General features: G+C 39.4%; 2 protein-coding genes across 28 annotated transcripts; one reads left to right on the top strand and one right to left on the bottom strand.

Annotated features, from left to right (window-relative positions):
• Positions 1-4,956: 4,956 nt before the first annotated feature.
• On the bottom strand, positions 4,957-40,898 carry PLAG1 (PLAG1 zinc finger). 27 transcript variants are annotated; one of them, XM_028736909.2, is made up of 9 exons: positions 40,687-40,898; positions 33,026-33,159; positions 31,819-31,894; positions 28,380-28,456; positions 27,473-27,726; positions 21,419-21,528; positions 16,935-17,097; positions 12,304-12,662; positions 4,957-11,773 (listed from the first exon to the last, which is right to left on the bottom strand). In XM_028736909.2, exons 8-9 carry the CDS (start codon positions 12,543-12,545, stop codon positions 10,510-10,512), a joined length of 1,506 nt encoding a protein of 501 aa, XP_028592742.1. In that variant the 5' UTR covers positions 12,546-12,662; positions 16,935-17,097; positions 21,419-21,528; positions 27,473-27,726; positions 28,380-28,456; positions 31,819-31,894; positions 33,026-33,159; positions 40,687-40,898; the 3' UTR covers positions 4,957-10,509. The 27 variants fall into 27 exon arrangements, with proteins under 27 accessions (XP_028592742.1, XP_077789115.1, XP_028592750.1 ...); XM_077932989.1 differs by lacking the exon at positions 27,473-27,726 and having other exon boundaries at positions 30,635-31,894; XM_028736917.2 differs by lacking the exon at positions 27,473-27,726 and having other exon boundaries at positions 16,956-17,097; positions 30,635-31,894.
• A 184-nt stretch (positions 40,899-41,082) lies between these two features.
• Positions 41,083-48,862, top strand: CHCHD7 (coiled-coil-helix-coiled-coil-helix domain containing 7). The gene is made up of 4 exons (XM_028736926.2): positions 41,083-41,244; positions 45,933-46,024; positions 47,337-47,435; positions 48,490-48,862. The coding sequence occupies exons 2-4, from the start codon at positions 45,971-45,973 to the stop codon at positions 48,592-48,594; spliced, it is 258 nt and encodes an 85-aa protein (XP_028592759.1). The 5' UTR covers positions 41,083-41,244; positions 45,933-45,970; the 3' UTR covers positions 48,595-48,862.
• The last annotated feature ends 12,086 nt before the right edge of the window (positions 48,863-60,948 follow it).

Raw genomic sequence — 60,948 nt, 5'->3', positions numbered from 1 at the left:
TTCAAAATGCTTACTTGGGACTTTCAGATGAGCATGAGCACAAGTTAAACTTGTGTGTGATGTGACACAGGCATAAGTAAATGCCTGGTCTTTATAGATGAATATAAGTTTCAGTTTCTGATGTTACTTTTGAAATGACAAGAGATTGTGTGTACTGTACTTTTTAAATTGCTTTCAACTTTGCTAAGTAACAATTTGTTTTATTTTTTCTTAATCACACGAGGCTTCTCTAAGGCCAAAGCAGAATTAGAGCTAGAGAAATGTGTGGCAAAAATGAGTCAAAAGATTGCAGCATTTTAAAGACAATATGCAATTTCAGTAGATCTCCCAGAGTGTTGCACAGGATTCAGTTGTTCTGTTACCAGAGCTGATCTGTGTAGTAGCTAAGCGTGTGAGCTGTGTGCTGTGAAGTCTTTAGGTCATTCTCACTTCTGCAATATGTGGTCTTGGGTGAGTCACATTTCCTCAGTGTCACCCTTCTTCCCTTACACCTGTCATTATAGGATAACAGGGCTGACCTATCTTACAGGGTTCTTGTAAGGATGCTGCAGTCTTGTGTGCACTTAGTTGTGAGTTCCTTTGAAATAAGCGGAGTAAACAAAAATCCAACCCGGCTGTGGGATAATGCACCTGAATCTCTTCACCCACCATATATACGTATGGTAAGCAAAATGCATGCATATTAGAAATGTACACATAAATTAGTATTTTGCTGCTTCAAAACCTGCCTTGTTGAATTGTATAAAGGAGGCTGCCTTACCTGGGAATGACATCACACACCTGATCAGGTCCTTTTTCTGTGCGTTGGCCCATCTTTCTCTCTTTCTCTGCCAATCTTTCTCTATGGGCATATGAAATTAAGGCTAATGAGCTTAATACTGAAAGTACTGGGGTTTGGGTGCTCACACTATGCTGCTGAAACCCACCTCTCCCCTTTCCAGCTAATGTCAAGAAGGCAGTGAAGGTTGCAAAGTTTATGTCTAGGTACAACGATTGACTAGATATGGCAATACAGAGGTGTTATTAGGTGTTAGGAAAGCTAATTTGGGATGAGATGTACACTGGATAGAACTGCACTCTCTTTGAGACATCCTTTTGGCAGTTCAAGGGTACCCCTGGATAAAGTAAAATTGGCTATTATCGTGTATGGTCGAGTTTATCAAGAAGTTCTCAAGCCACCCTCACCTCTTTTTATTTTTTGAGAGTTACTAGTTGCCCAGATCACGGCAATGCCATAGACTAGGATTAGCCAATTTGTTGCCCTCCAGACGTTCTTGAACTAAAATTCCAAAAACATTTGCCAGTAGTTGACAAAGTTATGATTTCCTCATTGACAAGCTGGTAAAATATGGACTGGACACAACTACTGTTGGGTGGATCTGCAGCTGGTTGAAAAACTGACCGCCCCTTAAATTTCTTGAATATTCTGTAGCAGTCTGGAGTTCCACAGGGCTTTCTTAGACTCTGTGCTATTCAGTATTTTTTATAAAGAGATATAAAACACTTCAAAAATGTTGAGGAGATGCTTTTAAAATTTGTAGACGACACAAAGCTGGGAGGGGTGGCCAACACCATAAAAGCCAGAATCAAGATTTAATAATACGTTCACAGGTAAGAACATTGTGCCAAAACCAGCAAGATTAAATTCAGCAGAAAGAAAAGCCCTGCATTTAAAGCATCAAGAATTTATGACACAAATATAAGTTGGGGAGCAATCTGCTTTAAAAATATGTGTGTCTTCTCCTTAAGTTTTCAATATTACTTTAAAAACTCTGAATGCTTTTTTTGAGCGCTGTATTTGAGGATTGCCTCTTACCATGTGAACATGCTTGTCTAGTACGTTCATAATCTGAGGCCTTGCAACACATCCTGTTACCTTCAGAAGTTTGGCTGGGTGGGTTGCAGCAGAAGGTCTTTACCGTTAAGTCATGGAGGTTGCAGAACTCCCTTTCTGAAGAGGTTTGGTTGGTCTCTTGTGGTTTTTTAGGCAGGCTGAAAAAAATTCTTCCAATGTATATTGATAGCTTTAAAAAAATATGCTATTTTTGATGTATTTGTAAATATATATTATAGCCAGGGGCACTTTTTATGGATGAAAGGAGAAATATAAATATACACACAGTGCTGGTGTTAACCTTTAAAGCTTTAAATGGCTTGTGGTCAGGTTCCTAAAAGCCAATCTCCTCACATATGTATCTGCCCTGAGATTATTTTCTGAGGCTGAGGCCCTCCTGTGTGTACCCCCCCCCCCATATAAGGCAAAATGAGGGGCTGGTAAGCAGCAGATACTTTTGAAGGGATACCTCAGTTGTGGAATGTTCTCCCCAGAAAGACTCACCAGACCCTTTCAGTGCCAGGTTTTATTTTCCAGGCTTTCCAGTTAAAACAAGCATGTCCTCTTTGTTTCTGGTGCTTTTATACTTATATATGCTTTTTCTGTGCACCAGAGAACTTATTTAATGGGTAGTATTAAAATGTTGTTCATAATATATAAATGTATATAATGAGACTGGATATTTGCTTCCTGAGTCTTCTGAGATCTTGCTGTCATAGTTAAAAGTTAGCTAGGAGAAATTATATAGTTACATTTAATTTCACTTATTAGTGGCAGAAAATGTGTTAGAAAGTAGCTATGAGTTCAGATGTCAAAGATGGCTAATAAAGAACTGGGACTTCAGTTATGGGAACGGATAAAAAATTTAGGAAGTAACACTTTATACAAAAAGTGGCATTATCTAATTTGGACTTATTATAAATAAGCTTAAGTTACTGAAAAAAATGTGGCCTATACAGGTAATATGTAGCATGCTGAAAGCATTGTTAAGTTAAAAAATGGTATTGAGCAAGTCACTGTAAGACTTCTTATTGCATGCTTAGTAATGTTAACAAAAAAGACTGATACAATGTATCTACACAAGGGGGCAACCTTGTATTTTGTCTGGCTTGAATTTTTGATGAAACTGATTGATGAAATCAACAATTTAAAAGAACTATATGATTCCCCAGTATTTTAGTACTCTTTTCATCAGACATGAAAAAATCATGTATAAATTTGTATTCTAGGAACAATAGAATACAACCCCACCCCATCTCAATATGGTTACATCCAAGCATTGGATAGTTTTGAGGTTTTATTCAGAAATATTTTAAATGGACTGCTCTGTAGAACAGGTGATGTGAGAACCACCAAAACAAAAACAAAAGAGAACAAAGTTTATAAGTACTATATTAAACACTTGCTATGGTGAAATACAATATAGTTTACTCTATTAAAATGAAGACATGTTTTAAGTCATTTGCAAACAGCAAAAGGGCTTTGAAACTGCTGCAGATTCCCAAACATCTGACCACTAGCAGCTTGCTGAGCACTTCGAAATCCCTTGCAAGGGCTTTTGATTGGTGGGCAGTGGTGCCCACCTGCCAATCATCTGGTGTCATGTGATTAACAGGTGGACAGCCGCACCCACCTTTCCAGTCTGACCTGCGAAACTGATCTTTTAAGGATTGTTATATCCATTTGTCAACATAAATTGTCATATACCATGTCAGATCATTGGTCCATCTGGCTCAGTATTTTATATACTCACTGGCAGCAGCTCTCTTTCACTCCAAAAGATGCCAGGACTGAATATGGAACCTTCTGCATACGAAGTATGTGTTGTACTACTAAGCTCCGATCTTTCCTGTATCTTCTGCATGTAGCTTCTACAGACATTAACAGATTAGGGCAAATGGTATTCAGGCTGTGTCCTGGGGAACTGTTTCTTAAAATGAGATGATCAGTTGCTGAAGTAGTCTACCACTACTTCTCTTCCTGTATAATGCATGGCTATATGAGTGTAGAAAGTACCGTAAGTTACACAGCAAGCCTCAGCAGACCTGACTTAGTACCACATTATGCACGGAGTGGGTGTTCTACCATAATCTTTGCAAAGAGAAAGTCAATATGATTTCAGTTCAAAAAGTCCATGCTTTCTATAGGGAATTAAAATGCTACAAGGCAACATGAACAGTATCTGTGATGGTTAGTTGGAGAAATGCAGTGCCGCAAATGGTGGCTACTGGTGTTTCTGCTAGGAGGCAGTGGCATATTTATTCCAGTGATAAGGAAAGCAAGGCTGAGAAATGGTACCAAGGATTACAAGGAACTTTGTAATGAACTTTGCGGGGTTTCCTCATTCAGCACACCAGATGGATGTTGCTATTAGCAAAAAATAAGGTAGTCAGGCCTAAATGTTAACTGTTGTCCCATGCTTACTAACGGCAAGAGTAGGTATCTGTAAGGGCTATATAGAAAACCTGTGTTTAGGAAGCATTTCTGGCAATGCACACAGGAAAGAAAGGAAGGCAACTGTGACTTTGTCACCCAAGGAAACCTGTGAGCTACACCACTGTTATGGCTTTGAAGATTACTATGCACAGCATAGTTCCATTGCTATAAAATGATTCATAATCTATATTTAAAAGGGTAATGTTTTGTAGCATAATTCTAATGCTGTAAAGTATGGGTGACTAATTTGCAACCCTCCAGATTTTTTGGACTCAATTCTCATCAGCCTCAGTCATCAAGGCCAATGGTCAGGGATTATGGAAGTTGTAGTATAACAACATCTGAGAGGGCCACAGTTTAGTTACTCATACTATAAAGAATTACTTAAAGCAACAGTAAATTTTAACCAATGATATGATGAATTAAAAAATGGTGAAAATGGTTCAGATAAACCTGTCAGCTCCAGACACAAAATCTTGATACTGCCTAAATTTGGAATGATGTCACTACTTTGCCAGAGACATTTTTGAGACTTGTAATATAACAAAATTTTGAACTGAGGGTACCCATAATCTTCCATTAGCTGTCAATTTACTATCTGCAAATAAGAAAGGTTGTTGGAATATGTTGTTCACAGCCTTTTGCATAATCACACACACACACCATCATACTTAATTCCAGGCATATTTTGTACATAACTAAAACCATTCTGTTTTATTGATATTTTGTGGAGTTCACATATTTTTATACAGCAAACATAACACTGTAGGCCACAAGAAGCTGCAGCACTATTGTTTAATAGCAGCAAGTTATATTTTTATCAGGGTATGTGGACAATAAATAGTCTGTTTCTTTGGATATGAATGTCTAAAATGAATTTCTGCTGCAGCTTCATAATGTGATAGCTATTTTACAGAGCTTATACACAAAAATATATATGCAATCTTTTGTCTATATTTTATACAAATACAACAGTAGTTTGTGAATACATTTTAAAGTACATATACATGATAAGCAACTCAATTTCCCATATCACAGGATAGTAATTTTAAATGAAATACACAAATTCAGTCTGGAATGCATTTTTCTATTTTGACTCAAAATCTGTATCATTAAACATTTTAGCACACAAGTCCAAACATTTCTCACTATCTAAAAATATAAGTTTCAGCAATCCAAGTCAGGTTCAGGTGTCATTCTTTTTATATTTCCCCCCAGTTTGTTAATATTCAAAGGGCTCTTAAAAACAAGTATGTTCTTCACTTCACACCATATCAAAAGCCCCCCCATTTCATCTATTATCATCTTCTAGTTTTGAGAATAGGTTCATTTGGGTACAAATTTACATGTCCAAGTTTCTCCTTTTGCAAGTGCATATGAATACATGGTGGTGTACAAAATTCATTAATGACAAATTAAGTCACAGTATAAAAATATATCATACATCTATAAATCTAGTATAGGCCTTTCTCTATGGATAAAAATACATCAGTCTGAATGAGACAGGGAGGTCTGTAGCACCATGAGAGGAGTTGTATCCCAAGTTATATTAGCAGCATGATCCACTATAATATATTTGCATGAGTGTTTCTGAGAAAATAAACATTCATTCTGGTTCAACTGTACCACTGAAGCTTATACTGAAAAGTGTTTGCATGCAGTTAGCAATAGTTCTGTGTCAATTTTAGGGTTAAATACTTACAAAAAAAACCATGGCCTTCCAGCACATGACCACCCCTTTAAGAGTTAGGGGACTATAAACACTCTTTTTTTTATTACTGTGACCACTTTAAATTGTCTTCCTCTATAGTATCAAATAAGTGGCTGTTTTCATTGTAATATGACAGAATGCAGATAGGCAGCTGAACCTACATGGCATACTTCATAGCAAACAATGTATAGACTTTATTACTAAGAGGCACGTTATTTTAAGCTGCTAAACCAGTGTATGAGACAAATAATTAAGAGCTTAAGTCTTCTCTTTATACTAAAAGGCACAGGATCAACCCTATGTTGAATTCCAGCAGCAGCATAGCTATGGTAGGACATATCTTTCCAATACTGCATCTTAAATCTTCTGAAGGTTACAATCCTACACGCACTTACTTGGAAGTAAATTCCATTGAATTCAGTGGGTCTTCCGAGTAAAATACACATAGGATTGAGCTATAAAGCTGTGCTCCTGTGCCTAATTTCACACATGTAATTCCCACTGAAATGTATGGGACTTACTTAGTATTAGTGGGCACATGACTGCAACCTCTAAGATTTCAGAGTATGCACTTAATTATTGTTGAATATTCAATTTTTGGACTGGTATGAAATGGCAGTAGAAGACTGCAGTAGAAACATGTAAACCTAGGAATCCACTGTAAAACCCTTTAAAAAGACACACTGGTTTTGTGCAATATAGCAAATTGATACAAAAACACTTTTAAGATGTACCTGTTAAAAGTTACAATGTTTACCATTCTGTACCCAAAGTATTATACCAAAAGGCCCACGTATGTCATCTAATGGCACTTGAAAAATTATAATAAAAGTTTTTTTTTAATAATAGAAAGCATAACCTGTAAGAAATTCTCTTTTATAAGATTTAGGTTTTCTTTTTGAAAGTGCTATATCTTGTATTATGTGTAACACAGAAGTTGATCGAGCTTTAGTTAAAAAACAACAAAAACAGCCTACAATACATAGAGCTCACTAGGCAAAAATCCTGAAAATATGTACTCTTAACATTCATTATTAGCTTAATAAAGCAATCAGGTCTGGCTCATGTTTTTAGTCAGTATATGGTTTTTGAAAACCTCTACTGCCAAATGAATAAATCACTCTATTCCACAATTCACTACTAATAAACACAAGCAAATTATATATATAATATTTTTTAAAATCCATAGCAGAAGTTTAGAAGTTGCACAAAGTGTGGTGCATGATCAGCCAGCACACACCACACTCCACTCTTAAGAATTAACCTGGTAACTACAAAATAGGCTTTAACATTGACAGTTTTAAGTTGCCAATAATGACTTTGCCTAAATGATAGTCATAAAGCACTAATGTGTAAATATTGCCTACGCTGTCATTCTGCTTCCATATACTCCCACACCTTACTTCAGTGACAGAAACACAAGGTGTAGCCATCTGAAGTACTAACTGAATGAGGTTCAATATCTTGTCAGAGGTCCCTACTACTATAATTTGAAGTGCACCTGTGTCTCTAATTAAAACCATCTTACAACCTGAGGGAACTGCCGTAACAACATGGAGCCTTCATATGTATTAAGGAGTACTGGAAAAACTAGTTTTTTATTTTTTTAAAAAAAAACCAAGTCAACCAGCAACTAACACTGAAAACAGATAATATTGTCGTGACATGCTTTGTACATACCATCCCTGTCAAACACCATAAGCAATGTAGTGGTAAGCCTCTATTAGAAAATGAAAGGTTAAAACTAGTTCAACTCACTTCTGAAATGGGTGAACAGCTTTTTCAAATAGTCACCTGCTGGTGTTTCCCCAGTAACACACAAAACTACTGAGTGTGTGAAAAAAATGGGACAGAGAAGGCCAGTCCCTCAGGTACCGATTCTGAAAGGTGTTGAATTCCTTCAACATCTACCAGAACAGCATGGAAGGAGGTATACTTTTCTCATAGGACATGACTCCTTTCAAGAGATAGTATTTCCGTCTTTTCTACTGCTACTGCTACTACTACTACTAATCATAATCACAATTAAACAATTTTCTATTTGCTTTGTCATTTGGACATAAAGTAAGTTTGTAATATTTCCAATTTTCTTCTGATGTGTTCCTCTCCCCTCCCTTAAAATGATGGTGCTAAAAGGCTGGAAAGCAATATTGAACAAGTCATTCCACTAAAGCTGTATTTAAGCAACCTGTTTCATAGAAACTAAAGGAAGCAATCATGCAGCAGAGCTAAAGTCTACTTTGAGAAAGTCTTCTCCCAGCATATTGGAGCAGCTTGCAGAATTTTGAAACTGTATTTTCCTTATTAATACACCCCTTTTTAATGCCTTTGGAACATAAACATTTATAAAAAGTTACCATTCAGTAATAAAATTTAAATACATCAGTATAAAATAGTAAAATCACACCTGCATATTGTTCCTACGATAAAAAAGTAGGAACTAATGATACAAATATTGGGAGCCAAAGCTCCTTAATGGGAGCAACTTTTGTTTCTGTGAAGTATATTAAGGTCAACCACTTAAAACCTTGTATTCATTTACACAAAGGATTGGAGATAATTATGCCAAGGAATAGAATGTTACCAAGTTACAGCAAAACTATATTTTGCACTTATATATCACAGTTTTTCCCTCTTTTGGTTATTGGGGTAGGGAATATAAGAGGGCATTTTGAAAAGCAACAGCACTTTGACATACAGCATGAGTAGCCATTTTGTTGTTAGTTTTCCCAAACACCCTTTTATATTAGGTAAAAGTGGCATAAGCAATATGCTTTTACTTCACTCCTAAGAGTCCTGTTATTAATTATTGGCAGTGAGAAAAATCACTAGCCAAATACCCAGGCGTGGTAAGTGTGATTACCATCTGCGTTGTTACTTAGGGTGACATTACACACTATGAAATATAACTCAAGAGATCCACTCCAATGATAATATGGAAAAATGTATTTGCCAGTTTACATTCATTTTTTGACTGCAAACTAAACATCAAATTGACATCATATAAAAAACTTTCTGTCTCGACTTCACCCCATCTTTCTGATGAGACTGTTAAAAAAGATTATGGAAAAGGTAACGTTAAAATAGGGACACGGGTGGCGCTGTGGGTAAAAGCCTCAGCGCCTAGGGCTTGCCGATCGAAAGGTCGGTGGTTCGAATCCCCGTGGCGGGGTGCGCTCCCGCTGCTCGGTCCCAGCGCCTGCCAACCTAACAGTTTGAAAGCACCCCCGGGTGCAAGTAGATAAATAGGGACCGCTTACTGGCGGGAAGGTAAACGGCGTTTCCGTGTGCTGCGCTGGCTTGCCAGATGCAGCTTTGTCACGCTGGCCACGTGACCCGGAAGTGTCTTTGGACAGCGCTGGCCCCCGGCCTCTTAAGTGAGATGGGCACACAACCCTAGAGTCTGTCAAGACTGGCCCGTACGGGCAGGGGTACCTTTACCTTTACGTTAAAATGGATTTTATTTGATGCTTTCTGCTTACTTACTGAAGGAATTAGTCAGCAGAACTGGAAGAAGGCACTTGTTAGCAATTCCTCGTTCCAGTGCAGCTTCCCTGCCCCACAATGGTTGCTGTAAATCTGGTCCGGAGGGTCTGGCACAGATGGTGGGGGGTGCAGGGGAGTTCAGGGGAGAAGGGAAACTGCCACAGATGCATCCCTCCTCCATTCTGCTGATGGATTTCTTTCATCAGTGAGTGAGCAGAAAGCATTGGATGCTTAGGATACTCATTGGATACCCAGTGAGCAGTATTCAACCATGTTTGACTCAGAATAGTCCTATTGAAATTAATAGACCTAACTTAATCATGTTCTATAATTTCAAAGAGTCTACTCAGAGTAAAAACTTAGTTGAATACCACCCAGTATTTTTATTTGAAGGTCACCTCTTACATTTTGTTTCTTTTAAAACTTCCCAATCAGGCATACCTTTCTTACCAAATTATAATACTTTATAATTGCACTTAAGTGAGAGGTTTCTTCCTCTCTATTCTTGTGAAGTTGTTTAAGCGTAAGTGGTAGGTCCTTCAGACCTTTGAAGAAGACTACACATAAAAACTTTCTCAACAAGAGTAACACATTTCCTTATTTATAAATCATGATTTTTAGTTCATGAACAAGGCAAAAATATTCTGAATTTTTCACAGACATCTGTATTAACAGTAATGTTTTGTTCCTAGTCTTGAAAGTATCAAAATAGCCACAATTCCATTGACAAAGTGAATTATCAGATCTTAATGAAATTTTTAAACAAGGGATACATAACTTTTAGTGGGAATGGTTTCCTTTTCCTTTTTTAAGTGTGGGTCTATTGGCAGTGAGAATACAGAGACTTAAAAAAACACACAGAGTAAACAACTGTGAATGAACACATTCAAAATATTTTAAAAGTTAATTTGAATTTCATACTGGCTTAATGAGATTGGTACTGTACAAAAGTAGATTTACAAATGACATAGTAGGCACTACATTAATAAAAGTAATCTAAGGCATTTCTACAAATAAACCTGTCACAAGGCAATTTTTCACCCTATTGGAAAGCTTGATGAAAACGTGGTAAGGTTGTGGTTGTGTTTAAACTGCTTGTGAAAGCTGCTGATAATGAATGCAAAGACCCAAGACCTATACCATTACCAGGGTCATGTGGATCTTGTGCCTGTTGAGGAAGGTGCGTCATAGATGAATGTGCTTCCTCTTGCGTGTAACTCATTCCAAGATTTCCTACAGAAACAGAAGGATTAAAAGGAGGTCCATTTACAGGTATAAAATTGAATAACTGAGAGAAGTCCAGTGATGGGGTGCTTAGAGGTTCACTAATAGAAACTGAACTTTTTGAAAGGGAAACATCCCCAGATCCATCATCTAGTGGCCCTACTTGAGGATCCAACCCTAATTTAGATGAAGATGCTTGAGAATCTTGGGATGAAGAAGGCATACCACTTTGCAGTTCCATTAAGTAACTTTCAATTTCCCCTTTCAATGGCTGCTCTTTATCAGTCATAGAAACTGTATATGAGGTAGAACTGAGTGGATATTTTAGAGAGAGCTGGTGAGAAGGATGGACAGATTCCATATCTATTGGACAAGGCATTCCTAAAGGTAATGATGTGGCAACCATTTGGTGTGCAGATGTTGAGCTCTGCATGGACTGAATCTGAGTATTGTAGAGATTTAATTGCAAAGTGTTTGTAAATGGCTTTGATGTCAGTTCACTGGAAGATAAAGACATCACTGGAAGTAACTCGTCCTTTATAGGCACAGAAACATTGCAAGGAAATGGGTCTAGTAGATCCATTGGCTCCGTTTTGACCTTCAGAAGTTCTTGGTTGTGACTTTTCTTCATATGCCGTGTTAGGTGATCCTTCCGGCCAAATCTCTGTGCGCAATACTGACAGAGGAAGTCCTTTCTTCCAGTGTGCACTACCATGTGTCTTCGGACATCCTTTCGGGTGTAAAACCGACGATCACAATGTTCACACTGGTGCTTTTTCTCCTTCACTCCACCTGATGATTTGCCTGCATGAGTTTTTAGGTGCTCCAGCAACACCCCTGTGCTTTCAAATGTCTGCAAACATACTTTACAGGTGAGGTCACCACTTGTTGCAGCATGCAAAGCCAGGTGACGCTTAAACCCAAGCTTCGTGTTGTAGTTCTTTCCACATTCTTCACACTTAAAGGCCTCTTTATTGGGATTATGTGTATGTAGGTGATTCTTTAGGTGATCTTTTCGATGAAACATTTTCTCACAATAATTACACTTGTGGGTTTTCTCAGGAGAATGAGTAGCCATATGCCTTGAAACACAGATATATTCTGTAAGTAATTATTTTGATCAAAAAGTACACGTGTTCATTTAATGGCAGCTAAATACTAAACTATTTTTTTCAAAAAAATATTTTGCAGAAGACATGTCACTATAGACATTAAATGTCATACTTAAATATACCAAATCACACATTACAAGCAATTTCATTTCAATTGACATTTTAGTTTGATGTTTAAGTTATTTTAATAAAATATTTCATTATATATGAATATTTCAATTATGCCCATAGCAAAAATGCTCAATTCATACACTTCTTTGCAACATGTTTATACAACTGAAAAAAGCTTTAAACTCCTCTTTGAAAACACACACAAAGACTGAAAGATATTAGCTTGTAAAACTATGCACTATAGTTTATACTTCTACAATCTGATGTCTAAATTAACTAACATTTCCTCCCTGCAAATCAGCTGAAGTGTACATAGATATATACGTTTACAAAGCTTAAAATGGCCAACAAATGATAATATAATCTGAAAAATAAATAGAGTTTAATACCTTAGTAATTTGTACTTAGAAACAAAGGCCTTGGTGCAGTCTTGTTGTGTGCACTTGTAGGGCCTCTCTCCTGTGTGAGAGTATGAGTGAACCTTTAATTTCTCAACACTGTTAAAGGCCTTGTCACACAGTTGGCAAGGAAAGTTTTTTCTTGGTTTGGATTCACCACGCTTACGTTTCCCTGAAGGGACTTTCTGGGTATCTCTTACTTCTGACAAATCACCAGGAATGACAGTGGCCATCGCAGCCTAAACCAGGCCTTCTTGTTGGACACTTGGGAATTGCCCAACTCCACTAAATGATTTAGCTTTAGATGGCTTCTCAAGTTTCATGTGGTCGTTAAAGAAAGCAAAAGGGGACTGGAAAAAAAAATAAGAAACAACTATTTGTAACTACACTTAATTTTGAAGTTTACTTGCTATGTGATGTTTTTGAATAAAGCTTATATAAAATTAGGTTCAGCTGGTCTAATGTAATATATGTAGGCTCATTTAAGCTATTTATCACAGCTCATAATTCACTGCTCAGGATGGACAGAACCACATATGTGCTGAAACTACATCTTGCCATTCTTTTGAGGTTCTTGAGGCAATGTAGTAGTACTGCAAGAATTTATCTAAGCCTTAAATAAAAGTAACTGTTCCTATATTTCTGTAGAAATCAGTTTCTCATCTTGTGTCAAACCAAAGTGATATTGCTAAGTGAGTGCCATCTACTGAAGAAAAAAAAGCACAATTCAAAAGGAATCTAGTCTGAAGCAGCACTGTAAACTGGACTAAAAATAATGGTGCATGATACAGCACTCTCATGACTATACTACTACAGAACTTTGGGGGAAATGCAAGTATGAATAGCCTTACATAATTTTTTTTATTGCCTGCGGAATACAAAATGCCAAGGAAAAGTCCCTGTGAACAGATAACTATAATGTCTAATCTAACTCAGTGTCTTCTGACCTTATAGTTATTTATGCACAGAGACTTCAAAATACGATGATGATGATAATAATAAATGTATTCAATCATGCAAATCCTCAAATTGCATTCCAGAGTGCTATAGTCCTGAATGGTCTGTACCATGCAATTGTTCATCATGTGTAGAAGACCCTAATATTAGCTACATAAGAATCTGACTGACAGCCAAGCTGTGGTGATTTAGTGCTCAGGAATTATATGGGCACAAGTATGTCAACATCTACAAGAGTTATCTAATCCTTGCTTTTAGTAACCATGAGCACTCTGCAATCCTCTATTCCTAACAGTACTGTTTTTCAAATATTAAAACTAAGCTGACATCATAGATAGCAAGGCCAAAGAAGCTATTAAGGAAACAGATTGGAGGCTAGATATGCAACTGACAGATACTAAAGGTTTATGAGGAAAGACAAGCATAAGCATAGAAGGTACCGTAATAAGATTTACTCAGAGGTGTAGTTTGCATGTCATGGTAAAGCAAACTATGGCTTACTGAAACCAAGTGAATGTGACGGCTCCTGGAGAGAAGCTCACACCTGCTTTGCTCCTCCCCAGGCCTTTTAGCAGTATGGAATGGCTCCCAACCCAAGATCATGATGTCTCCTCAACCACGATCTGTAACCAAAGGACAAATCCCAGGTTCAGAAGACACACTAAGCCAAACCTTTACTCAGCTGTTGCACCACTCTGTGCTAAAAGGTTGGGGGAGGAGCCAGGCTCTCTTCTGGAGCCAACATGTTCATGCAGTTGCAATAAGCCACAGCTTGGCTTACAGTGATATGCAAACTAGGCCAGTTCCACCTAACTGAACGATTGTCCGTAAAATCTTTGGTGCTTTCAAACAAACCATGTATTCTAATGAACACCTAGTTATATTGTTTTAGAAACATCTATCAGTGGATAAAAAATAAACCTACTTCTTGGGGGACAGGGAATGGCAAAATGTATAGATTAGCCTAGCATGTTTTTTATTGTTTTATTGATTTCTGCACTTCACATTGTAAAAATAAAATCATTTTGCTATTCATAATTTGTGCCAATTTCTTTCTAAATGAACTAGATAAATGATATAAGAAAAAAAATACCTCCCTTTGGGAAAAGTGGTAATAATTATCTCCAGGGTGTTTTATCCACATGCTAAAACCTGGTTGTAGCGGATTCAGCTGGTTATTTGGGGATCAATGATCTTCAGATGTTAAATTCTAGATTTTTAGGTTTGGCTACCACTACACTTTAACATAAGGAAGTTCGCAGATGGCAAGTTTCCTGTCCCTTCCACTCCCTTGCAGCCACCTGCCCTTCATGAAAAGCCTTTCTGGAAGTCATGGAAGTGGTGGTGTTCATCTGAATGCCCCTATTGTACAGCAGCCTCATCATGGCTGTATAGTCAGGACCAGAATGCAAATTTGGGTGCCCCTGTCCTCCCAAGTGAGCATCCCTTAGCCTCTGATGTTTAGGGCTTGATAAGATTGATTTTATGCCTGCACCAGCAATTTCATTAAGCACACTTAGCATCAACCACAGTTTATAACCACAGTTAAGACCATTTTATATAAAGTGGCTATTGAATATGTTGGTGCAGTTGCAATACCAATAATAGTTAGCACAAAACTGATAGTGGGAGAAAGACCCACCTGAGAAGGCTCAAACTTCAGGGTTCAAGTTCTTGGGGAACTGCTGATCTCTCATATATTCATGGTTAGGCCACTGGGAAAGCCCAAAATAGTTCTAAGAGCTTTTTAACAGCAGAGAGGAAAGGGCAACTATGAAACTCACACCTGACACACTATCTGGGGGTGGGGGACTACATTTTTTGATTAAAATGGTACATTTTAATGCATCTTCCACAACAAATTGAATAATATACCCCTATTTGTTGTGCCAGATACTGATACTCTGAGGAAGTCCTAAGTGAAAAGGAACTGAAGCTGTTCTAGTGACCAATTGTTGTGTCCCTTAATTAGCAACAAAAGCAAAAAAGTGCAAGTCAAACTACAACTGAAAAATAAAGCACATTTAATTATTTGCCTGCCATCTTTCTAACCTTTCCTTATTGGTACCAATAATGCTTAATTAAGAAAATATGATGAAGTAGGAACTGGGAAGCAGAACACGCATTCCCAAAATTCAGTTGTGTGTCCCCATAAAAGTCTTAAGCGAATAAACTGCAAAACCTAAGTGACCACAAAAAAATAAAAATAAAATACAAGAAGTGTTTATGGAAATATTTAATGAATTTAGAAATAAAGCATAACATCTCATGGTGATTACTGCTTCATCATAATTCCGTAGCCTTATGGCATCTTCAAGCCCTATAAAAGAAGCTACACCTTATAGTGAACTGCAATTTTATCTACCCACATAGGTTTAGTGGTAATATTTTCAAGGATTTGTCTCTTAATACAGTAATGACATTGAACAAATTGTAAGGCCTTAGAAGTACCTTGGAAAAGAACTAGAACTACTGCCTTTTGCTGTCAGGAAATTGTGAGTAGGCTCAACCATATATGTTTGTGCATGTGTGTGTAATTGCTATACTTAAAAAAAATATATGGGTGAGACTATCTCAAGACCCTACATGTAGCACAATCACCTGCATTGTGGACCACAGGCAGTGGTGTGTCCAGCTGTACAGCAGGAGGGGTATGACTGAAAGAGAAAAACCAGTACGAGAAATGCTGAACCCTTGCCCCAGCAACAGGATTTTGTTCTTATTTTTGGCGACCAAAACCAGTCCCCCTAGCCACGTTTCATATTGCTCTATGAGTTCAGCTACATGTAATGGATTGTGGGGCACAAAAGCTAGGGGCAATGAGTTCAGCAATCCTCTTTCACCACCTCTCTTTCACTTTAAATATACTGTGCTTTAGAGTTGCACTGCAGACCCATGTTCGAATGCTCAAGTCTACTGCTACTACATCTAGCTAAGGCCTCAAGAACATTTAATTTAAGGCGTTGAAACTATGTGCTGAATAAGAAAGATCTTTATTGCTCTGGAATCTAACCACTGAATTCATTACGATGATGCAAATGCTAATGAATTAAGTGCAGCTATGTCCTCATATAAAAACAGTTTCAGCAGGCAGGATCCAAAGAGGCGTGTGCATGCATGTAAAGCACTTCCAAGAGTACCGAGGTGGGGAAGTTGATCTTCCCTTACAACTGCACCACCTTGTGCTCACTGAATTCTCTCCAGAGTGTGCCCTAACCGTTAGAAGCAGCTGGGAGGAGAGAGAGGGAAAGGAGAGGGATGCACGCAAGGAGCTTCAGTAGAAAGGGAGGATCAGTAAAGCCCTAGTGCACATGTAGAACATTGCATATGGTCCTCTGGAGCCCAGCCATTTAAATTTGGTTATGCTAGTCCTGGAATAAATTTCTGATTAAACCACTCACTGGCTTATTATTTCTAGCTATCTAGATAAGCTAATTCAATTGTGGATGTACAGGCTGAGCAATGCAGACAGGATTTTAACATTAATGTTCAAATATTACACTTCTCAAAGACCAGCTGAAATTTTTTTGAGTCACAATGCCTATTTTCAGCTTCAGTATATTATTATTCATATTTGTTCTTTCACAACTATAGGATGGATGATACAGTTATTAGAAACCATTTAAAATCTACGTTAAAAAACAATACTTTTATATATTTTGTACCATTTTAAAAGGTGTTCATACTCAAAACAGATTTATGGTAGCCTCTGTTCAGTGCACACCTGGTGATGGATAACGAAGAAAAACCTTCAGATTTTGGTCTTAACCAGTTCCACTGACATGTCTAGGAGCAAACCAGAATCCAGTGCTTCCCATTTTTGCTGATCTGAAAAACAAAGCAGAAGGGGCTAGACATTAGTGAAGAGGTTGACTTCAGAAAACTAGATGTCAATGGGAAAGAAAAATAGCCTGTGCTCATACTTTTTATGTTATATAACAATAATTAACAGTAATCATGATCCAGATTTTCTGCATGCAAAGAACAACATATCTTGTCTCTAGACAGGACTAGAAAACAGCAAGTCAGAAGAGGAGATAAGCTAGAAAGCTAATATAGTCTTCTCCCACCCTTGGTGCTAAAACAACAGTGTTGTCCAACAATACACTCCTCTTTCCGGCTGCATGCAATCTTCTAGTCTTCAGCAGACTAACAGCACCAGGAGCAGTTCTGCACATAGGATCCAAGTAATTGAATGTGCCCAGAGGAAGAATGTTCTGTGAGACACTGCCATTACATGAGAACCAGGAGGGATGATAAGTCAGATGTAATCAATCTTCACTACTCTTCTTGTTTGCGTCCTCATTCCCTGTTCTGCTCCTTCCCTTTGATTCACTCACTTGTTTCCAGTCCTTTGCACATGGAATCAACATGCTTTACAATGGTCAATGCATACCAGCTTACCATTACTTTTTAATTTAATGCACGTAACTGATAATGGTGAATTACAAAAGGTAGTAATTCCATAAGCAACGGCAATACCATAAGCCAAATAACTCCAAAGATGAGAGTACAAGTGTTTGAGTTCCACTTTGAGGTGTGGGTGCATGCATGCATATGATTTGCATGAAGAAGTATCAGTTAGAAGAATAGTTAAGCACTCTTCCCCCATCCTGTCTCTTCACCAATCATACATGTCCCTGAAGTGGGGCTTCCAGTTATGAAAAGGGATGATGGGCGGCCATTACACGCACTTATACATAACTTGCTCCATCGTCTGCAAATATGAATTGCAATATGGATCAAATTCAAATTCTTTTTTAAAAAAATAAGGATCCACCTTATTTCTTTAATTTTAAGTACTGTTAAACTGTTTTAATACTGTGTTTTAATTGTTGTAACCTGCCCTGGGACTTTGGGTGAAGGGCTGCTAATAAACTGTAGCAATAATAATACAAACAAAACAATTTCTCAATCCATTTACATTAGAGAGAACAAATTGACAAGACAAACAATGTTACTTTTGATGTGTTGGACAAATATTAGCTTTAAAATGAAAAGATTACTGTATTAGTTTCAAAGGCCTATTCACATATAACACTAAGCCATGGGTTATATAGGCAAAGTGTGATTTGTTCAGCCATCCGAAGCATGCCCAGCAGACTAACTATGGTTAGACTAACAAAGCCATGGTTTGTTGTTGGCATATGAATCATGATTTGTTTTTAACTATGGTTTGTCATTATGTCTAAATCCTGCAGCCTCACCTAACCATGGTTTGTTTGACAACCCCACCTCAGACTCTCACCAAAAATGTTCATCCCACCATAGATACAATCATAAAATATAAAACTATAACATGCAATCTAAGAAGAGAAGAGTTTGGATTTGATATCCCGCCTTTCACTCCCTTTAAGGAGTCTCAAAGCGGCTAACATTCTCCTTTCCCTTCCTCCCCCACAACAAACACTCTGTGAGGTGAGTGGGGCTGAGAGACTTCAAAGAAGTGTGACTGGCCCAAGGTCACCCAGCAGCTGCATGTGGAGGAGCGGAGATGTGAACCTGGTTCCCCAGATAACAAGACTACCGCTCTTAACCACTACACCATACTGGCTCTCAACAGTTTTAATAGGAACAACAGTTCCTAAACAGTTTTAATAGGAAGCAACAAAAAACAGAGCAGACAATGTCTGGGAAATGTTAGAAGTACTAAAAGAAATAACTTATTTATTTCCACTGGGGATGGGCTAGGAAATTTTAGAATACAATCAAGAAAACAAATCAAAAATATAGTTACTGTTGAATTCACTACTGTTGTTTACTTTATACAAAAGAGATACTGTTCAACATTTATGCATTGATATTGTGTATGATTGACTCAAGAATAAGTTATGCACAATATTAGAGAGTATTCTCTCTTCCCACAACTTAAAATAGAATGAAAACAGCACTTATCAAAGCGAACACTTCCATTCAGACAGATGTTCCTATTCTAGTTGGTTTCATATAAAAATTGTTTAATTAGGGTGAACACATGAAGACCAAAATGTAATACTTATTCCAGTACAATTTTTATTAATTATTTACAAAAAAGTTTCACACATCAAATACAATTTATATGTTCAAGTTAGCAATGTATTATTAATACATTGCACATATTTAGTGTACTTAATAATAATGATGGTAATAATAACAACAATTTTAATATTTATACCCCGCCCATCTGGTTGGGTTTCCCCACAATGCATCAAAGCCAACATTGAGATAATGGCGAAAGGTCATCAACACACATGTGTCTGTGATAAAAGTCTTGATTTTTTTTAGATTTTTGCAGGTGTAGTACTACTATCTGGCACCAGCACAGCCTAAAAAAAAAACCAATCTCACTGAAGCTACTATTCAGGAGACATCCCAGTCCTCTGGACAGGCTTTTCAGAGAATCATAGAATTATAGAGTTAGAAGGGACTGTGAAGGTCATTTAGTCCAACTCCTTGCAATGCAGGAATCTTTTGACCAATGTGGTTTCAAACCCACAACCCTGAGATTAAGACAGTGTTCGACAGTGGAATTTGCTGCCAAGGAGTGTAGTGGAGTCTCCGTCTTTGGAGGTCTTTAAGCAGAGGCTTGACAACCATATGTCAGGAGTGCTCTGATGGTGTTTCCTGCTTGGCAGGGGGTTGGACTCGATGGCCCTTGTGGTCTCTTCCAACTCTATGATTCTATGATCCTAAGAGTCTCCTGTTCTACCAACTAGCTACAGTAAGGAACTACAGTGAGAAGAGGAAAAAGAAAAACTCTGTTTTGTGAGGTTCCTCCCACATTTGGTTATCAAGATAAAAACACAGTGCCCTTTTCTCTCTCTCAAAAGGATAACATTGTAAAATGAAGTGTATAATATCAAGTAGTGATTTTATATCCAAATAATCATTTCCCTCACCACAATGACACTTGCACTTTGTTTGGATATAACTTTTAAACTACAGAGGAATCCCCACTTTACACGGGGGTTCTGTTCCGGGACACACACAAGTGGGGATTCACCCATTCTGCCCTGCCCTTTTTTATTGCCATTTTTGGCACGTGTGTTAGCAGAAGCACATATGCTGATTGTGCGCAAGTTGGGAGACATCTGTATATTACTGAAGTTGCTTCTTAATCATATATTTCGGTTTATATTTTTTTGGACATATTTATTAAGGCATATTTCTGCAGGGGGTTTTTTGTTTTGTTTTTAACAGACTGGATCAAATGGCAGTAAATTTATAGAACCAGAAAGTTTTCCTGTTCAAAATATTCCAAAACAACCCACAACACTGGGCATATAAGAGTATTAACAGACTTGTTAGATCAGATGAAGTCTAGTGCAGCTTTGTTTTCAGTGGTGACTAGCCAGATGCCTCTGTTCACAATCAAGACATGAATATGATTCTATTTCCCACCTGCAAGTGTCCCTAGCATCCAGTATGGAGTTATACTGTCTCTGAACATGTGGGTTTAGATATTATGGCTGATAAGAGGTACCTTCAATTCGCAGAGCTGTGGTAGAATACTAAAAGAGATCCATGTAAAGGTGTGGTTAGGGGTAGTTTGACAGGACTGGTAGGGTTTATAGCATTCCCACTTCTGGGAGGCATCAGCCATCCCTGCTTGTAAACGTGGGAATGCACCTATAATTATAAATGTGAATAAAAGTCAATGTACAACCTAACTAAGAGTTCGTCCACTTGTTCTGTGTCTTAAAAAAATGGGGCCGGTCTGAGTGGTATTCTGCTGGTCCCGTGCTTTCTAGGCCTGGGTCTGAATGGCTATGTGTTTACCCCCCAGCTTTTGCCTAGGAAACATACTCTTGACTGCTGAATCGGAAAAAACAACAATCCACAGAAAACCCAATTGCAATTTGATCTGATTCAGTGGTAAACTGGGGGTTTCTCTGGGGAAAAGCAGCAGGACAAATGGAGGTGTGGATGAGACCCTAAAAGGCATCATGATATGACGCGTCATGCTTGGACGAAGGAGACCAGAATCCTAAATCAGTTCTGTAGTCCATTTAAAGAATGAAATATTGTGCCCATTTTTCGGTCAAACACACCTGACCAGATTTTTGTAAGCATAAAAGGAATCATCCTGAGGAATACCGGAATACGTATGTAATAAAAGTTTGTTAAAGCAAAAACATAAAAAATAAAAATAAAAAAAACCTTCACCCACCTTTCAAGCCAGACATGTAAATAACCACTTGCCTAGATATGTAGCAGCTCACAGGCAAGTGGGAACTCAGAACTCTTGATCTGCAGTACATCCACATCTCGTGTCTAGCCCTTTAAAAATAAAATAAAATTCCATCGCAGAGGGCTGAGGAAACTTTACACTTTCCAGGTATCAGAACCCAAAAATGCCTTTTATCAGTTCTGTCTGGTTCACCAGCTACAGCTTTTCTTGCACAGTGATAACTTAAGAATAATAATTTATTACTTATACCCCTCCCATCTGGCTGGGTTTCCCCAGCTACTCTGGGCAGCTTCCAACAAAATATTAAAAATACAATAAAACATCAGACATTAAAAACTTCCCTAAACAGGGTTGTCTTCAGATGTCTTCTAAAAGTCAGATAGTTGTTTATTTCCTTGACATCTAGTGGGAGGGCGTTCCACAGGGCGAGTGCTACTACCAAGAAGGTCCTCTGCCTGGTTCCCTATAACTTCGCAGTGAGGGAACACCCAAAGGCCCTCGGTGCTGGACCTTAGTGTCCGGGCTGAACGATGGGGGTGGAGATGCTCCTTCAGGTATAGTGGGCTGAGGCCATTCAGGGCTTTAAAAGTCAGCACCAACACTTTGAATTGTGATCAGAAACGGACTGGGAGCCAATTTAGATATTTCAGGACCGGTGTTATGTGGTCTCGGCAGCCACTGCCGTTATATGTGTTGGTAACCTACGAACATGAGTTTGACCAAACTGCGGGAGGCAATGGAAGACAGGAGTGCCTGGAGTGGTCCGTGGGGTCACGAAGAGTTGGACACGACTAAACAACTAAACAACAACAACCTAAAGGCTGGATTACTGTAATGCATTCTATATGGGGCTTTGGAAGCTCCTGATCTGGAAGCCCATACAGATAGGGGTGCATGGCCGACACCACCATTAAAACATTTTCACTAGCTGCCTATTTACTACTGCATCATGTTCATTGATTCGCAAAGCCCTGGACAACTTGAGAGATCCAGGGTACCTTATATTTCAGCTCAATCACTGAGTTTATCTGCAAGAGCATTGTTAGTCATCTCCCAAAGTTGGTAAAGCTCACCTGACAGCAATAAGAAATTGCACTGACACAGTTCTAGAATGCTCTGCCAATAAAGATTCAGCAGACATCTTCTATTTAAATTTTTAAATTTCCACTGAAAAGCCCCCTGCTTTCTTTTGCAAATAGCACTGCCACTTTATCTTTTTTGTACCTAATGGAGACCTGGTAATTGACCACAAAAATGCAACAACATGTACGCTAAAGCTCACAACTTACACACTTTTAACTTGTGTGCATTCAGCTTTCCATACTTGGCAAAAAAATAAAGAATAAATACCAAGGGGGTGGATATCCAGAAAAGACTTTGGCAATGCCACCTGTCATTGAATGTGATGTGTTCTGACTATACAGGCAGTGACCATTTTAGGAATGTCCAATATGTGTGTGACTTTTCATGCACACATCACGCCAAACTCAAAGTGACCAAAAGTCACAAAAAGGGGTAGAATGGGGAGTTTGCAGGCTTTTTAAATGGGCGTTCTGACTATACACAATCTCATGTAAGCGTGCAGTACCTCGGAACATAACCCCTGCACAGGTCACTGCCTGTATTTAAAATGTAATTGAACTTAAAGGAATGCAATGTTGTAAATTAAGATTTATAAGCAAAAGTAATAAACTGGTTTGAGAAATATAACTGATTGATCGATAAGAATGATTGTTAGGTGCTTCAAAGCCTATTTAGTTAGCTTGTCAGCTATAAAGTTTCAGCATAGCTGATCACAGATAAAAATTACCTTAACAATCTAGTGTTAGGAAATATAGGAAGTTAACATGTGAGAAACCTGCTTAGGAACTGTAGGAAAAGGTCTGGTACATGTGGGACATCTGTGTGCAGATCGGTGTCCCTATGGGCTAAATATTAACCACTTTTAAACGTCAATCTCTGTAGAAAAACACATTCTGAGTACCCGTATTAGTCAGTGCCTGTAATGCTGGGATAATATTCCATAGGTTAAAAGAATTCTAACATCAACTAGTACATTGCAACAATGAGCATGCTATATATACCTCATTCTAAATAAGTATTTGGTCGTGACAGTTCTGGACTTCTTGCTATGCCCATGCCACCTCCTTTCTTAAGGTGCTGGGAGTAAAGGGGGAGTGTCTAAGTTTTAGATGGGTTTGGTTAATGAAGAAGCAGGCAAATTTCCTTGGGGCTAGGAATTTGGGCAGGTCTACTGTGACACTGGGTTCTTTGGGGTCTGCAACTGGTAGTGGCAACATGCTTGCCCACTGGTGGGTGGAGGGAGTCCTGCCCTTTTTGCAGTGAACATAACAATTTGTGCACCCAGATGCTCCCCCAAGTTGCTGTATGGCTAAAAGAGCGCGGCTAGAAGGGGGACAGTTATGAGAATCATAGAGGAAGCAGCATTGTTATTTGCATGTCAGGGTCCAGCAAGGAGACCTTATAGAAGGGGACCTGATGAAGAGTGTGTGTAGCAAGTAAGCACATATCCACAGGTGACACTTTTGGGGCAAGGTAGGTACAGTGCACTTAAGTACTCAGGATGCTGAGTCATAATGTGAGTGGAGTTCACGGGCAGAGGTGGTACAGTTCATTCAATTTCCATGGGAGAACTCTTCATACAGACTTCAGAGCAGGGCATCTGCTACTTGCAAAGTCATATTCTTTGCAAAGTGTCACACTCCTCCATGCTTTGGGCCATCTCAGGTATTTGCATGTTCCCTGCTTCTTTCTTCCAGGGCTCACATGCTCACTTTGCCCTACTCTGCACATGCAAACCCCATGAAGACTCTCAGAGGACACCGCTACCACCGGTCTACATGTAGCTGGTCGTTGGATCAGAAGAGGGAAACCCACTTAAAGAATTGAAAAACTGACTCTAAAGAAGGCAAATTGCTGAAAACAGAACCCCGGATGACCGCAACGGAAAGCAGAAGGGTAAGTGATAACAGAAAAGAAGTACAGAAATAAATAGTACTCAGGTGGGTGGGTGAAAAAGGAGAATGGTGGTCAATAGCATCAGAGGCTAGTTATAAATCAATAATGGGGAAAGGTGTCAAATGTCATAGGGAGCACGCACCCTCATGGCATAGCTATCTTAATTTCCCCGGCTTTACCACTGTGGGTGAAATAATTTCCTCTGATTTAGAATGCAAACTCTTGTCTCTGTTTTAGCACAGAGCAGAAATCTCCACTTGTCACTGCCACCAGTCTCTGTGATTACTAACTCAGATCAGGCATACCCTGGGTCAATACTTCAGACCAATTCCTATACAGAAAACCAAGATCCTTTTACATGAGATGGAATATAAAGTCAAATGACTGAACCAGCACCACACTTAAAAGTTTTATACCATTAGATACTATTACATCTTCATGATCCCAAATAATCTTTCTGACTGCTTACTGTCCCCACAGAGCTTCAGCATAAAGTAACTGGACAATATAATGCAATCTCCAGCTGTGCTTTTAGTTGGCCAACCAAATGACAAATATAGTGGTTTAGTGTGAAATTCCTTTTGATGGATGAGTTTTGGCAGGTAAGCTGTTCCATTCAATAGGCTTCCTCTCAAAAAACCCACAATGCGTTTAATTTGCAGGGGAACTGTACAGCTCTATTTTAAAAACTGGTGCACATAAAAGTGAATATGGTATCAAGCCCATATTTTCTATGGATGTGTCGTCACAACTGTCAAATAATTTGCAATTAGTAGAAAGGTATGTGATTTTATTTTACCCCTGATGTTTTATACATGCCCTGCAGAATGCAAGTTCAAATACATTTTAAAAAGATACTGATGCTTACTTAATATTTGCATCCATAGTTCAGAATCAGTTATGCTAGGATGGTATAGCCTTCAGTTTCAGGAAAGAGCCATGGTGCTTATACATTCACTCAAGCGTGGAAATAAATATGACACCTGATGAGCGCCATACCCCATAGTTGCTTTTGCCTGGACTTAACCATCCAGGGGTCCTTTACCTTAATTCCATACTACGCAAGTACTACACTTTCCTACAGTCTCATATTGTGCTTACATACAGCTCAGTATTTATGCATCCACATTTTCCCTTGATCTGTGAGCAAACTAGATCTGCAGGTCAAAGTAACCTAATGAACTAATCCAGAGGCTGAAAATCAACTAAAATTATGGCAGCTGCTATCCTATTGTAAAGGGAGTTGGGGTTGCTTGTGCGTAAAGGGTGCTACTGTTCTAGGCAACGTAGCCTGGCTAAACCTTTCCCTGGCTGGACAGCCCTTTCTCTATGGCTGTGTCAGTCGCTGGCAGAATCCATCAGTGGGTGTTTCCTGAACTTCTTCCAACATAGAAACTCTTTGACGCCAAGTCTCCTCCTAGCCTCCCTGCGTGGAAGTCTCCTGCGCAGAGTGGGCGTGCCCAACGGAGGTCCTGGGCTCTCCCCGCTGGTTTCTGTGGAAGAGTCTTGGAGCCCTCTCTCCGCAGTTCCCCCTTGCTTCCTGGTGTCACTCCCATTTCCTTCCTCAAAGGAAGTGTTCTCTCTCCCCCTGCTGGTCCCTTCTCCTGCATCGTTGGGGAGCCTTACCTCCACTCTAGGCTCCGATGGCAGTTCCCTGACACCTATATACCCCAGGCTCTCACTTTTTCACACAAGCACAATACCACATTAAAATAATGTGGTATAAGTTTATTGAAAGAAGCTTGTGGGAACTAGATTTTAAGAACTCCTAAAATGTACATGTGTGCTAATAATCTAAAAAGGAGTACCACAGATAATACAGAAAACTGCAGTGCTTTTCTTTCAGAAGACTCAATAACAGTGCCAGGAGAATTGTCAAAATGGTATTTCATTCAACTTGTAATTTTAATTAGATAATCCTCACAAGTTATACTATTGCTAGGGAAGTGGCAAAGAAGTCTAGACTTGTTTCTTAAAAGTTTAGAAATTCATGCCAATAACATCCAAACTTAGGACCGAACTTAACTAACAGTTCCTACTTTTAAAAACATTGGGTGGAATGCAGCTAGTGTCTCAGCAGAGGCATCCTTTAATTGTTTAATTAAAGCAAGAAACTGCTAGGAGCTCCAAAATGTTCTCTCCAATCTGGAAGAATGGGAATTAAAATGGCAAATGCAATTCAGTTTAAGTGTAAGGTGAATTCCTAACATATATTCCTAACTTATATATGCTAATGACATCTGAATTGGTGGCAACTGATCAGGAATGAGACTTTGGAATGAAGCTGCCAAACCAGTGTTCAGTAGTTATGAAAAAGGGTGAATTCCACCTTGGAGATAATTAGGAAAGGGACTGCTAATATCACAGTCTATGGTACAACTACACTTGGAATACTATATACAGTTCACCTCAAAAAAGATATTGTAGAGTTGGAAAGGTTACAGATAGGAGCAACCAAAATGATCAAGGATCTAGAACTACTAACAAAAGGTATAAAGGTGAGTAAATGGAGACATAATCGAAGAAAGACCCTCTCTTTCATAGTATCTAAGGCCATCCAATGAAGGTGAATGTTAGAAGATTCAGGACAGATGAAACAATGCATGCACTTCTTCACACAGCGCACAAGATGCAGTGATGTCTTTTAAATATGAAGCAAATTCATGGAGTATCAACAGCTACTAGCCCTGATGGCTATTTACTGCCTCCAGAGGCAGAGGAAACATGCCCTGAATACCTGTTGGTAGGGAGCTTAAGTGGTGAGTCCTACTGCACTCAGGTCATGCTTGCAGGCTTCCCTTGGCATCTCATTGACCACTACAAGAACAGGATGTTGGATCTGATATGCCTCAGGTCTCTTACATTTTTCTATTTAATCACTATTGGTATTATCAGACTAAGTCACAGTCGGAGTAGAGCTATCGAAAACAACTGACTTTAGTTATGATGAACTTAAATCCATTGATTTCAACAGGTCTATTTTAAGTATGACATATTCTTATAGCCCCTATTTCTCAAAACTTACAAATACACATGGGAAGCAACACCACTTACCATTCCATAAGCAATCCTGAGACCTCAGATCATTTCAGCTCCTCTTTTTCTGGAATTGCTTCCATCCCAGCCAGGTTGGGTTTTAATTTAAGTTTTTTTGTGGGGAGGGGGAACTCTTAAGATGAAGGCGTCCTTCGGTTTGCTTTTTTACCCTCTTTCTCATCCCCCTTCTGGGCTACATTTTTAAGACTGTAAGCCTGAATTTTTTTATTGATCTGTAAGCTCTTTTGGCTGAATATCTGGTTTTAAAGATGCTTTAAATAAGAAATAAATATTAGAGAACAACACTAGGGAGGATGACAACCAGCAGCTATCCAGGCACAAAGCATGGCAAGCATCAGATGTTGACACCACCACCCTCAATGAAGCAATTATGGGAAGTAATGCACAAAGTATTGCCATAAATAAGTTGACTGTAATTTGTTTATTGAGCCAACTACAGTAGATACTTCTGTAAGATGTTATGGTGCCTACATGCCAAACAAGGTATCTGGTCTGCAAGGTCCTTTGATACCCCAAACTACTATCACACTATCTTTCCATCACCCACCTAGAGATTTATAAACACCACTAGTCAAAGAGTAAATCTGCATTTCACCACTCCCCACCCCCATCCCATTGTTGTTACTTTTCAAGGTAAGTGGTGAACTGTAAGCAATAAGAAAAAACTTGGTTTTTGTTAACATGCCCACATTTGTTGTAGCCTCTAAAAAAACAGCAAAGTGGTACACAGTCATAAATAAAAATAAAGCCATCTAAAAAAAAGAGAGAGATTTTAAAATAAACAGAACTAGGCAAGATTCCATACAAAACCAAGGATACATAGCAGTTTTCAGACATCAGTAAACACTCTCAATAAAAATTTAGTCCACCAAGAAAAATCTAACAGAGATGAGGACAGGTATACCTTAGCTGGCAAAGTGTTCCACTACGTGGGCATCACTGTAGAGAAGGTGCAGCCTCATGCCCTTGCAGCACTCACATCTGTAAAAGACAGGGCATGGAGGTGCTTTTAGCACTTGCTATTCATACCAGCAAGTTCCAAGTGTGCATTTTGCTTAAATGGTACAAGCTTATCAAAGCAACAAAATAGGCAACTGTCTTGGCAGCTGTTTTAGAAGCCTGAGCATATGCTTAGTTGGCAGACACTATTTTGCAGGTTATGTTAATCACAGACTTTGTAATCAAGTACCAACCCCAGTCAGATACTAGCCCACAAAATGTTTAAATATTATCAGATTGCAAACTAATAGAACCATTTGAACATTCTGTGAGCTAGTTTATTCCATTATTGAGAGGTCAGCGGCAAACATTATCTGACTTGCATTGGTCCATGAACAAACTATGAAGCACAAATTAAATTCCTGTATATTTTGTATGTGTAAGACAGGATGGTGATCAAATGGTGAAACTTAAGCTGGACTTCAGCTGCTCTGCAAAACTCCAATCAACTATCTTTTTTGAACCATATAGTCTCAGTAGCACTTGGCAAATTCACAGTGCTTGGCAAATTCAGAGACAGAGCTATGAAATATTCTGTGAGTTTTATAACCAAGCTTGTAACTCAGGAGAGTTCATCTGTAAGGCTCGAGAATGTGGACAAGGGGCTTGGAACAGTCAGTGCAACCATTTGCACTCTGGATGATGCTTATGGAGTGCTCTTCGGCCCCATGAAACTTTCAATGTGGAGTTCCTCAGGATTCAATCCCCACCCTTAAGCTACTGAAAACCACTGAGTGGGATTATCCAGAAGTTTGGAGTACATTGTCAGCAATTTGCTGATGACACACAGCTTTACTTCTCCTTTACATCTGTAGGTGCAACTGTGGATGTGCTGGACTGCCTTGATAAGGGACTGGGTGAGAGCCAACTCACTGAAGCTCAATCTAGATAAGACCAAGGCAATGTTAGTGGGTGGTTCCTTAGACCAGATGGAAGCAGTGGACCCACCGCTGTCACTTGAGGCTCAGGTGGTCTTAGTGGCATGGAGTGCCTTCCATCAGTTTCAGCTAGTGGCCCAGTGCACCTCTATTTGGACAGGAATAGCCAAACTTCTGTTGTCTATGCTCTGGTAAACTCTAGGTTAGATTACAATGGGCTGCCTTTGAAGGTCAATTGGAAATTTCAGCTGGGGCAGAATTTGGTGGCTAGGTTGTTCACCAGGGTAAGAAGGTTTGAGCATGTTACAACAATCCTGGCCCAACTGCACTGGCTGCCAGTTAGTTTCCCAGCCCATTTCAAAGTGCTGGTTTTTACCTATACAGTCTTACCTCGGGCTGAAGTAGCTTCGGGCTAAGTATTTTCAGGTTGTGCGCTGCGGCGATTCGGACGTAACAGAGCGTGTTACTTCTGGGTATTGCCGCTCGTGCAGACGGTCAAAATGATACCACGCGCATGCGCAGAAGCGGCAAATCACAGCCCGCGGGTTGCGTCCGCTTCTGGATGTGAACAGGGCTCCGGAACGGATCCCATTTGCATCCAGAGGTACCACTGTAAAGCCTTAAATGGATCAGGACTGCAATACTTCAAAGACCACCCTCTCCCCATATGAACTAGCATGGACCCTGAGATCATCCCCTGATGCCCTTCTTCATGAGCCTCCCCCACGCAAGGTCTGGAGAGTGGCGACACGAGAACAGGCCTTTTCTGTGATGGCTCCCCATTTGTGGAATGCTCTTCCCAGAGAATCTGGCACGTTCAATACATTTCTTTGGACCCCGGGCAAAAATGTTTCTCTATAACCAGTCCTTTGGGTGATTAAATGTGTTTGTGGAAGGCAGAATTATTGGGTTTTAAAAATTATGTATTGTTGTCATTTTGTATTTTTATGTTATGAACTACCATGTGTTCTTCAGATGAAGGGCTGTATACTAATAAAATAAAAACATTAAAAATAATATCTCACACTAGTCAGAATTAGCATGTATACCTTTTCTGTGAATAGGCTCACTATTCAACTAACATTAGTTCTGGCATTAAAATCTAGTAATTGAAGATGGAAACATCTGAGCAGGTAACCACATGGAAAAGGTTGCATGGATATTTGATCACTCTCTTATCTAACACTTAGAATGGTACGAAATTACAGTGTATTTCTACAAATGCATAGACACATGTATACTTTTAGAAGGGCTATAATACCAGATTCCTTTAAATTCTTACTGAGGCATGTGTTTGATAAAACTTGGATAAAAACATTTGTTTCTGTTGAAGTAGCAGGTTTCAGTTTATTTAGTGAATCTGCTGGTGAATGTTGAACTATTTTCTTAAACGCAAGTCCCATTCCTGCTGAAAGACATCTAGGATTTCAGGTTTTTGTATGCATACATGATGTTATCACTGTCCTTGATTAAAAAGCATACAAGTTAGAAAGCACTTGGAACAGTGTGGCATAGCTGAATAATCTAACAATAAAAATGCTCTGTAATGAGCTTCTTGATAAGTGGGAATGTCAACCCAATTCAGATTTGTCACTTAATTTCAGGATGCTGGGCCCCAAATTCATTTATCCTCACAGAAACATTTGACACAGGTTGAGAGGAAAAACTTGCCTAAGTTAACTTAAACAAGCTTCATGACTTTGCAGGACTTCAAGCCTTGGAAAACTCACTTTATTCATTTATTACACAATACCAGTCAAAATTATACACATTTCTTTGATCATAATGAACACATCAAAATTATTTGCCCTAAGACCGTGTACTATTGTAGACAATCTTTCATCAGGCAAAACAGGGACTCTTTCATCATCAAGTGAAAGGGAGGGGCACCAACTGGATTCCAATTCATGGCTTCAACCTAACTAAATCACTGCAAAAATGAAACAACTTCTGTTAGTGCAATGACAGTTCCCTTCCCTTTCATCCAAATACCTCCCAAATCTGCTCTGTGGGGTTCCCTCAGCCCTCTGAAGCAGATTAGAGAGTGTTGTAGGGGGAGGAGAGTGAGAAGTACTGTTGCACTTGTGGAAACCATTTCACCTGCACAATGATTTAGTTGGTTTTTATGACCTATAAAATGTATGTGATCATATTGCAAAACAGAGTTATTGTGCACCAAAATAAACCAATTCCAATGGAATTTGGGACTGAATTCACTGGATTGTAACAAATATTTATAGACCATCCAATCAATATAATTGTGGAAAAACAATAGGGCACCTGTTCAATCTCAACTAGAAGGGAGTTCTACAAAATTGGCTTTACAATACTGAATGCACAGTTCATGGTGGATAAAAACCATGCATTTGGGGACTCATTGGGCTGAGGAACCTCTAGTTGCACCATGGATCTTAATGGGGGTCCCATCGTTGAAGGGGAAACTGGTAATATAAGATCAAAGCTTACCAAGAAATGGTCTGACCATAACAATGGGGTTATCAGGACACCTTTCTCCATTTCCAGACTCTCACTCCCACCTGCCCTGAATCAAACACAAGATTGAGGGTGTGATCATCTCTGTTTGCCAATGACAAACAGACAGTCATGGAGGTTATAAAGCCAGCATGGATGTTTAGTCCTCAGAATAACAGTTCTTCAACACCACCTTAGCAAACTCAGTCCAGAAGGGTTAGGGGTACACAAGCAACACCCCCAGTCTGTCTTGATGGCCAAATTGTAAGCTCTCAAAGCCCATTCCAGATCAGGGAGGTTTATTAGCCAGATAAATGAATTATATGGACTATAACAACTCCAACTCGCACATGTGTGTTTATCCAATTCAGCTGGCGCTGTAGAAAGTACATAGGTGAACACAGTTTCTTGATATCTAGCCCACATATGTCTCAGAAACGCATCCCAGAATGGCTCCCTCGTGAGTATGGTGTTATTGCGAACTGAACTGGTGTTAAACAGCTTCATTGTCGGAGCAGAAGGCCAACAACCAAGCTACTAGCAGACAAGAGATAAGGGAAAGATCAGAAAGGGATACAGTCTGTACATGGCTGTGTCCCTTTTTCTGCAAATGGCATGTCTGCTCTCCAGTGTCATAACTTCTTCTGCTTGTAACCAATGGAATCAAGGAAAGCCTACTGACCTCCCCAGGCACATCCCAGAAAACTATCATGACTCTGCTCCATCCACCCTTACAATATTAATTCTCAATATCCAGTTAAACACATACAGGATTTCTGTACCAACATAAAAACACTCAACACAATCTCATCCAACCACTACCAGCCCATAATCCCCAAGAATATCTATACAAGCCAACTTTTCATCAATCACTTACTACCACCACCTAGCAGTCAATGCATCAAACCCATTCTATTTCCACAACTGCCACACATACTCTCAAGCCACCCCAGCACTCCCAGTTGAATCCTCCACCCTAGCTGAAGGATTCCATTATCAAGCTTTTACCTGGTCATAGGTGTAGGTCCTATCCCAACACTCAGAAGATTTGTATTCCAACTCAGGAATCCTTCAAATGGGCACATGCAGCCACTAAAACCGAAAGAATAGTGCCCTTGCACCTTCCTAAAGCAGAACCCTTGGTTTGGTGTCATACCCTTTGGGGTTGCCTCTGCTGCAGTACCCCACCACTGCAACTCACTGTTTTATGGAAGTGCCGCTTATATCTCCATGGGTCCAATATTCACCACTGCCACCTCTGCTTGGTAGTTCTCTGGCAAGCGTTGCTATTTGGCAGATGGTCTCAATCAAGAAAGCAATGACGGTTATCAGGAGCTAGGGTGGTTAGGTGTTTAAACAAAATTAGGTTACTGAAACAAATCAGTAAGCATATTGGATACAGTTGACCTTTTTATTAAAGTAATTTATTTTCTTGTTTCACACTAATCTTTACTTGGTAATGGATCTGGACTTTAGTAGCAATCAGCCCAGCCACAGACTCCTTGAGTAACTGTGGGAAATCATTTAGCCTTCTGTAGGTTTGAGAATTAAAAGTATTTCTTCTCCACTCCAAGTCTCAGGATCAGAGCATGCTATAAGATCACAGTTTTTATTAATGATAACATTAAAAGGCAACTATCAAGCTATATGTATCTAATTACTATTAAACTTGCTTGTTTGCTTGCTCAAACAACAACAGTATCCTCTCTCAATGGATTGAAATGCATTTTCTATCTGTTTATGGGAAAGTTCTTATACTTCAGTCTATACATATTTCCAATGTTGACACTGAAAAAAATACACGATCCAACTGAACTGGCATTTTCAATAAGCATGCAATGCTGCATCTGCTCTTTAGATGCATGGTTCATAGTTTCTTAAAAGTCCCCTAGAGGAAAGCGATTAAACCTGCATCAGCTACACTCTCTTCCAACAAGCACAATCAGCTTTAACAATATCTGTTTGACTTGACAGAAAAGTTTTTAAAATTGTTTGTACTTAGTAATGTTACTATTACTATGACTAATCTATTCTGAACATGCAAATAATAGTTTTGTGCTAGTTAAGAATACTAAATGATTTGCTGTGTAACCTCAATCAAAAATGTTAGTTTTAGTATCAAAATATATACAACTATTTAATACCCAAAGCATATTTTAAACAATTATTTACACTCCAAATAATATTTAGAACATGATTTACCAGTTGTAAAGTTAACAACTGACATTTAATATTAAGTATAAAAATATTCCTACTCTTTTAGAACAAAAATGTTTTGTATGATTTTCTATCTATCTACACACACAAACACATATGAATGAGGTTCTCTTGGCTGAACAAATCTTGATCACCAGTACGTAACTAAAATATCTTTAAGAGCCTTATGATAACAGTAGCATAGTATATTCAGGATACGTTATATGCTATCATACAATACATATAACTTTATAACATATAATATATATCTCATACGCTAACATAACAAAACAAGTTTCTTTCACTTCTCAAAATGTAATTGCAGAACATTGCAGCCATCTCTCATTAAGGAAACACACTGAAGAAAGAAACAACTATTCAAGAACATATTTAAATGAGCTTGGACTATCCCTATTGCACTTGTCAAATGGAAAAATACATTTTGTAACACAGTACTTTATTAGTTACTTGACCAGCACTTTGCAAAATTAACATAGTAGCTACAAATAAGTAATTGCTTTTGTAATTAAAATCAGAGATCCATGCTTAAAATCTGCTTAAATGGCAGAAATTCAATGTAACCATAGTAATTTTGAGTTTGATGTTATTGTGGGAGGGACATTATCACAGTATTCAAGATTAAAGATATGTTAAAAATTAATGAATCCAGTTCACCTTGTCAACATATGAATCAGATCTTAGCTTTTATAAAAGTAGTATTTGTCCATTAAAAAAGCTGATAACTAATTCCCATTAAACACTTTCTAATCTGATTTCTAGGGATATTCTCCACAAAGCGACACTTTTGGCTCAACAAGTGCAAATAAGATTATAACAGCTTATGGCCAGACACTTTCTCCCCATGCTGAATTTCCTAATTTTTCTTTAAAAGTATATTTTTCTTAATTCTCTTTCTGTTTTCTTGTTAAGTTCTTAATACTTCATTTATTTAATGCAAGATGTATGAATTCCATTTTGAATATTATAGCTTAGTCTTAGAACACATTCAATTTAAAAAGAGCTGAATTAAGAAATTATGATGTCTTGCAAATAACCTGCTTCATTTTCTTCTTGGAAATTATACCAGTTATTACTATACTCACACATTTTAACATTTAATGGGATATAGATCTGGCAAGAGATATACATACATATGAAACATTCTGCTACTATGTACATTCTTTAATACAGCAAGTTCAGAGAATATATATTTAAACATACTGAGATAGGTAAAAAAACCTGTTTTTATAAACTAACTAATGTTAATATGACTGCATCATCTTTCCTACTTGTTGAATTCAGCTTACATATAAAAAATCCCAGCACTCACATTAACTTTGATAACAATTTTGAAGCAAATTAAAGCACAATCCATAGATTATATGAATTCTAACAATTGTTCTGATCAAAGAACATGGCACTTTCAACTGATATAAACACTTTTTGGAAACTGAATTCTTAGGTATGAGATTCCAAAAGTTATTTTTGCCAAGTCCTAAGACATACTGAAAAATATATATGCAAAGGATAGGTAGCTAGTATATAAGATGCCAATCAAACAATTATGTATAAAAACAAACATTAATATTTTAAAGGCTGACTTAGTGCTGGGTAAGACAGTGCACAGAATATTCTAATTGCTACTTATGCAATAGCAAATAAAATCTTTGCAATAGAAAAGAAAAATACTAAAATTTCCAATAAAGAAGCAACATATTCAGTCTACTGATTCTATTCACAAATCCATGACATTTCCAAATCAAGAACTGAACTACAATTATATATATGTTTTCTTCCTAATATATTATCTATTACTGAAATGTTTTACTTGTTTAATGCAGCAACCATCCATCATGTGTTAGATTTCAAACACATATTGTATGTCAGATCAGTACAAAATATTACGTTGTTCACATATTTGAATTATTTTACATTGTTCTGAGAGGCTTTCTAAATAGTTAGAAATTGGTTAAAGATGGTCAACAGCTCATTTGGACAGCTATTAAATCTTTCTACTAAAACAAATGAATGGTATCTGCAGATATTTGCTTTCAGAAGCATACCATCAACATATATTCAGATTTTCCTTTTAGTACTACAGTATAGTGAACCACAAAAGGGGTTTGAAGACTATACCCCAAAATGTAAGTTTCTTATAATCAAAGTAATGTTTCAGTATGCTTTTATGGTATATCATTAAGTGCATAAAATTGTCACTATTAGTGGCAGAGGATTTTACCACTACAAGGTGCTTTTCTAAGAGTACTCCAACTCCATAGCAAACTCTCAACATGAATAAATCAGCTGAATGCAATGAAGTGAGCAACTTCAAAGATATGTATTAACAGAGTAAAATTGTGGTGGTGAGTCACCATTTTGACAAAAAAAAATGCTTAATAAGAAGATGACAATTAATTACAATTATATTTATATACACCAACATTTAAAACTTACAATGAAAAGCTCAAAAACTACTTTAGACTTCAAAGGTTTTGCTTAAGGCAAGTAGTGTCACAAAGTAGTTTGGCCAATAAGATTCACTCAAGACACCTTGGAATCTGTCTGCAGAATCTATAGTATATAATAATGGATCTACATTATATGAATTATAAGAAATTCAACTAATTTCATAGAACATTGTTTTAACCAATCAACTAAAATTATATGCAAGTGCTCCATAGTTTTAACAAAATAGTTCTCAAAGATAAATACAGCTTTATCAGCATCCATAAATTCAATGTTTCAGGCTATTTTTCTACTAACAGTTACTTTTCTCAGTCTCCTTACTGTTAAATGTATTACTGGAATGAGTATTCAAACTTAAAGGCATTAAATTTGCATATGATGGAGAACTTTCATGACAGAGGAAGAAAGCAAAATTGTAATTTGTGCTTTCAGAAAAATGTATTTCTTCCACAATGCTTTTACCATGATACTTAATAATTGTACAGCAGATCTGTATATACATCTAAAGATCCAAATGCAAGTTTTGTACTTCTGTATATCTACAAAATAGCTTTAAAATTTAGATTAGGAAAAGCCACCAGACTTCATGTGTTCTGACTTCTGAGCTTAACAATTCATGCCACAAACTTATTGTTATGGTTAATGCCTGTGATAAAACATGCATGCTGTATCAAATGTATTTAGGATAAGAACTGACTACAAGCTAAATTTCTGCTTATTATGCTAGGTGCACTTATGAACCTAGTATCTTAACTGGTAGATGAAAATGATCTACAAACACTAGTAATTCATGTGACATTCTTAAACCATATGGCATGCATCAGCCATTTGCCAAGTTTGCTTTCAGATATTTTCTATTTTGATTTAAATGATAACGTTTATGCCAAAAATAGAGTTGTTTTCAATAAAAAATAAATGTGTATACAACTCCATGTTAACAGATCAATGTTCCCCTTATGAGCTGATTATTATTATTATTTATTAAACCTGTATACTGCCCTTCACCCAAAGATCACAGGTGATTCACAACATAAAAATACAAAATGAGAACACAAAATATAATAAAAACAAACCAATAACCCCCTCCCACAGACACATTATTATTACTATACAATTTGTATAAATCCATTCTCTAAGAATAAATGACGCAGTTTAATTTTGGGGACTGTGTCACTGGAAAACAAGGTGCTTTCACCTGAAGCCACAGGATTATCCAGGACAATAGTCCACTACATAATGCAATAAAGGTACAAGACATCTATGATAACAAATGATGAAATCTTATGTACACTGGATAATCAAGCCCCTCAACACAGTGAGACTTATATAAAAGTGAATAGAAACAGGTTACACATTGAGCAGAAAATTGATTTGGTATATAAAGAACAAAAGAAAGTATAACTGATGGAGTTTCTCTCAAGATTTGGTCCATCTCTTTGAGCAGAATACGTGCTAGCAAGAGTTTAATTTAGATTTAAATCAAGACAGTGAAAGAGCAAATCACTTGAAATGAAAATGTAATTGTGCATAAGAAACACAAGACCTGAGACAATAGATTTCCGAAATACCATTCTACTACCTAGCAGCATTTTAAACATTTAAGCCAAGTCTTTATAGATAACATTTCTTATCATGGAAGTCACACATTTATAAGTCAAAGATACAGCAACATCTATCATAGATGCTTTCTTGGAATCTGTTTCAATTAACAAAAATTTACTGTCTAACAAATAATAAAAGCACAACTATGTAAGATTTAACCTAAAATTAGAATGTATTTCAATAAAACCAAATCTAGAGACATTACACAAATCTGTAATAGCACAATTTATAACACTGCATGTATTCTAACCCCTTGAACATTGCAGGTTTGAAATTCAGATCCTTTGAACACTACTTGCAGGTTTGAAATATGAACAGGTTTGTATTTTAAATCAATGGAATGAAACAGAAGATATCCAAACAAGTTGTCAATGTCTGCAAAATGGCTTTAAAATTATACCATAAAGTCCACTATATGTCTTGTGTTCTTCCAGCGACTTGAAAACTAGCAGAACATTATTATAATTTAGGCTATCTCTACACACACCATTCTAAATCCAAGACACAACAATGGAATTAAAATTCAGCCACCATACCAAAATCTTGAGTTGCATCACAGATAATAAATGCTAGGTCCAAACAATATCCACCAATTTCTCCTACAAAAGGGGTAAGCCAATCACTGTTTACACCTCAACAGCCCCCTTGGATTTAATGCAATCCACCAGGATAAGTAGCCACTGGCTTGCCTTCAGAGTTTGATTTATGACTTTACACTTTAACAAATCCAAGCCAACTTTAGCCAGAACTTCTGCATAGGTGAGCATAGATAGAAGAAAAGAGGAGCTGTCTCTTTAAGATACCATGCTCTGTCCCTGATCCCACGTGGAAACCAACATCAGCAGCACTTTCGCGTTTAGTTCTATGTGATGCAAGTTGAGGCATCATTTTTTAATAAACATGAGAAAATTGCAGAATACATTCTTCCCCGGAATACAAAATTGGTGAAAAAGCATGCTAAAGTAAGCCCCGGTTCTCCTCCAAAAGTGTAGTCTCACTATGTGTATTTTTCATTTTTTTCTACGGCACGTTGCTTCCAGTCCATACTACTCTAACAGAAAGCACTTCACAGACAGTGGACACAAACACCGGGATCCATAGGCAACGAAAAGGTACTCCATGAATCGGAAATATTTGCTCTTTTGCATTGCATATCATAATTGGGTCGGGAGAAAAGCAATGCATAGGTATTACATTTCGCGCCACCTCCCCCCTTTCCCCCCACATGTGCCCCCCCAACAAACAAAGGGCACGAAAGCGAAGGTACAAAGTTGGCAAATGCAGCATTTATCTCCTGTGCAATCGCTCCTCGTTGCCCCAAAGTTGTGCAGCTCGTGCATTCCCACCTCCCACCACCATTCAAGGGAGAAAGGGGATTTTCACGTTCTCGCATTGTCGGGAACGAGCTGTAAAAGAGCTTTTGCCTTTCCAAAGCAGTCATCAACAACAAAAATAGGCATCAGTTTTAACTCCTTGCTCTCTGAGAGCTGAAACCCCGACGTGAGGGGACGCGGGGTTCAACCTGATCTCTTAGGGGAGAAATCGGGGGACGGAGACGATTTGGGGCATTTTTTAGGATTTTTTGGGGCTATTTTTTATTTTGTTATATGCCTCGGTTCTCCCTCCATTTTGGTTGTTTATGATACTGACAACAAGCTGTCCCTGCTCTCTCTCCAGATCTCTCCTGCTTCCAGTTAGAGAACCCCCCCCCCACCTCCCCAATACAACCCACCCTCCAAACGCCTTCCCCAAACTCCTCTCTCGTACCCACGCAAGAAGGGAAAGAAAAGCCTCCGCGGCCGGTCCAAGTCAGGCGGGAGGCAATCTCGTCTCTTGATGGGGTGGGGGGGAAAGGAGAGGAAAAAACTTTTGTCCAATAAAAAGCGGGAGGAGAAGGGCGCTGCACGCCCCAAAGCGACTCGGGAGCCCCCTAAAACTTTGGCCGCGGGGTCCCCGCCGCCCCGTCCCGAGAGTGCAACCCGCCCGCGACATTTCTGCGCAAAATGTGGCCGCTTTGGTGCTACGGCTGAATTTATATTAATTTTCTCTCATTTTTTGGGCACCGCGGGCTCTTAATGTCTTCCGCTCCCTCCTCGCTGCTGCTGCTACTGCTGCTGTCACTATATTCAAAGCACAAGCTCCGGGGCTTGGGGGGGGGGGGGAGAGATAGAGAAGGGAGAAACTCGGAGCGAGGAAAGCGGGCTGGGGGGGGCTGGGGGCTTCTCAAAAAAGTTTCTGCAAAACCGCCTCCCCGTTTGTATAACAAGAAACGAGGGGGAAGAAGAAGGGGGGGGGGTGCGATCCTCAGTGAGAACCTCACTGAAGGAGTTGGGGGGGGGCGGAGGACAGGAGAAACTCTAAGTCCGAAAGCTGAGGAAAGCGAGGCTTTCTTTCGAGGGGCTGCTCCTGGGGACCCCGCGAGAAGCGCGACGCAGCCCAGGAGTGCAGGGGAAGGAGATGGAGCCGCACAAACTTTCCCTCATCGCTGCCGCTCCGCTCTCCCCCCTTCTCCTCCTCCTCCCCCTTCAGAATTTAAATAACCCTAATATTTCCCTGCTGAACCCCGGCTCCTGACCCCCAAACCCGCAGCAGACTCACCGCGGGAGCCTCAGCATCCCCTCAGCGCCCTCTTCCCGCCTTTTACAGGGTTCTCCGATTTTTCTGTAATTTTTTCCCCATATTTCGGGCTGGACGCGGCGGGCCTGGAAATTGTTTGCTTTCCCCTCTTTCCAGCAGCCATTGTAGTGTATGCGCTGCGGTGCAGCTCAGCCTGCCGCACACGCCGCGCCCACACCGCCAGCCGCCCACACGCGCCGCGGGTTGGACACCTCCCCCTGTCACTCAGCTCTTTGGCCGCACCCTGGAGGCGGCCACTTTGGGGCTCGCGGCTCGCCCCGTTGGTAGGACGGGACGCCGCTCCGGGAAGGGAGAGGAGGAACCGCGCGCGCATTGGCCCGGCGGCGGCGGGCTCGGAGCTGTCTTTCAGAGAGCCTCGGCGAGAGCGATTGGGCGCCGGGCCTGTCAGTTTCGGCAGGGCTGCGGGGCAGTAACGGGGTAGGCTGCGCCGCTTATAAGGTGGCTGCCCAAGCCGCTGACGTCTTTCGAATTGGAAGCGAGTCCCGAGCCCGTGAGTCGGTTTCCCTCGCGGCGGCTGAGGTGAGTGTCGCCTCCCGAGGAACCGCCTGGTCGCCGGGCGCCCGGTCCGGCCTCGCCGTGGCAGCGCCAACCTCCCGCCCGCTCCCTCCGGCGCCTGGCTTCGTTGCCGGGCGTGCGAGGCGGGAACGGAGCGCTGCGGCAGGCTCGGCGGCGTCAGGCCCCGCGGCTCCACGCGGAGCAGCCCCCGAGAGCTGGCGCTCGGCTAGAGGCTTGTGGAGGGCGGGCCGGGGCGGCGGCTGCAGGCCCGTGCAAGGCGCCCGTGGGTGCGCCCAGGTGCGCCTCCTGAGGCTGCTCCGCCCCTCGCTGCCCTTTCTGTGGCTGGGCCAGGAAGCGCTTCCTTCTCCTTTTTGCCCTCGGTGGCTCCCGACATGGCAGCTGAAGTGGGTGCGCGGGGTGTAGGTGTGTAAGAGACACGCGGCATGTTGTAGCTCGCATCCCTTATATCTAGCTGTTGCTCCAGGGCTCGGGGTGGGTTGGGCGCTGCAGCATCCACACCCTCCAGCCCATCCGCCGGGTGAGACTGGAACTAAAGAGATAAGGGTGGGGGGCTTCGACGTCAAATCTAAAGCGGTTTGGCTCCCCCGCCCCGCCCCTTCATTCATTCATTCATTTTTCTTTTTGCACCATTCTTATGTTGCATCGACTCTTTTCTGTTCCAACTCTGGCATCTGTAGTGACTGCCTTGAGTTCTACTGTTTCAGTAAATGGTAGGGAAAGCAGCTTTGCTGGGCCTCCCTGAAAGCACTTGGTTGGAAAGGGACAGTATGTTAGACTGGAGGGGGGGATCCTCCAGACTGGCAGTCTTATTTTATATATATTATGCAGCATGCTGTTGACACAACAATAGTGCATTAAGGTAAAGGTAAAGGGACCCCTGACCATTAGGTCCAGTCGCAGACCTCGCTTTATTGGCTGAGGGAGCCGGCATACAGCTTCCGGGTCATGTGGCCGGCATGACTAAGTCGCTTCTGGTGAAACCAGAGCAGCTCATGCAAAGGCCGTGTACCTTCCCACCTGAGCGGTACCTATTTATCTACTTGCACTTTGATGTGCTTTCGAACTGCTAGGTTGACAGGAGCTGGGACCTTCTGATCGGCAAGCCCTAGGCTCTGTGGTTTAACCCACAGCACCACCCGCATCCTGGTAATAGGGCATTAGTGATAGCTTTATTCTGTGATGCTTCTCCAATGCTACTGTATTATTGTTGTCCAGAGGGGTTATTCTAGTGCAACAACAGCAACCCAAATTTTGAATAAATGTTTTAATTGTTAGTGTCTTGGATTTTATTGTGTTAATTCTTCTTCTTAGTGGGTTGTGAAAAGTGCTATTCTGAACAATTTTTTTGTAGGGTAGAGGGCCCTGTGAATGAGGTTAAGAACCAAGAGGGTGGTGTCCCAAAAAATTTGGGAACCACTGTTCTAGATGAACATCTAGGCTACTTAAGCCATCGGTACCTTGGGTTGTGTGTGGCCTTTCACTTTCAGGAAACAATTTGATTGGTGTTAAAGTGTGGCAAGTTCTTTTCTCCAACCTTCTATATAAGACAAACCTGTCAAAACCACATTGAGTTATTTTTTTTAATTGACATGGTTTTGTACTTAGCACATTATTTTTAGGCTTTCCCCCATCCTTATGAGAGACAGAGACCTTCATTGTACTCTAGAAGAACTTGGGACAGTTATCCAACAGTTGAAAAAGTTGCTTGTGAGAGAGAACTAGACAGATATCATCATTTCGATGCAATGATAAACTAGAGTTTCACACTCCAGGAATGAGCCTTTGCCAGCTTTGGACTTAAGCACACTCCCATCTGTTCTCTTCTCCATTGCAGCCACAAGGAAGAGATCAAAAGCATTTGCTTCCTGTCATAAACTAACCAAGATTTGTCAGTATGCACTGGGATACACTGGGATTCATTTTAACTTCAAATTGAGGCTTTACAATCCTGGCTTGTTTGGATTTGGATAGAACACAGTTAAAACTAGCTTCAGTTCTTTGTATGGATATAACAATGCACAACAGTTGAAAATGAAAGCAAATTCTTCTGAACTGGGTGAGATACAACTCTGAGGCTCATCAAGGTCTGTTTCCATAGCACAGAACTATGGTTTAGGCCCTTCATCCAAATAAGGGCAGGGTCATGTACCTTGCCCCTTCTGTGGGAAAACTGCAATTTATTGGGATTTGAAACTGGATTTCAAGTGCTAGTTTAAGAGCTGCCTTTTGAGGGATGCAGTTTTCAATTTAGAGGTGTGGTTGGCAGATGTTTTAGCTGAAAAGAGGAACTTGCTGAATGACTACTTTAGGGAGCTCGTATAGTAGAGGATCCACTCCTCATTCCTAAAGTGTGCCAAGAGGGATAGGACTATATGTAGTGTTTAGCCTCCATAGACAAGGTTATCCAGTTGAGGAAGCTGTTTAATCTTTTGTGATGACTGCACGAAAAAAAAAGCCTTGTGGGTTCCAAAGCTTTCATCTTTACTGATAATACTCTACTAATAATTATAATTAATGACTGCCACCTGAGAGAAGCAAAACATATTTAGGTGTTTCAAAACAAAAAAGACCTGAGGTGTAGAACAAATGTAAGAACAAATATATGTTGTCAGCACATTAGTATGAATGGCTGTGTTAAGAATTTAAATTAAAATGCTTAAGGAATTGTAAGAAGGTAGATTTGTTCCCATATATCTAGACTTGCATGCTTTTAAAAAATGAAACCAAAGCTTAGAAGGTGAACCAGGGTTAGAGAGCACCATTGATGGGAAAGTGGTTTACAAATTTAACAAATATTCAGATTAGCTGGTGACCAATGTATATATTTTAACCAAAAGTTTGGAATTGTACTCATCAGAATACAAGCCTCCTTGGATGTGTGACTTGGTCTAGTCATACTGGCCAAAAAAATAAATCTAAATTCTCTCTGCGACCGTACTGTTTCTTGGATGCCTTGCAGATGTTAGTAGTATCTTGCCAATATTATTTCTGGTAAGATTATAAAAGTAAGCAGGTTTTTAAAAGTGCTGTTCAGAGTGTTTTATGAAAGTGTATTTAGTTCTCTCATAAAGCATACCAAGTCATGTATTTTTAGATGATGCTGTGATAATGATGGGAAAATCTGAAGTGATGATGTATTGTAAAATATGCTGCTGGCACCTAGAATCTGAAGTATTCTTCCTTTTTTCTAAAACATGATTTTTATTAAATATTTTCCATAATACAATAAAATAGCAGCTACAAAAGATACAAATAGCACAAATAAAATACAGAGTCCTCTCTTCAAAGTAATTCTTAGCTCTTACCACTCACAGAAGCTCCTCCCAGCTCTTGTCTAGGATCTTTGCTTTCTCCTCCCAGCCTCTCGCTCTGAGAGACCAACATTTTTCTTATTTGAAGTATTCTTCCAGCTCTACTTTGAGGAATCATTTCTAGCCAAACTGAAGCCTACATGTTTCTAATTACAAATATCTACATTCCCTTCAAATAATAGTTTGATCTTACGTTAGTAATATGTTTGGAGCAGGGGTAAGGAGCCTATGACCCACCTGATGTTGCTGAACTACATTTTCAAATTTCACTGGTTTTCCACTGAATGCAGTAAAGAGAAATGTGAAATCTATGAGAAGTAAGAGGAATGAATCTTCTGTTATAGCAAAATCTTGCCACCTTATTGCAGGAGGGATATGGTTTGCACTCTCCCTGATTACATTTTTTAAGAATTTGAAAGCACTTTTCTTACATAAGTCCTAAAAGTATTGCTCATTCAGTACAGCACCACAGTCATAATTTTCATAAAGACATGGTTTGTAAAAACTTGTGTTGGGTCACATACCAGCTGCAAGGGGCCACCAAGTAAGGATATCATTCAGACCATGGCTTTAAGCTGGTTAACTTAACAAACCACAGTTCTAGCACAGTTACAGTTGTTGCTCCAACTCAAGAAGCTGTTAGACATTGAAGATTTGAATGAATTTATGAATGCTAAGCAGATGGAAAATGAAAGCAGACTGACAGCTTTAAACTATGGTTATGAATCTTAATCCTATAAATTCTAACAAGAAAGTAAAAATAGTGGATTTCCTATTGTACATTTGTAAGTGCAAGCCATGGTTAGCACAAAACATGTGATAACATATCTGCATTGAGCCAGGAGCAGCACTTTAATCTCTAGCCTTACTATTGTTAAATTATAAGAGATTTGCAGAAGTATGAATTGACTATGAAACAGTATTTTAAAACATTGATTTAAAGCATTAATTCAACTTACTGAAAGACAAAATAATTAATAATGGACTATTCAGTTCTGCTTTCTAATTTTTCAGTTTCAAACCATGGAAAAATGGGATTTTGCCCCAGTTTGAGAGTACCCTCATGACTCTACATAGAGGTGACTTGGCTGGAACTTGTATTTTCCTGCTCACCTTAGCAACCCATTTAGCTGCTAGCATTGGTCTGCATTAACACATAGGATGGCTTTTGGAAATTTGATCTCTGGATTAAATCTATAGTTTTGGTGGTGGTATATGAAGATAATATTCAAATGTTAAATTTTGGGGTGAGAACCTATGTGCTTCCCCCCACCTGCAAAAAAGTACTGCTGATAATATGCACCGCTCCTTGGAAAATGCCTTAAATCCTAATTAAGAGAGAGCCTGTTTTGCTTTTTAAAACCTCCTCCTTTCTTCTAGGTGTTATCTTTAAAGTACCACCACAAACCAATATCTTTATGCCTAGAAAACTGCAACGTCTTCGAGATCATGACATAAATCCCTGCCTTGTGGTAAGAATGTGAATTGTAGTAAACAGATTCTTTTTGTTAGTATTATTATGTAGTTTGACGCTTGCAAGTTATTTCAGTTGGCTATACACTATTAGGCATTTTAAAACATTGGAATAGTTTTTGTATTCTTGTAAAGTTCCATAAATAGAACCAATTTGTTGCCATCTGTCAAAAATGCAAATGTACACTAGGATGCCTTCTTAAGTACAAACTAGTACAGAATTGTTTGTCACTATAAATATTTTCCTTTTCATTAATAAGGTATTTAAAATTTGTTATCAAAAATACCAGCCAGCTGGAGAACAAAGGATACATACGTAAAGAATCAAGATTTTTTTTTTTGTTCAAGCCACACAGACAGTCTTGATATTTTTCTGTCTTGTAGTTTGAGGTACTGATTTCATCTGACAACACTGAATCATTAAATAGTTCACCAGAGAATAGGATTTATTGTATTTAACAAGTACATATGTCCTAATTGCACATTTTTGAGACAAGTCAAAGGGAGAAAGAAAGATAATCACATCTGTGGTCCTTAAAAAACCACACCCCAAACACCTATTAGTCCTAGGAAGGAACATAGTGATCCTTCATCATTCATTGCAAATGAGTGAAACAGAGCCATTTTTCTCCTACCCCACATTCTGTACTAACTTTTTTCTTTGTTTTGTACAGTCGTTTTCTACAAACTTTAATGTGAGGAATAGGATTCCATTAAATTATATAATCAGTTAGTTTTATGCATTCTTAGTATTATCTGGTCTGAAATACAGAATGATTTGATTTCTTGTGTGCCTGGTAGGCAGATTGGATGATCCCCTGGGTTAATAAGTTTTGGTGGTTGTTTTTTTAAAAAACAACCATCACTCTTGCATTTGCACATTAGTTGAAATGTATTTCTTGGCACAGATTGTTGGGGTTTTTTCCATTTGGGAAGTAACTTAGAGGCATCCTGACTGCTGTTAATGACCTTCATCTAGATGGCTGAGCACCAATTTATTTGAACTTAAAACTGCAAAGCAGTTGAGAGTCCTTTCTTCATAAGCTTCTCAATTTCAGGGTAATCCTAATGGGCATTTCTCTCTTAGGTACTCAGTGTAGCATGACTTGCTTTCTTCTAAATATGCTTAGGATTGCAGTTTTGAACCAATCTTCTGAGGAAGCAAAATGAGTACCACTTAGTTCGTACATACAGAATTTCAGCTTTGTTGTTCAGCAGCATTTCAACCAGTATGTGTGGCATTTAAAACATGTGGGAAGTTAATATTTGTCCCCTATTGGCTTTTTAAGTGTATCTTGTTTCATATTCAAGGAAGCAGATGCCTCTAGCAAATGTATGGATAAGAATAACTACAATAGAGATGCATGCACCCTGTACTTTTTAAAATACAAGAGCTGCAAAAAGTTTTGGGTAAGTAGGCTACTCACACTGTAATCAGAATGTTTGTGGTTATCCGTGGTATTTTTTATATCTGAACTTGCAAGATCGTGGAAATGGGTTTAGCACTTTAAAGCTGGCAATTTTAACGAGGCAAGGTATTTTAAACACAATTATGATGATGATACTCACATAAACCAATTTCTAGAATTTAGATGCAGACCCCAGTCCCAATAAGAGTGCAAGAGTTTTCGGGGGTTGCCTTACCCTAGGCCTGCAGGAGCATATGCTTTTGCAGCCAACTTGAGAAATAGATCAAAACTAGATAGCATTGACTTCATGTGAGACAGTGGACTCACAAAGTAGAGCTAGCCGGATGCTGTTATTCATTACAGCAACAACACTATTTCCATCTTTGCCCAGGTAATAGCTCCTCAAGCTGACATCCTTGCTAAAGCTGCTAGCACATCTCTAGCTCTTCCTTGGTGGTAAACTAAATGCTCATGTATGGCTAAAGAGGGAAAGTTAAGGCACAGTGCTCTCCAGGCAGTTCTAGGAAGTGCAAACAGTCCAGTTCAGATTTGTGCAAGAAATCATTTCAGGACCACGTTCCATTTCCAAACTGCTTGATCGTTGCTAGTGTGGATCATTAACAGTTCACTTGATTGAATTTCACTTTAGATATCTGATACCATTCTCCTTTAACCTGCTTCGCTTTGAATCAGTCTTTGCCATCTTAATGGGCATAGCTATGCAGGAAGTTCACGTCTATTTTGAGTTAGCATGACTTCTCCAACTTTAGACTAATTAAACGGAATATTTTTAGCAGAGAAAATGCTGCTTTTAAATTAGCAAATACATTGCATTTTATGCGCAAACTGGTTTTGGTAGGTTGTCCCCTTGTACCCTTGTATTGCAGCATAGTCAATTCTTGTAACCCAGTGTCTTGAAACAAGTAGGGGAAACTTGCCAATATATCAACTTTGAAGACAGCTAGACTTCCAGTTCTCTAAATATTTAAAATACTTATTTTGCTAATAATGAAGATAATTTAATTCACTGCCACACTGATTCTTTGTATTTCTAGAATGGGATCGTAATGCAGAGAAGAAAAGATGGAATCAAACCAGATATGCCTACAGCAGAAGAGAGAGAGAAGATCCTGGCATCAATTGGAAGAATACCGTACTGATTGTGCAGTGTTACAGTGGTGTTGTTCCAAGCAAGGCATTCTGAAAAGAATGTTGAAAAACACCTTTAGACTAGGTGGCTATTGTTGCCACCTTCTTAAACACCTTTGTACAATACCCTTCTGAATAATAATTTAGGGTATTGCCTCTATAAGCTGGTTTTTATTGAAACGAAAGCAGAAACCTGAAGCCTTGATGACTATTGGAAAGTAACTTACATGGCATGTAAGAGAAACGTTTAGTAATAAATCAGCCTTTTTAATGATGAAACTATGGTTTTTATTTTTTTATGCTATTAAAAAGCAAAAAGTTGAATCTCATAAGATTACAAAAAGTGGCAAATAAGAATTTAATTTGAAAGAAAAAGCATTGGTTATACCATATTAGGAGAAAGAGTGAATATTGTTCTGAAAGAAGGAGAACCACTTTTAGTTAGATTTGCTTTACATAATTGGGGGATTATCTGAATTGTCTATAGTAAATCAGTTTTGCAATTCTATCAATATTGCACATCCTAAAAAATGAAACACTTAATTGGTGTTATGCTATTATTCATTTCAATACTATATTCTCACCACAGTAACAGATCTAGTTACAACTTCAGTATCTCCTTTCACCAAAGATTGATTCAAATAATTCAGTAGTATAGCAACTGAGTCTTCTGATAAACTATCACAGAACTTCCTATAAACCAACTCTATTTCCCACCAATTATTACATCACAATTCTGGAATTGTGTAGAAGTTGAGGTACGATTCAGCATATCTCAAACTCTCATCAGTTTGCAAATTAAAACTAATTTTCAGCCTCTGTTGAGTTGGGAACCACTTGTGATGCATCTTTAGCATGTTTCCTATTGAGTTCATAGAATCATAGAATTGTAGAGTTGGAAGGAACCCCAGTTCCTTCAGGAATCTCAACTGAAGCATTCTTGATAGGTGCCATCCAACCTCTGCTAACAAATCTCCAAAGGAGAGTTCTTCTGAGGGAGCCCACTGTCAAGCAGCTCTAGTGGTCAGAAAGTTTTTTCCTAATGTCTAATTGGAATCTCTTTTCTTGTAACTTGAAGTCCTATGTTCAAATTTCATTTTGTTTGGACCCAGTTCTCCAGTTTGTTAAGCAGTTAAGGTCATTTTGATTCCCAATTCTGTCTTCTGCCGCATTAAGCCACCCCTCCCAGTTTGCTGTCATCTGAAAATTTGATGAGCATCTCCTCAGTTCCTTCACCCTAGTTGTTTATAAAAATGTTGAACAACAGCTGGCCCATAACAGAACCCTGCAGCACCCCACTTGTCACTTTTTTCCAGGAGGAACCATGGACTTTGTCAAGAGCCTTACTGAAATCAAGATACACTACATCCACAGCATTCCCCTGATCTACCAAGCTTATAACTCTTATCAAAAAAAGAAAAAGGATTTATCTCGCATGGCTTGTTTTCGAGAAACCACAGCATCCTTATCTAAGTGCTCACAGATCTGTTCTAGAACCTTTTCTGGTATTTATGTCAAGCGGACCGGTCAGTAGTTAGTTGTAAAAAAGTGGCATGTGGAAGCGCCTCACAAGATAAACACAGTACCAACAGCTGCAGTCTTAGCACTGATACAGCATGTTGCTTAATCAACTAAGTTCAGGCTTAAAGCCAGAGCATATTTTCATTTGACATTACATAATATTATTCCAAAGTTACTGTACTAGTCACAGCTGGCAAAACTGAACAACAGTGGCTAAACTGTGACCCTGTAAATATGGAACTACAACTCTCATTGACCCTGACAGTTGGCTAGGGTTGATTATAGTTGTAGTTCAACAATATCTGGAGGGCTGGAGGTTAGCCATTCGGACTCTAAACAGTGCAGAAACCAGAATGTTATGAAGTTACTGCAACACATTGTAAGAAAACAAAGAGACATTTTCAGCTGCCAAAGACTGAACTGACACAATCTTTGGAGTGCAACATTGCAACAAGTTCAAAGAAAACCTGATACAACATGGCCTAGCTACTTCTACACTTTTACAATCCCTAATATGCCTACTTTTGCCTGCCCGTACATGTTGCATCCTACTTCTGTTTCTGTTCAGCTGCTAGCTTTATTTTTCATTTCATTTCTCTATTGCTTTATTTTGGGGGGGGGGGGGCGGAATCTCAAAAGTGGTTTACAACCTACATTAAAATATTAAATACAACAATCAAGAATAAAACATCACTAAAATCAAGTATACATTCCAAGCGACATCATGAACAGGAAACTAAGATATTATCTTAAACGATTTCAAAGTATTACAAAGGAGGTCAACTATAGAATGCGCATTTAATGCAGCAAAGTGAACAAAAAATATATCTTAAACATTTCAAAAAGAACATTACTAAAGGAAGTCAAATATAAAATGCACATTTAAAACAGCACATTTAAATTAGCAATAAAATAAAAACATATAATGCTGCAAATAATGCCAGTAGTGGGTGGTGGCAGTGGAAGCTCTGGTTGGGTCCCTACTGAAAGAGAGGCAAGGTGTTCTCTGGCCTATTCAGCTGCTTCTGCTTTTGTAGCTGAAATAGCTGAAGTCAATCGGGGCCCCACTTTCGTATGCTGGGGGGAAAAGGCCTTGTAACAATGGGGAAACGTAACCTGGAGGTCCAATGTATGAGGGTAATTAGGAAAGGAAGAATCCAGTGTGTTAGACCTAATATGTCAGAGTAGTAAATCTCCCTTCAGGGAATGTTGTGAGTTCCAAATTCCTCCATAGGTGACTTACTCATAAATAGTCTGGTTTCCTTCTAGTGTTCCTTTAGCAGCTAAGCATGATTTGATTTGAGTGCCTTTATTTCTTGAATGCTTGTTAATTGATGTAGTCTACAGCAATGGGCACAGATTTCATACAATGCTTTTGTGAAAAAATAAACTATTTCCTCTGAAACATCAGCTGAGATAATAATTTGTTGCTTGTGAGCAGTGGAACATATAGAAAGCAAAGGATTACATTAGGAATCAGCAGATTTATGAGACTTATTAGTCATTTGTTGCACAGAGGTCTTCAAGCAACTTACAACGTATTTAAAAAAGCACATTGTTTGTACGCGTATTATACAAATATATGAATATTTATATATCACATACAAAAACAGGTGCAAGTCATAAAAATATATTACACCCTCCATAACAGCCTCAGGAAGCTTTGGAGCACACAAACAGCAAAAACATCTTAGTCCATCCAAAGCTTAGGAAGAAAGGTAAGTTTTTACCGGATGCCAAAAATAAATTTGTGAAGGCAGCAGGTGGAGAGCGTTTCACACATGGGAGCCATAATGGAAAATACCCTTGTCATCAACCTCTGTGTCTCCTTCAAATAAGGAACCTGAAAAACGTATGTACTGTGGGTGGTACATTTCCACTGAGGCTTTTTGCCTTCATTCTTGGGATGAACTGCTGCATTTTCTAACTTTGCTGGGAATCATTAGTGCAGTGGTGTGACTAGTCAGCTCTGGCAGTGTGTAGGCTGTTTGCTGACCGCTGTGACTGGTTGCATTTTTTAAAATCGTGTTTAATTAGCCTTCCTCCAGATTTATCAGCCACTCTTTGTGCCAGAAGCCACCACCCATCAGAAAACATTTACCTGTAACTGAGCACCCAGGGGTTCTGTTTCTTAATTATTCAGTAGGCTGGTCCATGTTTTGCTTTTTCTTAAGCCTGCTTGACCTTGCTCATGTCTGCAGGAGCAATTCTCTTTAGCCTTGGCTAGATCCCATCTGCTTGCTTCCCGTATAACCTTGCCCCTTAGCAATATTTTTTCTATGGTTAGCCAGGAGCCCTCCATCTATTTCTATCTCTATCATACAAACTTAAGTGTGAATCTATAGGTAAATTCAGCAATATATGTTTGAGTAGCCTGGTTATTGTTACAACTGATTACCTTGTAGCAACTAACCAACTTGCTATTCTTTATCATTGCAATTGGCACACCAAGCTGCTAATACATTTTACTCACTGTCTCCCATTTGGGCAAGAAATTTAGACTAAATAATATTTATGGAGAAATTTATTGACTTTTCTAATTCCTCCAAGTATGCAATAATATTTTGACTTTGGTAAACTGGTACGGACAATAGTAGCTGCTTTGTGCGGTGAAATGGAACATAACCAGAACTGCTTCCATGAGCACACAAGAAACAAACAAGTTCATATATGAACTGAGAAAACTGGAAGCCTGGGAGGCACTGAGCAAACAATAAAGAGCAAAGTCGTGGTCCTCATGTTAATTAGGCAACACACGATAGAAAACCTCAATAGGAGTCAAACTCTGTAGCATTATCGGATGGCTGGAAGGCATATAACACTCTCGCCTCAAATATTGCTTCTTCACATGGTGGTCTGCCATTTCCCTCTAGTTTCAGGATCCTCCCCTGTATGATTAAAGTTAGTATTCTCCAACACACACACACGAGAGGGAGAGAGAAAGTATAGGCCCGTGAAGGGGGAAAATACTGAGTGGGGAATTTATATAAAATATAGCAGTGATATAGAATATAAAATCACAATATTAAAATAGTTAACACAAATTACAATTGGAAGAATAGTGTGGGATAAAGGGTACTCATGCTATATGCACCTCTCAGGGGAAGGGATTCCACAGAAAAAGACATGTCCCAGGCCACCATTCCCTGTACAGTGGTACCTCGGGTTAGGTACTTAATTCGTTCCGGAGGTCCGCACTTAACCTGAAACTGTTCTTAACCTGAAACACCACTTTAGCTAATAGGGCCATCTGCTGCTCCCGCAATGCTGGAGCACAATTTCTGTTCTCATCCTGAAGCAAAGTTCTTAACCTGAAGCACTATTTCTGGGTTAGCAGAGTCTGTAACCTGAAGCGTATGTAACCTGAGGTACCACTGTACTTCTGATTATACTGGAACTACCAAAAGGTGCCCTCTCTGTTTATCTTAACAGCTGAAAGGGCATGTAGGTTTCAGCTGTTTGTGGCCTGTTTATGGCTTTAAACACCAACAGGAGCACCTTTAATTGGATAGGTTAACAGGTTATTTGAGTCCTAAATGGAACCCTGGCCAGCAACCTGAACACTGCATTTTGGAATGGTTTAAGTTTCAGTAGCCTTCAAGGGCAGTCCCATACAGAGCGCAAGGCATTCTGGATGTTGCATGGAATACAGTGGCCAAGCCATCTCTGTGTAATAGGGTCTGAAGCTGGAAACAGGCACTCCAAAGCCACCAAGGCCAACATTGGCTCCAGGAATATACCCATGACAGACTTTTTTCTTGCAGAGGAGTGCAAGGCTGTTCAGAACAGCCTCTCTACTCACTTATCAGACAAACAAAAATGTCACAAAATGGTATTTTCTTTAACATCTTGCCTGATGGGGGAATTCTGCAAAACTCAAAAGCTTGTTCACTATTTCATGACATTTTAGTTGGTCTTAATAAAGATATTTCCTTAATATGGCTTATAATTGTCACTTTCTGAATCCAGAATTCCAAAGAGAACTCAGGATTAAGCTAGTTTTTCATAAGTGCAGATACTAGAATTGCCTGCTAAACCTAACAGATGAATTCATATTGTGTCTTAAGTAAACGTATAATGTATCTTTCTGCTGCCTTACTGGTGTTTTTGATGACATTTTACGTATACTTATAGACTGTTGTTGATATGTTGTAAGCTGCCTTAATATGTTTTATGAAAAGCAGATTGTGAATTTTCAAATAAATAAATTTTAGTATACCTGTAGCAACATTTTATCTCTGAAACCTGCCCCCCCCCCCCAAGTTGAGTTTCTGTGGTGAAATCATTTTCTCTCAAATGATTGGGTATGACTTTTCTATCTTACTGAAGTTGGGAGCTCCTCACAATTAGCAAGCGCCATAAATAAAATATGTATTATAGAGTGAGAAGTGGATACTGTGGAATGCAAAGTTCAACAGTGGACTTCTGAAAATATATACATTCTTCTGGTTCTTCCATCATTTCCTGGTTACTGAAGCTGGAACAAAGCATCCTTTTGTTGCCAATCACATGGTTCTCATTAGGAGGGAGCTTTGATTTTTGTTCTCCAAAAAGCAGAAGCATGCATTTAGTAAATTGGAGGTATTTGAAAACTTTACCTCCTGTCTAAGGTGCTGTTGGTAACCTCCGGAGAGGAGGCAAAACAAGCAAATTTTCCTGCAATGAAATAAGTTCAGTTTACGGTCTTCCGCTTTTGGAAGAACTGTACCTTAATAAAATGCTGTATAAAGTGTATAAAGTGTCACTACTTGTCTGTATCATTCATATGGTTTCTGTACTGTTGCCTCAGATTTTGCCTCTGTAAAGCAAGTGGTTGAATGATTGCACTTCTAGAGTTGATGAATTGTTTTCTTTCTTTTCTTTTCAAAATATGCAAAGATCTGAAAGATAAAAGGCTGATGGAACACAGTTCTAAATTTAAGTGGAAGCAAAACTGTTGTTTTTATTCCTGTACCTTTTACCAGTTAACCCAATTTAGACAATTATCACATCAATGAAAGTATTCCCACTATGGATTTCTGTGCAGGAAAGTGATTTATTTGCTAAACTTACATATCCAGTGACTACTAAAATCACAGAGGTAAGCCTGGGAGGGGTAAGGTGGCAACTCTTGCCGCTACTCTAATTTTTATTTAAACCTAGAACTACCTTCTACTCCTAGAACCAGATGGGAATAGATTGTTGCAAAGATAAGTAAGCATTACCTCGTGTCCTTCAGCTTTTAGATTGGTTTCCGGGTGAACATATGTGGCTTGGCGCTTTCGTTAATCCTTTCTGTTTTTAAAAGCAAACCTTGAGGTTCATGGAAATTTTTTATCTGTGTTTCTCAGGGCTGAATGAGGGATGGCAGAGTTGCACGAGCATAAATATTCAGTAATTAGAATTTAAGAAAAGGTTTTGTGAAGAGAGAGATATATTGGGAGCTTTTCACATAGCATCATGGGAACAGATGTTTTATCTAGACAATGATAGTTGGGCACAGAATGTTGGGCTATATGGAACTTGGGCTGAAAAGTGATTCTTAGTTTTCAGAAAGTACTGTATAACATTTTATTTTACAGCAATAACACAAAAGCAGACTGAAACTGCTCTATATAGCCAAGCTTGGTTTCAGTAATAAATCAGACAAGACTGAGATAAGGTTAGTCTGCAGCTCCTACAAGTGTGAGTCAAAATCACAATGTTGCTTTCATCTATTCAGAGTCCCCCCCCACCAAACATAACCAGGAGTTAGAAAGGTAAACAGAAATTGGACACTGGAACGCGTGCAACTAAGTGTGTGTACCATGTGGAATTTCCAATGCTGAATTAGATGACCTGAGAGGGCTTTATGACGTTTGGTCAAATATTCTCCCCTCTCCATCTATATGTGAGTCTCTGCATTTGTGAAGCATTCCATATTTTTAGCCCAGAGATGGAAAGAAGAAAGAGTCCTTTACCAGAGAGGAATGATGGACTACAGTATGCTGAAATGGCAAAATTGACTGGAAAGCTCAGGAACCAAGAGGACAAAAACTTTTTAAAAAATGGGAAAAAATATAATTTATTTAAGAGACCACTGCAAGCAGATGAAAACATTAGCATGATTTTAATCTCACTTGTAACAAATATTATGGACAATATGGATTGATATAAAACATAGACTATGGAATAATATGCAGTTGTAAATGTTGACAAAAGGACCCATGGAGGGGATGGGGGGAAGTCTCAAGATTCAGAGTGATTTCTATATATGGATATATTAAAAAAAATGAGAGTCTCTGCATCTTGGGTGTGTTATTTAACATGCATGCTTTGCGTTCATGCAAGCATTTGGTTTGTATACTCTATGTAAATGAGGCAGAGCACTAAAGATTTTTTGTTCATCATGTTTAAGAACCTGGGAATTATTCAAGTAATTTCTAAACTATAAAAGCTCTGAAAAACTGAAAATGTGATAAAATATTTTTATAGAAAGGTTTCAATTATGACTACTGTCAGAATGGGATAGTCACCATGGGCCAAAGAACATAGTATAAGTAGATTTCTTGAATATATGAATCAATGGAAAACAGTAGTCATGATGCATTTTAGTACAGTGGTACCTCTGTTTATGAACTTAATCCGTTCCGGAAGTCCGCTCTTAAACTGAAACTGTTCTTAAACTGAGGCGTGCTTTCCCTAATGAGGTCTTCCACCACCGGTGCCCTTCCACCATTTGGCTTCCATTCGTAGGTAAAGTTCGCTAACCGGAACACTACTTCCGGTTTTGTTTCTTGGTTCTGTTCTTAAACCAAGGTACCACTTGTACCTTGTACAGTGGTACCTCGAGTTACAGACGCTTCACGTTACAGACACTTCAGGTTACAGACTCTGCTAACCCAGAAATAGTACCTTGGGTTAAGAACTTTGCTTCAGGATGAGAACAGATATCATGTGGCGGCAGCAGGAGGTCCCATTAGCTAAAGTGGTACCTCAGGTTAAGAACAGTTTCAGGTTAAGAATGGACCTCCAGAACAAATTAAGTTCTTAACCCGAGGTACCACTGTACAGGTTTTCCTAAGATGCACATTGTTCTATGCAATTCATCCAAATATGCAAATAGTTGCAAAGCATTCCCCCCCAATATATTGTGGGGTTTTTTTGTATTGTACTTTCTCTAATATATGCATTTATATACGCACTTATATGCATTTTTGTACACATTACACATTACTTGGCTGGAGAACTGCATTGCAAAATTCAGAGAAGTGTGAATTTCAAAGGGTGGCTTTGGTTTCAGAAATGCTTTGAAATGCAACCTGAATAAAAATTTCCCTTCCTGCGATGGAAGCTCATGTGTCACACCAGTATAGAGTGGCTTTGGACCCAGGACATGCAAGTATGCAGGAAGCGCACTTGCCTTTTTTGGGTATTTGTAATATCTGATTTGAAACTTGAAGTTTAAAGTGTAAGCTTTTTCCACCTTTTGGAGCTTGTAAATCTTGTATATGTTCCATGCGAAACCTCTAGAGGGCTCTGGCTTACCTGAGCGATCATAACACAGCACCACTGTGCACCCATCCCAGTTTTACCACCAGTGTTAAGTATGGATTCTGGCAACAGACACTGACGCAGCTCCGAGGAAACTGGCCGCTTGGCAGGCAGACATGTTGCTTGCTTAGAAGGACGGAGCGACTTATTTAGGAAAGCAAACTGGTGCCCTCTAGAGGCTTGTCTTAAAACGTCCAAAACACTTCTCCACAGAGAAAGATGAGCTGTACAAGTTCTGCATCGCATGTCAAAGAGAACAAGCCTACGAGCCAGACTGGCACCATCACCTCAATCTTGACAAAATGTGAAGCAGCCTGTATTCCAAATAAGCCTCTCATTGAATTCAATCAGCCTTTGCCAACCTGGTGTCTTTTGAACTACCGGTATTTGTTTAGGGGAAAAGCACCCTATAAACCACTGCATAAAAGAAAAAGCAGTGTACCAAAAATAATGATCAGCAATGCATAGCTAAGACCAGCAAGATATAAATAACAAGTATACATGACTAAATAATATATACACTTGCGGGGGGGGGGGGGTTTAGCAGAAGTCTAAAACAGTGGGACTGGGGAACCTGCAGCTCATAGAACAAATTTGTCCCATCAGGGCTTCCCCATGAGGCCATTTCCCCCAAACCCCACATAGGGGGTAAAGGGGACCCCTGACCATTAGGTCCAGTCGTGACCAACTCTGGGGTTGTGGCACTCATCTCGCTTTATTGGCCGAGGGAGCTGGTCATGTGGCCAGCATGACTAAGCTGCTTCTGGCGAACAAGAGCAGCACACGGAAACGCCGTTTACCTTCCCGCTGGAGTGGTACCTATTTATCTACTTGCAGTGGTGTGCTTTCGAACTGCTAGGTTTCGCAGGAGCTGGGACTGAGCAACGGGAGCTCATCCCATTGCAGGGATTTGAACCGCTGACCTTCTGATCGGCAAGCCCAAGAGGCTCAGTGGTTTAGATCACAGCACCACCCACATCCTATACCTGGCATTATATGTGGCATCAGGTGTGGAGCAAGGGGAGATGCAGCTGCTAATCCTTGCAGAAAGCAGGAGTGAACCCTCTGTACACTAGCTGATGTGCTTTGTGATCAGAAAGGGGGTTTGCATTAAATCCCTTGCTAAAGTGAAGGTGTTCCCTCTATTTTAGCAGGTGTTTCAACTGCTCCTCCAAGAACCACGCATGCCCACACTGTCTGCCTTCTGCCAGGAAGAGGTTTTCCTTGAAACCGCCATTAACATGGAAGAAGAAATGCCGGTTTTAGTGGTGGTTTCTGTAAAAACTGCTCCACGCTCTTGGAGAAAACCCCCTGTTAGAAAACAGGCTTGTGTTTTCCCACTCCTTGGTTGATGGTGGGAGAGCCAAGCCTGCTTTCTGATGGATGGTGAGCCTTGCTGTGTGTGAGGTGCTTTGAAGTCTTGACTTTGAGACTTCAAAGCACCAAAACATCTGACACTATTGTGACATCAAGTGATTGGCTGGAGGGCGCCCCTACCCACCTATCAAATGGGGCCTTCAAATCCAATCCTACTAAGAATCTGGCCCATGGAGCCAAAAAGGTCCCAGCAGTGCAGTATGGATGCCTGCCTAATATTGAAAGACAAGGATTTCCAAAGCGTAGGTGATACTACAATTCTCACCATCTCCCGGCCAGCATGGCAGCATACCAACCAGCTTGGCAAAGGCTGGCTTAAATCTTCATGAATTTAGGGAGCAAATCCTCAGTTCCCACACAGCCTGGCAGGGCTACCACCCCATTTGCAGCCCTGCCACACACAGCAGCCTGGAGTTTGTGCAGCAGTTGAGTCTCATGGCATCAAACGATGGCAGTAGGGCTAAGTTGGGATTCAATGGGTCCTAGGCTGGCTCAGCCCCATCACGAACCTTCCTGGCAATGGGACTTCCACCCCTGCACATTTGGTGGGTGGAAGGGGAATCTACCGCAGAAATGGAGTGATGGACATAGCTTGACAGACAGCAGACATTGGGGAAAAAAACACACACACACAGAGCGCACAAAGAGGGCCAGGATTGCTCTGCTAGATGATTCATAGCTGAAGCAAACATATCACAAAGCACAACTTGCCACACATGTTCAAGACAAGTAAATACGCAATGTTCATGTGCAAGTCTAGCGTCAAACAAGATCTGGGGCCACCTGATACTAAGAAGTAACTCAAATGTATCTCCTTGCTAACTGTCTGGGATTGATCGGAAAGATAACTTTCCTAGTTTCATTGTTTTTTGGAGTAGTGTCTTTCGGTGAACTGTTTTAGATAAAAATAGAAAACACTGTTCAAAAGACGGTTTTGCTACAGCACCGTCTGCTAAACATTTAGCCCTGTCTTCAGATATTACCATATCAAGATGAAGAGACCAGCTTTTATATAAAACACAAACCAGACTTCCCCACAATGAAAATAAAGAAGCAACTCCTATTTTGGAAGTAAATCTCTGTAACTAATATGTGGCAAACAGGGGCGGGAGGGTGGAGGCTGAAAGATTCGCACAGTCTCTGGATAAATATAAAACAAATGTATACATCAGACAGCACATATGATAATACGGGGCGCCATGTGGTGCTTGTTTCTCAGTGGGAAGCCATACTTGCGCATTGGCACACAACATGGATCTAGGGATCTTTCTCTCTGCTTTAACACATCAACAGTCATAAGAAACAGCCTGATAAAATTTCCTAACTCCCCTGTCAAGCTACAGCCATCACATAGTGATATCTGTTTGAAAACAAGACACGTTTTGCCTTTTTTACTGAAAAAATAATGGGTCATATCCATCTAAATCCTATTCAGAGTATAATCATTAAAATCCATGGGTATTGAGTTCAATGGCTCTACTCCAAGCGGGACTAGAATGGGATGCAGCCCAATGTAATATTGCCCAACGTTTTAGCAACTAGATCCTATGCTTACTTACTTAGAAGCAAGTCCCACTTAAATTTAACGGTGCCTAAATTTAAGTGTGCTCAGGGTTTTGGCTTTTTAGGGGAATATCTTGTGCTTGAATTACAGCTCCCTTCATCCCTGGACACTGGGCATGCACATTGAGGCTGATGGGAGTTAGTTCCCCATCCCTGCAGAAAGCCAAGAGAGAGAATATTCTCCAGACTGGTCAAATTTTTAAACTAGCACAGAAAGCCCAACTGAAAAGGGCAATATCAGGCATGCTGCTGCCAATTTACTAAACCATCTTACTTGTGCTTAAGCAAAATTAGTGAGCCTTTTATAGCCAATGCAGGTGAGAGATGTAAAATGATACTTCACACCTCACAAAAAATTGGTTACAGGCAAGTGAAGTTAACTTAATTTTCTT

This window comes from Podarcis muralis, chromosome 8 (genome assembly GCF_964188315.1).
Source record: "Podarcis muralis chromosome 8, rPodMur119.hap1.1, whole genome shotgun sequence".
Classification (NCBI taxonomy): Eukaryota; Metazoa; Chordata; class Lepidosauria; order Squamata; family Lacertidae; genus Podarcis; species Podarcis muralis.
Note: the sequence above shows the minus strand (reverse complement) of the source record. Positions and strands in the feature narration are given on the sequence as shown.

Coding starts and splice junctions, on each gene's coding strand:
- PLAG1 (XM_077932989.1), bottom strand. CDS start 12,545: ATGGCCACTGTCATTCCTGGTGATTTGTCAGAAGTAAGAGATACCCAG. Junction 11,774..12,303: donor TCTAAGTACAAATTACTAAG/GTATTAAACTCT, acceptor CTGTGTTTCAAG/GCATATGGCTACTCATTCTC.
- CHCHD7 (XM_028736926.2), top strand. CDS start 45,971: ATGCCTAGAAAACTGCAACGTCTTCGAGATCATGACATAAATCCCTGC. Junction 46,025..47,336: donor ACATAAATCCCTGCCTTGTG/GTAAGAATGTGA, acceptor TTCATATTCAAG/GAAGCAGATGCCTCTAGCAA. Junction 47,436..48,489: donor AGAGCTGCAAAAAGTTTTGG/GTAAGTAGGCTA, acceptor TTGTATTTCTAG/AATGGGATCGTAATGCAGAG.